The 72,089-nt window shown below is 36.1% G+C and overlaps 2 protein-coding genes across 2 annotated transcripts; both read left to right on the top strand.

The window, feature by feature from the left end:
• The first annotated feature begins 15,775 nt into the window (after positions 1-15,775).
• On the top strand, positions 15,776-24,074 carry LOC149947379 (cholecystokinin receptor type A-like). Its single transcript, XM_090170889.1, has 6 exons — positions 15,776-16,187; positions 17,802-18,005; positions 19,546-19,707; positions 19,768-19,901; positions 20,783-21,161; positions 23,895-24,074. Exons 1-6 carry the CDS (start codon positions 15,776-15,778, stop codon positions 23,978-23,980), a joined length of 1,377 nt encoding a protein of 458 aa, XP_090027015.1. The 3' UTR covers positions 23,981-24,074.
• A 3,888-nt stretch (positions 24,075-27,962) lies between these two features.
• LOC149947378 (cholecystokinin receptor type A-like) lies at positions 27,963-65,782 on the top strand. The gene is made up of 5 exons (XM_090170888.1): positions 27,963-28,260; positions 40,778-40,978; positions 42,853-43,011; positions 62,089-62,270; positions 65,384-65,782. The coding sequence occupies exons 1-5, from the start codon at positions 27,963-27,965 to the stop codon at positions 65,780-65,782; spliced, it is 1,239 nt and encodes a 412-aa protein (XP_090027014.1).
• The last annotated feature ends 6,307 nt before the right edge of the window (positions 65,783-72,089 follow it).

The following is a 72,089-nucleotide window of genomic DNA, read 5'->3' as shown; positions in this document are numbered from 1 at the left end:
ATGTTGTGTTATTGTAAAGTTTAAAAATATATATTATCACTGTTTATTTAACGGTGAAAATTTTCAAGTTCCATTTCATCGTAATTTTAAACATCAGATTACCGTTAAGTAAAATAACACTAATTTGACCGTTAATTTTACGGCAAAATTTTATGCGTTCATATGACTGTAAATTTTAGTGTTAAATTACCTTTCGGTTACGGTAATTTCTTAGAGTGTACTATCACCTAGAAGGTGGCCGTCGAAATCATTCCTTAAAGCACTCTTCAAACAGTCATATATAAGGCTAGACCTCCATATGCTTGCATCATGAACAGATCCTGGCCGACCAACACATGCGTCAATGAAAATCATTTCTTCATTACATATCTCTAGAATATTTCAATAAATTTTGGTAAATTAGAGAAAAGTAATATAATATATATCCTTTGCCTTGCAATAGTATTGAAGTGGTTCTTTTTCGATTATAATAGGAGTTTTTGTGAGCGGGTTCTTTGATTCCAATATGGCAACCATCTACCGCCCCTATCACTCCAGGAAAACCATTTTGCTCTTCGCAAAAGGCTTTGGTATTTATTATTATTATATTATATTTTACCTTGGGTAGTCCAAGTAATATAGTTTTACCTTTCTTTAGATATTATTTTTACAAATTTCATAAATATATAATGAGAATTTCCTTTAGATAGATCAAATCGGTCTGATGTGCTTCTATAAGAATCAAGAGTGGTTAAAAGCCAGAGAGATACCAAATACTTCTTCTCTATCACATCTTTTACAAAGGCTTTTTCTGCTTCTACAGAAGCTCCATAAATCTGTATTAATATCTAAAAAATACTATTGAAAAAAAAACCACGTAAAATCTAAATATACACAGTCCCCCGATGTATTAAATATATTCTAAATATTAAATTTATTTTGAACCAATTTTCAATCATCTTGTACACTCTGTTTAAAAAGTCTTCGACAGGTGAAATTTTTGCCCTCTTTTTAATTCTGCTAGAAGACTATAATAGATAGATCGATGAAACCAATTGCAACTATTATTTATTTTCTAATATCTTTCGTTATTTATCGGTTTCGTCCGCCAAAAATTAATAGTCAAAACTCATTTTTGACAACTTTTTAAATATTGGTTCTACGGCACTGACTCACGCGTTTTTGAATTCACAATGGTTGATTCATATTTAGAAAGTGGAAAAAGTATCCCTCTACAACCAACGGTTGAGAAGTTATCGCGTTTACAAACTTTCGTCGAAATTGGGAAACACCTAAAATGCATCAAGCGATTATTAATAACGCAACTTCAACAGCGATTCAACAACATTGAAAATATAATTAATTAAAGGCCGGTTTAAAAAATCGAAATTTCTAGGACAACTTGGCAAGTGGTTTTAAGAATATCCTTTTTTATACGCTTAAGCTTTTAAAAAGATATATGCGTTATAAATTGTTTATAATAATTGTTAACAATTTTAAACCAGCCTGTATTTAAATATATGTTGTTGGATCGCTGTCGAAGTTGCGTTATTAATAATCGCTTGATGCATTTTAGGGGTTTCCTAGTTTCGACGAAAGTTTATAAACGCGATAACTTCTCAACCGTTGGTTGTAGAGGGATAATATTTAAAAAGTTGTCAAAAATGAGTTTTGACGGTACCCGCCTAAATTATTAATTTTTGGCAGACGAAACCGATAAATAACAAAAGATATGGGAAAATAAATAATAGTTGCAATTGGTTTCATCGATCTATCTATTATAGTTTTTTAGCAGAATTAAAAAGAGGGCAAAAATTTCACATTTCACCTGTCGAAGACTTTTTAAACAGAGTGTACTTAATAAACCCAAGAGGAATTTTATCGAAATTGAATTTTTCGACTTACCTGGTTTTGGAAATAAGGTATTGAAACACGAACGCGTTAATTTAAATTAATTTTTTTGATAAACCTAATTTTTAGACTTACCTAGTTTTGGAAATAAGGTAGAGAAACGCAAAGGCGTTAATTTGAATTAATTTTTAAACAAACCTAATTTTTCAAGTTACCTGGTTTTGGAAATAAGGAAGCGAAACACTGATTCTAAGTATTTTCGTTTCCGAAATTATTTTATTTTTAGTTTCCGAATTCCGTCCCGAACGAAAAGTAATAAGCAGATTTTATCCGTTTCCATTTTTTTTTCAACTTCAAAAAATAATTTAGCTCCAATTTCACGGACTCCGACGGTATCGAAGTTTTTCAGAAATGTATTTTTAAATAGTTATGTGGCACTTTAAGTATTTCACTTTAACAAGTTGTCTTTCAAAATCAATCACAGCGTGTTCTAAAAATTAGACGTCAAAGGGAGCGTAAAATCGACCGCGTCCAAAACTAATTTCAATCCCTAAACTACGGTAAATTCAATATTTTTTTTAAAAATATTAGTTGACTGTTTGGGCAAATTCTCAGCAGGATGCTAGCTATAGAACCACTGAGAATGGTTGAAAAAACGTTTCGAAGCCCGGCGAACTGAAAAAAATAAAAGTTTGCAAATTATATGCAAATATAATTCGTGGCTCCGTTGAATCAATCGAATTGAAAGGGTGATTGCTTAAAATGTTTTCTCGGTTCTGAGAATTCTGCTCTGCCGGGGCTTCATGACTGAAAGAGCGAAATGAATAAACAGAATATTTATTTTCGCATCTTCTTTGAACAATTTTAATAACTCGTACTTGATGACATATTTCACTATAAACTGTAGGGTATCACTATTGACTGTGTTGAAATTTGGAAAAGTAAATAAAACACCTTTTGAAGGACCCATAAAAAGTTCAAAATTTGACCAAGAATGCGATATTATCTACAAAATTAACCATTATCTATAGCTTATTTAACGCTTTAGTCGGTTTTCTATCCCAGAAAAAGAATTCGCCACAATTTTCATAATAACAAGAGGTCACGGACATTTAAATACACACAGTCCCCCGATGTATTAAATATATTCTAAATATTAAATTTAAATTTGAACCAATTTTCAATCATCTTGTACTTAATAAACCCAAGAAGAATTTTATCGAAATTTAATTTTTTGAGTTACTTGGTTTTGGAAATAAGGTAGAGAAACGCAAAGGCGTTAATTGGAATTAATTTTTAGGTAAAACGAATTTTTATTATCTACAAAATTAACCATTATCTATAGCTTATTGTATAATTCCGTTTATTTGAACTGTGGTAATTTATTTAATATATTTAAATCAAAATTATCTAAGCAACTCAAAGTCTTCACCAATTGAAAACAAATTGGAATGAGATCAGCTTTTGATTAATTTCAATCCTGCATAATTTTAACAAACCTATTTTTAATCGCAAAATAGGAGTCATCACATAAATGATTAAATCTTGATAAAATTTTCAATCGTGATTATTAGGACACCCTTAAAAAGAGTGACCTGCCCCTATTCGTGCTTCTAACATCAGAAAAAATAAACTGAGGAAATATTAGTCCCTAAAGGATATTAGTTATAGCGGTAAGATATATACCGATTATTGTACCAAAGTCATTCCTACTAATTCGGATTAAATAATATGATATTTAGCATAACTCCTCGAATAATTATGCTAGATGGGTGTATAATAACTAAGAATTATAGTACGCAATTACGCCTATTAGAGGGTTATGATGGATGAGATAGAAGCTATATTAGCATGTTATTAGAATTTCACACAGTTAAATATTTTATCTAATTACGTAATAGCAAACGCTGGATCATACGAGCTACATTGGAAGAGCGTAGTGAATAATTAATATTAAATTATGTTTATTAAATGTATATCTTACAACCCAAATTTATGTTAATAAATGTCAATTTTAACAATAATTTATTTAACATCTTCATAAACTTCCTTGTCAACGAACTATTTACAATAACTGTATCTATGGATAATAGATAATATTTAAATAATAATGTTATTTAAAAAAATTATTTAATGAAACTTCAATATATATTAAGGGTTTTTCAAACATCAAATATAACCGATCATTCAGATAAAGGTCGTGGTGTCGACGTTGACTCCAAATCTAAAATATCGGTTATTCTTTTTGTTTAAGTAGGTTTAAAGAACCCGTCGATTATGTTTAACCAAATGCCAAACCTTTACCCGAGTGAAAAATTAGCCAAATGCCAAACCTCTACCCGAGTGAAAAACTAGCCAAATGCCAAACCTCTACCCGAGTGAAAAACTAGCCAAATGCCAAACCTTTACCCGAGTGAAAAACTAACCAAATGCCAAACCTTTACCCGAGTGAAAACCTAACCTAATGCCAAACCTTTACCAGAGTGAAAAACTAACCAAATGCCAAACCTTTACCCGAGTGAAAAACTAACCAAATGCCAAACCTTTACCCGAGTGAAAAACTAACCAAATGATAAACCTTTACCCGAGTGAAAAACTAACCAAATGCCAAACCTTTACCCGAGTGAAAAACTAGCCAAATGCCAAACCTTTACCCGAGTGAAAAACTAGCCAAATGCCAAACCTTTACCCGAGTGAAAAACTAACCAAATGCCAAACCTTTACCCGAGTGAAAAACTAACCAAATGCCAAACCTTTACCCGAGTGAAAAACTAACCAAATGATAAACCTTTACCCGAGTGAAAAACTAACCAAATGCCAAACCTTTACCAGAGTGAAAAACCAGTTTCACAAAATAAATTACTTTTTAAAGGTCAAAAGCCACTAGGCCTGTTTACTCAATTTACAGTGACGTTTGTACGGTTGAGACCATATATTAGCTTAGCTGTTGGATTATTATTTTATAGGCACACTTAAATCCAACAGTTAAGACAACAAATCCTAAATCCCTGCCAAACTAATTATTTTTTCAAAAATCAAAAAATGGATAAAGTCCGACCACATGAGAAGAACCTATTGGGTTGGTCACTTGTTGGATTTGTAGTAACCGAACAGGTTAATTTTGTAGCGCGAATAATTTTCAAGGAGCAGCGACTACACTGCAAATCTTTATGACGCCTACAGCACGTTTAAAAAACACCTAAAGAACGTAACAAAATTAGAGCACCTGACACATGTTAAACACTTGCATATATGGACTTTTAGTGTTCATCAGATGCAATTATGTGTACGGTAGATATCCTCTTGATGTGCTCTAAAAGCATTTTAGGTGCTCTGCCGGTGTCATATTGTAACATCTATAGAACGAGACCGTAACAAAATTAGAGCACCTGACACGTGTTGAACACATGAACATATGCACTTTTAGTGATCAGCAGATGCAATTATGTGTAACATATATATACTCTAGATGCACTCGAAGTGCAATTTACGTGCTTCTGCAGATGTTCTTTTGTAACATCTATGGAACGAGATCGTAACAAAATTAGAGCATCTGTTACGCCTAAATAACATCTGGCATCGACCGAAAAAATTGAAGACACATCAAATGAACATATAGAAAACACTTGCTCAAATTTCACTATAGTCGTCCAGATATTTAACGACAAAACAGGGCTCACAGATAGTAGTAAACAAAAATACACAGAGAAAAGGGTTCTATTAAAATTACAGAAAGTTTCTGGAAGCACTTCATGCCAGAATATTTCTGTAAATTTTACCATTTATTTCGGTTTTTTTTAGGATAATAGTAAAAGGGTTGTATTTTTTACAGTAAAAACTAATAGTACTTTTCACAGAACATGTGTAGTAAATTTTACAAACGCTTTGTTTTTTCTGCAGAGCAACATCTGTTAAAATTACCAATGCAAAGTTGTAAATTTTACAACACATTAGTTCATTTAACAGATTTGGTTTTGTAAAAATTACAGATAAAAGATGTAAATATTACCACACCTTTGTCTATCTAAAAAATTAACTTATGTAAAAATTACAGAAAAAGTTGGTAAATATTACAACACCTTTGTTTGTCCAAAAGCTTTGGTTCTGTAAAATTTACAGAAAAGGTGTAAAGGTTGCAGAAATTCAAACATAGAAGTTTTTTTAACGTAAACATTGAATCTGTGTTAATTACAGTAAGCAAGTTGTTAATTGTACAATATATAAATATATAAAAGTAAATTATTGAATGAACTAATTTATTTCAAAGACGTGATACAGCTATATAGAATTAAAACAGCTTAAGTTAACAAAATTTACTAAAAATAGATTCACAATTTTTACAGTGGCTAAATTACAATCACATTTACTTTTTTTAATTTCAAAAAATTAACTTTTCTGGCTATTTAAAATTAAGTAGTTCATATAACATTACATAAATTCTACCAGACTAACATTTTTCAATCTCGATTATAATAAATACTGCCAAAATGTTTTATAATTGAAACTCTTCAATGTCTTCTTTGAGTGTACTGCAGCTAAACAATAAAATAATTTTAATAAATGAACCTTAAGCACTAGGGTTTAAGGCGGGTTTTTTGTCTTCCAACAGTTATGATTAAATGCAATTGCACAAAATAGAGAAAAGATTTAAATAACTGCTGAAATTTCAAAATAAAAAAATCCTAATTATTTTTTTTTAAATGGTGCCTTACACAATAGGTGATCACAGACTAATAAGAACTATATTTAAAGGCAATTTCCCTTAAATTGCAGGCTATAAACACTGAAGCTTATGGTTGCGTTGGTTAAAAAAAAGTGGTTAAATATGTTTTGGGTTCAATAATTGCGATTCAGGGTTAAAATTTGCATATATAACGGTTATCACATAGAAGAAAGCTTCAATGAAAATTTTCCATCTCCTACCATAAACAATGAGTGAACACATAATAACAATGCCTATTTTCAACTACATTTAAAGGCAACTTCCCTTACATTTAATTCTGGAAACACTGAATCTGCGTTCAACACAAAACTTTAATGCAAATTTTTCACCAAAAATATGTTACTGCTTTATTTTTTAACCTACACAGCTAGTCAGACTTGGGTAAGGTTGTTAACTTATTGATAATGGTAGGAGATAGGAAATTTTCATTTATGTAGTTTTTTTAAATTTGAGTTTGAAATTTTAATATCCTGCACCCTATACCATTTATTTAAAGCTCAAGCAATTTTTTTCCAATGTGATTGAATCCTCACTAAAAACAACCTTCCCCAAGTCTGACAGGCTGTGTAGGTTAAAAATAAAGTGGCAAAATATTTTTGGCTTCAATAGTTGTATTTCTTGGTAAAAATTTGCATTTATTAAAAGGTATCGTGTTGAACGGAGCTTCAGTGTTTAGAGAATTAAACCTAATGTAAATTAGCTTTAAATATATTTAAAAATAATCATTATTGGTCTGTGTTAACTTATTGATAATGGTAGGAGATGGGAAATTTTCATTTATGTAGTTTTTTTTAAATTTGAGTTTGAAATTTTAATATCCTGCACCCTATACCATTTATTTAAAGCTCAAGCAATTTTTTTCCAATGTGATTGAATCCTCACTAAAAACAACCTTCCCCAAGTCTGACAGGCTGTGTAGGTTAAAAATAAAGTGGCAAAATATTTTTGGCTTCAATAGTTGTATTTCTTGGTAAAAATTTGCATTTATTAAAAGGTATCGTGTTGAACGGAGCTTCAGTGTTTAGAGAATTAAACCTAATGTAAATTAGCTTTAAATATATTTAAAAATAATCATTATTGGTCTGTGTTAACTTATTGATAATGGTAGGAGATGGGAAATTTTCATTTATGTAGTCTTTTTAAATTTGAGTTTGAAATTTTAATATCCTGCACCCTATACCATTTATTTAAAGCTCAAGCAATTTTTTTCCAATGTGATTGAATCCTCACTAAAAACAACCTTCCCCAAGTCTGACAGGCTGTGTAGGTTAAAAATAAAGTGGCAAAATATTTTTGGCTTCAATAGTTGTATTTCTTGGTAAAAATTTGCATTTATTAAAAGGTATCGTGTTGAACGGAGCTTCAGTGTTTAGAGAATTAAACCTAATGTAAATTAGCTTTAAATATATTTAAAAATAATCATTATTGGTCTGTGTTAACTTATTGATAATGGTAGGAGATGGGAAATTTTCATTTATGTAGTCTTTTTAAATTTGAGTTTGAAATTTTAATATCCTGCACCCTATACCATTTATTTAAAGCTCAAGCAATTTTTTTCCAATGTGATTGAATCCTCACTAAAAACAACCTTCCCCAAGTCTGACAGGCTGTGTAGGTTAAAAATAAAGTGGCAAAATATTTTTGGCTTCAATAGTTGTATTTCTTGGTAAAAATTTGCATTTATTAAAAGGTATCGTGTTGAACGGAGCTTCAGTGTTTAGAGAATTAAACCTAATGTAAATTAGCTTTAAATATATTTAAAAATAATCATTATTGGTCTGTGTTAACTTATTGATAATGGTAGGAGATGGGAAATTTTCATTTATGTAGTTTTTTTAAATTTGAGTTTGAAATTTTAATATCCTGCACCCTATACCATTTATTTAAAGCTCAAGCAATTTTTTTCCAATGTGATTGAATCCTCACTAAAAACAACCTTCCCCAAGTCTGACAGGCTGTGTAGGTTAAAAATAAAGTGGCTAAATATTTTTGGCTTCAATAGTTGTATTTCTTGGTAAAAATTTGCATTTATTAAAAGGTATCGTGTTGAACAGAGCTTCAGTGTTTTGAGAATTAAATGTAAGTGAAGTTTACTTTAAATATAGTTGAACATAGGAATTGTTAGACTGTGTTCACCAATTGGTTATGGTAAAAAATGGAAAATTTTCATTTAGACCACTTTTTCAAATTTGAGTTTTAAATAAATGATAATATATTGTGCAGAATATCAAAATTTAAAACTCAAATTTAAAAAAAAATTACCTAAATGAAAATTTTCTATATCCTACCATTATCTATGGGTTAACACAGATTAACAATGCCTATTTTAAACTATATTTGAAGGCAACTTCGCTTACATTTAATTCTGAAAACACTGAAGCTCCGTTCAACACGATAACTTTAATAAATGCAAATGTTTCACCCAGAAATACAACTATTGAACCCAAAAAAATTTTACCACTTTATTTTTAACCTACAAAGCGTTTCAGACTTCAGGTGCAGGGTATTAAAATTTCAAATTAAAATTTGAAAAAACTACCTAAATGAAAATTGTCCATCCTCTACCATAATCAACGAGTGAAAACAATGCCTATTTTCAACTATATTTAAAAGCAACTTGAAAACACTGTACCTCTGTTCAACGCGATTACTTTAATTCATGCCAATTTCCCACAGAAATAAAACTATTTAATCCAAAATTATTTAACCACCCTTATTATTGCTCTAAGTATAATTAGTCAGTATTGGGTAAGCATGGACTAATTAACAACATGGGGTAAGTGAGGGTGAAAATACTATTATAGGTGTGCCATTTTTTTAAACTTGTATTTAGTTAAGCCTAGGCCATTTGTTTATATGAAAAATACAATACATATATTTACTCATCTTTAATGACTTCATTATTTACTTAAGTATTACTTAATTATTATGAAATTCTACTTACTTATTTGTTGTGATGATAATTTTATCTGCATGGCAATTTCTGGCAAAGTCCGATATTACCACGACCTAACCGTTACTTTTTGAAAACCGCTGTCAGCTATCTCAACAAGAGGGCAAGACATAGGTTATTTGGTATTAATACACTAATACGCATATAATAAGGGAGAAGACCCTTTTACAGGGGTACCGCCATTGTGTGTACATTTTTCATAATCTACTTGTTACTAGATGGCGTCATCAGTTTACAATCCAAAATAATGATAATATCCGCGAAAGTCTAATTTAAATTGTGGTTATTTAAAAGCTGAAATTTTGTATAACTACATTTTCTAAAATATTTTATATAAACTTTCAGCTTGAAATAGCACTTAAATTATATAATAAATTTAAAAATTTTATTTTATTTTTTCAAATTTTGCGCCAAAATATACACGCTGGTGTCATCTAGTGTAGAAATACGAAATTAAAATTTTATACTCGATGGCGGTTTCTAAAGGTTTGTTTCCCTGTATGTAATATGCGAATTGGTGTATATGTAACACAGGCGCTCCTTAAACGACCCTTTAGATGCAACATAGATGTTCCATGTTCAACAGATGTCCTATGGACGTAAAGAGTACGGATTAGACCACTTAAAGTACACGTTGAACATCTGTATTGCATTTGTAAATAAGTAAATATCATCTAAGTCATACGTAAGGAACATCTGTAAGACATATGTAGGCATTTTATATGTTCAACCGATGTTTTTAGGCGCTCTTCAGATGTCATAAAGATTTGCAGTGTATATAGTTATTTTTTATGGCTTGAGACGAACAAATTTCACTGTATTGAAATGTCCGCTAATTAACGACTTTGAAAAAGCTCATAAATACTATTAAGAGAGTATAGGTAACTACAAGCGAGAGGTGTATAAGTCAGTCTAGTCTGATCTCGAACAATCATTCTTGATCACAAGCATCGAGTGCAATTGATGAGAAGAAAGAAAGCAATCACTGGAGCGAAACGAAGGATTACTTGGGCGCGCTGCACACGGAAACCGTTATAGACCCTTACATGAAACCCGAATTACCCCAGAAAGAGTAGCTTCCTGACTGATCCGTGTCTTCTCAACATATATGTTTCGAGAACAATATTGATGGAGAAAAACGGCCTTAGTGGTATTTAATTGATAAGCTTTCTTTTACTCAATGTACACGGGTTATGGAAGACTCTTCAGATTTCAATCGAGCCCGAAGCCCTCTCTGAAAAAGTTAAAATCATTATCCTTTGTTGTTTGACGGTTTGAAACATTCCCAGGTGAATTTGTCCCAGAATGGCATATTTATTATTATTTAAAGGAAAAGTCCAGGTTGGGTAAAACTTGGGTCTATTTGAAAGATCATGTTTAAATAAACTCAAAAATATCAGTCGTAAAATTGTATCTTTTTTTAATGACGAGAAATTAATTTTTAAACGAGCCAAATTTACCGCCAAGCGATCTGCCATTTTTTGTTTCGGGGTGACGTTTTAGGACTTTAATCACGCGCTGTTCGCGCCATAACAGGCTTTAACAGCGCTCTGTTCCCCGCGCGCGCTTGCTCTGCGTGCGGTCTGCGGAGGGAAGGCGAAAGAAAATGGCAGCTCGCTTGGCGGTAAATTTCGCTCGTTTAAAAATTAATTTCTCGTCATTAAAAAAGATACAATTTTACGACTGATATTTTTGAGTATATTTAAACATGATCTTTCAAATAGACCCAAGTTTTACCCAACCTGGACTTTTCCTTTAAAAAGACCTTACGAGCTGTTTTTCATTTTATGAGAAAACGCGTATGAAATTGCGAATTTGAAATAATAACAGGGTATTTGCTCTTTTAAAAATGATATTATTTTAGCTGCATGCACTTGGAGCCCACATCGTAATACCTAGAATGTTTTCCAAGAATATTCTGGTTTTGACACACAATCCTAAGGTCTCACGTACAGTCTAGCCGATGCCGCCGATGCCGCCGTGTCGCGCGTATCTCTTCAACGGTTAGGGCTAGAAGAGTCAATGATATCTCGTTCGAGTGTACATATCTCGCCATTGATAGCCTTTCATAATTTTTTTAAATCGAAGCCCAAGAATTAGAAGTTTGTAAATTGTTTGCAAAGAAGGGCATCCGTGAAAAAAAAAGAATAAACGTAAATTATTGTTAAAATAATTTATTTAAAAAAAATGAGGGACGTTTCGAGCCGCGGCTCGTCGTTCAGTCTGAAGCATTATAATTCGATATAGAGTAATTCTATCGAACAGGGTATACAAAGAAAGAGGGTAGTACAACGTCATTATGCTATCTTACGACAGTGAATGCACCAAAACAGGGTAAATGATTCTTTTTTTATTATATAAAGAGCCCAAGAAGTTGGGCAAATGCCCAATTTATCGTTTTCGGTAGTTTGGCTTTGTGTGGTAGATATTTTGTTAAAAATTAAGTCCGGTTACGTTAAAAAATATTATTGGATATGCTAGCATTCAGCGGAACTATCCCTTCGGTTATATCAATAAAAATTAAATTTAAGTATGGTTTTCGGGGTAATTTAAGGGACCCCAATGTTCGTGGTTTTATATTTCCGCCTGAAAGTCGACATAGCGTTCCTTAATTTAAGTCCGATTTTCATGAAAGTTATATTTTTGAATAGCTGTGGTTTCCATATAACCTAGATTTGCAATTACGTTGCTTAATTTTAATTCTAAGTAAGGTTTTTTTGAACAGCGTATACGTACCCCTTCAACTTCCAACATTGGAAATACGCGTGGTTATAGAGACTATACGCGAATTTCTCTCTGGAATTTTCCAAGGCCGTTCTAATATGACCCAAAGTAACAAATAAGTGTGGCACTTATCGGAGTAATACGCGATGCTTACAACGTATGACCTGAAGTAACAAATAAGTGTGACACTTATCGGAGCAGTACGCGATGCTTACAACGTATGACCTGAAGTAACCAATAAGAGGGACACTCAACGTGTGACTATATAAGTAACAAATAAATGTGATACTCAACGTCTGACCAGAATTAACAAATAAGTGTGACCACAGAAGTAACAAATAAGTATAAGTGTAAATAAGTATGGACGTGGATATATATTGGTTATGTCACCGGCGTTGCAGATTGCTGTTAATAGCTCAAACAAACTTAACACATCAGGAGGATTGTGTGTATTCCGACCGTCGTACTTCTTGTTTCCTAATAGAAACCAATAGGCTACGTACGCGAATCGAAAGCAAATTGGGATTTTATTCACAATCAATTTGTAACTGGATAGAATTGAATATTCTTACTGTTTCAACTAACATTTGTAAGCTTTTTTATTGCATTAGCCGTCCAAAGAGGCAACGCGGCTTCGGTACTAAACACTTTTCCCCGAGCAGGCTCCTCGCTAGAGGACTATTTGTTTAAATTACCTTAACGGTTTTATAGCTGTACAATTTCATTAACTTGTATTCAAATGTTGATTTTTTCTTTGAACTATATTAATTACATAGTTTATTTTTAATTTAAAAAAAAAGTAATTTGAGTTTATACGCTAAGCCAGAAAGTGCTGTAGATGTCGCTCTAAAGGTTTATTCCCAATAGAAGTGGCGCAATCAATAACAAGAGTATTAACGTAAATTCTCCCTAGATCCTGTCAGTCCCGAAAACTATTATCTTCCTCCAAACACGCTTATGAAATTCATAAGGTAAAGTACTAATTAATTTGTAAATATTTGTTGAATGTACGGGATTGTATTACTTATACTCCAATTTGTCTTAACAAATTTTCTTAAGCCATGGCCACACGATCGGCTAAATCGGTTCAATTCTGAGTTTCAAAGTAGATCAGGCGAGCCTTAAACAACAACTATTATTCAACAGGATAATAATTTTGTCTAAAGCGGGGTACAAGGCGATGAAATAGTAAGGAGAGACTGCAGTCTTATATGAGCTTATTACCATTATTGTAGTATTTTTCTATCATATTTCTATTGGTGTGTTCGGGTTTATTACAAACGCTAGCGAGCGAGTAACAAGTCCAACTCGTGTTTATCCCACGTTAACAGAAGTTGAGTAAGAACTAGGTAGTGGTTTTTGTTTAAAGGCAAGTATTAATATATAAATTATATTATTTTTCAATTAACTGCTATATAGCTTTTAAGAGGAAAATATCCAGTCAAACGTATACGAAACTCCATTGGAAATGACAATATAGAAAGCGGAAGCTCAAGGAAAATGTAATACTGCAAATATATTTTATTACCAGACAAATTCAGTAATCCATTTGCCACGAGAGATCGAAGAACTAAAAGTACGATATCCCAAAAATATATTTATAATCCAATTTCTGACTTAATTAATTTCAGCAAAGGATTAGTAGGCATATTTTTTTTTTAATCGGTCAGTTGAAACAGACTTATGCTGTGTTAGAATATTTTTTACCGCGTGTTTCGATCTATATCCGCAAATTGCTTTCTGAAAGCGCTTTCCAGAAGGCATACATGTATCAATTGAAAACAATATTCGGAAAAAGCGCATTAATGCCAACGAGAAGCGCGTAATCGCTTTCCTCCAAATAAACCAATTTCGGGCACGTTAAAAAATAAAGTTTACCATTAGTTCAATGTTTCCTGAAAATGTCTCTATTTGATTTTATCCGGGGTTTTAACGCGTCTCAAAGAAAATGGAAATTATATTTTGTATTTCAAAAACATCTGTTACGCGCAGGCTCACTATATATTGGAATTGCTGATGTATATTTCGTAAGCCCACATGAGAGATAGAATGTCAAATCTGGAAAACTTTCGAAATAATAATAATAATATCAATGGTTTTTGGAATGATATTGATGTTTTTGGTCATAATTTGAATCTTTTCGAAGACATCAGCGACGCTATAACACATTTTAAAGGAAAACATAACATTCAACAGAGGGGGCAGTTGCCCGATTTGGCCGTTTGGAGGAGGTGTTTCGCTCCACGTTGCCGGGATGATGAACAGATTTTCCGGCAAAGTTACTTTTTCTGCTGGCTAAAGAGAGTCGCTCGTTTACCTCCGAAGAGAAATGCGCTCGTTGATGTCTTCCCCGTTAACCGCATCGCGTTCGTTCACGTCCAAAAATGGATTTTATGAGCGTAAGAGCGAGGATTTATAGGGATATAGAAGTTGAATTTTGGAACTAGGTAAGTGTGTACATTTTAAGACATTTCTCTACAGTAAATTCCTCTTCATTTTTGCGAAACACTGCTGGACAGCCCAAGTCGCCAAAAACCGCTTGGCTCCATTTGAATGGTTGGCATAGATTTGAATAACGGAGAGCTTTTTGGCCGACGGTTAGCTCCAATATTTAAGTGTATAAATGTTTATAAAAATTCTTTTGATTTAACCCAGTTAACTTATAATTTTTAATATTAAATGTCTAAAATTAGTTTGGAAATATTCTTTTGAATTACGAGTATTTATTATTTGTCGGTTAACGTCCGAATTTTTATTAGTTTATTAGTTTAGGTTATTTTAGCAAATTAGGAAAAATGACATTACCTGTCTATATAGCTATAGATAAGTTATAAATATAGCATTCCTTGTTTGTGAAGGTAAGTTAATTTTAATTCATTACATTACAAAGCTAATTAAAAATACAAAATTTCGTATAATGGTTGAAAAAGCCGCCGATCAGTTTAAGAAATTATATCGGAGGCGCAAACGGTCACCATATTCGGTGTAGAGAAACAGCGCTGTCAGGCAAACAGCTATTATTTTTGATCGAAGCTGGCCAACGACGAGTTGTATTCTTTCTAACGAGCTCTCCGTTTTCCCAATGAGTTCATTGTTTAACAATATTAAGTCTCAAACTTCATTTGTAAGGTATAGAAACAGTAGCACTGATAACTTCTTTTAGAACAAAGAATACACACGTTAGATACTAGTCCTTTTGTTAATTATTTTTTATTTATTATATTCTTAAATTCATTTTAAATTCTTACGCCGGAAGATGCCGCCGCCGCTGATTAAATTACCCTAAAGCCGCCGCCGCCGCCGCCGCCGCCGCCGATAAATTAGATGATTTGGAACACTCATACCGGATATAAACAAAGATTTAAGTAGGAAGTCCTGTTGTTTCTTTCACGAGTTAAAAGCTAAGCAAAAAAGCGGCCCAACGCGGCAAATACTAAAAATATTTACTAGAAGATACCATTTTTATAACTGTGGTTCCAATTTAAGTCGGACAAGTCTATTTTTAATAAAACTTTCTTTCAGCGATATACTCAAAATCATCCAGCATGAAACATGAGCCGGTGCAAGACGATTTCATCGAGCACCTTAAGGACTACATCATAAAAGCCATAAATATATCCCAAAGCGCCTCGAATAGGAACACTGTCTACCGCAACAGGCCATCGCACGCTCGCGATCCAAACAGTGGCGCTACTTTCGGCCCGGAAAATGAAGTCATCCTTCGGATTATCTCGTATTCGATAATCTTCATCATGTCTCTCGTCGGAAACACAGTGGTCATCGTGACCTTGAGCCTCAACCGAAGAATGAAGACGGTCACCAACGTCTTCCTGCTTAACCTGGCAGTCAGCGACCTTCTGCTCGGTGTCTTCTGCATGCCTTTCACGTTGGTTGGAAACCTGCTCAGAAACTTCATCTTCGGGGAACTCATGTGCAAACTTATTCCATACGCTCAAGGTAATTACAATCCAAAATGACCCCAAATAGCGCATTGATTCGCTTTCCCAAGGTCTTTTACTTTTACGTTAACCAAATTGCGTAAATGATAAACAACTTGGAAACCCATCGAGCGAATTGAAAAATATTTAGTTCTCCAACTCTCCCAAGTGTCGGCTTGAGTATTCAATATAAGAAATATTCCGTTTATCACAATGCGAGTGGTTCACGGGATGTTATAAAATCATTCGGAACTTACGTAAAGAATTTGGGGATTACTAGTCAAATCCTTCCGTAAAGAATTTGGGAATTACTAGTAAGAAGCTTACGTAAAGAATTTGGGAAAAACCTTCAGCGGCAAAGAGATTTAAGCGACGAAATGGGGCTTTAAACAAGCCCCAAAACCTACTGTAAAACAATTTGGAAGTTCGCTTGTTAGTTTTAAATAAAATACCAAGATCGAAATGAAACGCTTTAACGGCTTTAATTTGAAAATGTCTTTCTTTATTGCAGCGATTTACGTTCTTCTTAACAGTTGATCACTTTAATTTCAAACGAAACGTTGAAATGTAGTTAAATTGGCCTGTAGTTAAACAGTTTTACTTCATTTTTTACGATAATGTATTTATTGATACTTAAGCCGCGTTCACACTCGGCCTTGATATCGATTCGGATCAAAACGTTACGTGAACCAGGCAAAAACGTTTTAAACCAATTCAAACCGTTTTCTACCGCTTACGTGTGAACGTAGTTTAACGGCGAAAGACCAGATGAGCTGGGGCACCAGGGTCACATTTTCCCCGGCACGGGAGGGGGAGGCAAAAAACACACGCGTGCGCATGAGATAACAGGCTGATTAGTATTTAGGGAAGGAAGTTAGATCGTAGAGTGGATTGGGAGCAATACAAAAATCGTATTAACGTAGCCATTCTCCCTAAATATTAACAAATCCATTGGTGTTTCTATAAAATACGGGAGGTGTTGTTTTGTCTACGTCACTTAGCTGTACCTCTTGAAGGTAGAGAGCCCAGACTGCAGTCGCGATATCCTTAGGAATATGAAACCCGCGTGCAAGTAAAGCACTTAAATAACTGGCGCAGTTACGGCATTCCCTGAGAACGCAAATAACTGTAGACCTCGAATAAGAAAATGATGTAAAATGGACCATACTTTACTATAAATCATCAAAAACCTGACAAAACACGGGACTAAATATTTTCCTCTCCCTAACCTGAAACTATTTCCTACAACTCCCCATTGTTTTCTGCTAAATTGCGAAATTTAAAAAACAACGACCTCCATTTCTACCAATTGATGTAATAATATTTTGCAGTTAAAATCAACGGTTTTCGGTTTAATTTTCAAGTGTTGGTTGTTAAATGTGCATCGTAGGCTACCAATCCTCTTCCTCGGTAATGAGTTTACACCAATTCTAAAGTTGGTCGGAAAAGGTACGATCTTTCTTTGTAAACGCGTTAAGTTGAGTGATGACTAAGAAAATTGTGAAATCGATGTTAAACAAAAATAAAATAGTATATAAACGGAAATAGTTTAAGAGTGATAATTAACCTTCTATGCAAATAAACTCAAAGGCTTATACGGATATTAATGTCTTCATAATTTAATTCACCACAGCGATCAGCGTGTCCGTCAGCGTTTGGACCTTAGTGGCCATTTCGTTGGAGAGGTTCTTCGCAATCTGTCGGCCCCTGCGTTCTAGACAATGGCAGACTGTTTCTCACGCTAACAAGGTCATCATCGGCATTTGGCTGATGTCCGCCGCGCACTGCTTGCCTATCCTCATACTCAGCAAGCTCATTCCACTCACTTCTCAAAAAGGTACGACATACCACACAATAATACCCGGCAATCTCAAACCGCTCACTTCTTAAAAAGGTACCACATACCACACAATAATATCCGACAACCTCAATCCGTGCACTTCTCATAAAGGTACGATATACCACACAATAATACCCGGCAATCTCAAACCACTCACTTCTTAAAAAGGTACGACATACTGCACAATAATACCCGTCAACCTCAATCCACTCACTTCTCAAAAACCTACGACATACCGCACAATAATACCCGGCAACCTCAATCCGCTTACTTCTCAAAAACCTACGACATACCGCACAATAATACCCGGCAACCTCAATCCGCTTACTTCTCAAAAACCTACGACATACCGCACAATAATACCCGGCAACCTCAATCCGCTTACTTCTCAAAAACCTACGACATACCGCACAATAATACCCGTCAACCTCAATCCGCTTACTTCTCAAAAACCTACGACATACTGCAGCGTTCACGTTCAATTTTGACAAAATGGCGCCGTTGTTGTCAGTTAAATGATTAGGCTTAGTAAGTTTTAGACCTTTCATTTTTTAAATTGGTTCTTTAAATTTTAAGTAATGGTAATTACTTTATTTTAATTAAATTAACTGGAATCATTTCATTTCTAAATTTAAAAAAATAGTGAACTACGCCTAACCTAACTTTCTCGCACTAAGATTTTCGTAGTGATATAGTTGAACGGAATATAGTTGAGGCGCTTCAAAGCGGCTGATGTACCTCACTAAGCCTACCGGTTTAGGCCACGCCTACAGTGTAATAGATTATTTTGCCTATGAGGGCTCATCTTGCGAAAGCGTTAGACACGCCACCAGCCGGTCACTAAATCGTAAATAAAAACCCTTTTAATGAATTTTGTTGATTAAATTTCAATTCAAGAGAAATTGAAAAATATATACGCACCTTTTAATAACTATTAAGATTACATTTTCGAATAGATAAAATAACTTAAAAGGTAGCCTCTTGTTAACCAGAAAGTACGCATCTCAATTGGTGTCTCTGCTTTTGAAATTTCTCATTAACTTATAAAATTTGAACGTACAAAAATGAAAAAAAAAAGACTAACGGGTTAAAAGATTATTTTGAAATATTAAATTGTGTAAAATTTCAGAAAGCGTTAAGGCAAATTTATTAAATTAAAATATATTTATGGTTGGGTTGCTTAATAAGAAAATACCATCCGTAATTATAGATCCTCCACATTACACGAAGGCTGAACTTCGTGTCAGATGACATTGCTCTGACGGCCGTAATTCATTCGTATTTGGTTTCTGTTTAGCAATACAAACCGAATATAAAGCGAAGACACCAAATATCAACAATATCTGTTAACCCAACAGAAACTAGAAACGGCAACTATAGATTTAGATGCCAGGGGTGTTTTACAATTTCACGAAGAGCTCATTGTTTTACAAACAAATGGCATAATACTCATTCCCAAACAAAACGTGGTTGATTAATTAAATGGAAAGTTAGGATCCCCAAATTTAATGGGCGTTATTACCTTTGTCCGATATAGGAAAACACAGATGCCGCGAGAAATGGCCAAACCACGCTTCCGAAATGGGGTTCGCCATATACCTGGACGTGTCGCTTCTAATCGTGCCGCTGCTCATCATGAGCGCCGTCTACACTTTGTTAGTCAGAAAGATCCGCGCCGGAATAGACGTTCAAGGAGAAGGTACTAGCTTCTAAGTAAAACGAACTGGCCATTTCGCTTATATCTGGGGACTCTTTCTAGCAACCAACCGTCAGCAGCTGCATCAAGTGTTGCGTAGAATCGATTTGAATCTGGAGCAAAAAAGATCGAGTTCGCCCGAACGAACTTCTAACAGCTCTCAGAACAGCGGAAACGACCCAATTTCCGGATCTCAGGTAATTTTAATAACGAAACCTTATGGTTAGCGAGCTTTCGGGGCTCGCGTGGGCCCACTTTCATTGAAAGCGTGGTTGCTTTCTCGGATTCTTTAATCTTTCGGGATAAAATAGCAAAAATACGGAAGATGATCTTGGAAACCAGAAAAATGGGAAACAGAAATTAACACGATTGCTATCACGAGTAAATTGGGAATAAAGTTCGAGCTGCTCTGCGTATTTTATCTCCTCCCGTGCAAAACTGTTCAAATGGAACACGCGGCCATTTCTTAAAATCATCGCGTTCCTTTATCTTTTTTGATAATTCCCAATTATCTATTTATTGAATTTCGATAAGTTTAAACTACTAAGACCGTGCACCATTCAGTAAAACGAAGCAGCTATTGCTAAATAATCTGTATGTTTCTCTTATTACTCATTTTAGCTGAGGAGTTATAGATTAAATATCCCTAGGCGAAATACTAAACTTCGAGCTGACCAAATAGTACAACAAGTTAAGCGCAGTTTTAAAGACAATATTATATATAACTAAATTTTACTTTAATTTTTTAAGACGCACATAGAACTGCAAATAGAGCTCGGGGTTTGGATACGAAATTTCCCTTTAATTTTTTTATCTTTAACTGCAAAATTTTAATTTTTAGTTATTTTAGCACAAGAAATAAATAACTACTTCAAAGCTGTAGAATACATTTTTAAGGCCTCGAAAAGAAGCGAGCTACTTTTTACGACGACAAAGAGTAAAAAAAACCCGTTAAACGGCAATGGGGAAATAAAGGGAAATCTAAAACAACGGTTTTGCCCCACCATTAACTCGTTGCGCTACTCGACCCAAGTTCAAACTTCATCTACTTAAAGTTTCCCCCGACTATTCCTTACAGACGCGCCCGTGCAGGACCTTGCTGGTGCAAAGGAACTTTCGCAAATCTCGGAGAGCCAAGAGGAGAGTCATTTGGATGTTGTCCATCGTGGTGGTAGTCTTCTTCGTCTGCTGGACGCCGCTGTACGTGGTCAACACGTGGCATCTTTACGATCCGATTACTCTGAACAGCGTCGTCGGCTCTCGAGGGGTTTCCGTCTTGCAGCTAATAGCTTTCGCCTCGGCGTGCTGCAATCCCATCACCTACTGCTTCCTGCACCAGAAATTCAGAGAGGCTTTCTTAGCCGTCATCAAATGCAGGCAGAGACGTCGGTGGCACTCGACCAGAGAAGCGACAAAGAGACCTCGCAACAGTGTCCCCACTGTCTCTGTTCAAATTGGTATGAGTTTAAGGACGGTCTTACAATTTTCGTTATACCAAAAGTCAACATTTTAGCTAGAGATTCCAACCGGTTTCGCCATTTTGGGGCTCATCAGTACTCTGTAAGAACTCGGAAATCTGCCGGTATATATATGAGCCCCAAAGTAGCGAAACCGGTTGGAATCTCTGGCTAAAATTTTGACTTTTGGTATGGATAGATGAAGTTGCTTAAAAATACATAAGGTTAAAATTTAAACCAAATAAAGATGAAGAACTTAATTTATTTTTATGTTATCATTTTATACATCAATCTCATTAAGTGAAAAATATATTTCTTAAATGATGCGATAGCTAGAGACAATTTAGTTTCAGGGAAAAATCCTTCGTTTCCGTTAAATTTTAGAGTCGTTGCTACCAAAGAGCAGCATTGCTAATTGATTTTCAATTTTTCAATTTCACCGAAAACGCTCGGTCAAATAACACGTAAAACCAAAAATTATTTTGTTTTAATTTAAATAAATGTACTTAAAAACAATCATGATAAAAGGTTTTTTACTAAGTAAAAAAAATAATAAATATTTTACGCGGACTTAATCCTACCTCCTATTTAACGAAACTCTACATCCGGAAGTAGAGTTTTGTTAAATCGCAGGTAGGCGCAAAAACATTTTCATATACCGTTGAAGGCGTTTACATAAAAGCGAAGAGCGAAAAACTACTTCCGTGGCGAGTTTTCAAACCACTTTCATTCGGTACTTTTAAGACGCTTAAACGAAAACCTTAAATCCGTAAAGAAAGCGCAAAAAATGGTGCAACTAGAAATCTAGCCAAATACATTTTTCAGTGTCCTTAATCTTTATGGACGTAAAGGAACGAGCTCGGGGCTTTCTACCCTAAAATAGATTTATGCTCGTCCTACAAAAGTGTCAGCCTTCAGATATAGATAACGATATTGAATTATCTCACTTCCGAAATAAAGTCAAGAGCAATCTATCGATGCCACCGACGAAAGGAAAAAGTTAAAATCTTGGCTCAAAGATAATTTACTTTCGACCACGCTTAACGTAATTTATTGATTAGCACTTTTAAATTAACTTCACTTGGAGGGTAATATTTACGTTTGTCGGTATTTTTGACGGTAGTGAAATCATTATTATTAAACGTCTATTGACTGAGGGATAAATGCCATCGGCAAAATTGACGGCCAGGCAAAGGTTTATCGATGTATTTTCTTTGTACGATACTCGAAATTAAAGTTCTAACTAAGAAATTCCAATTAAATGTACAGTGCCGTAGCAAGTGGGGGGGGGGGTCTAGCTATGGCTGTTACGCGGCTTACCCTTAAACTACAGTATTTCGGATAAAGGTAGTACATTGAAAAGATGTTAAATATTTAACGTAGCGTCTGACTTTAGGATAAAAAAGCGAGAAGTGTTTAACGCGCAAACAATAGCAATTTCTCATTATCTGTATTTAGGGAACGTGTCTGGGACAAGAGAGTTGCAAAACGGTGTTTGAATCCCCTCATTACGCGCGTGTCTGGTCTCTTCATATCGCGCGCTCGCTGTACGAATGGCCCCGGTCTGAGTTCCAAAGTGCTTTTCTCTCTACGAACGAATTGAACCACTCCACTTTTACTAAAGTACGCGAACTACTTCAAAGAACTGGATTCATTAGAAGCTGGGCCCTGGGCAATTGCGATTTCGAATATACGCGGCAAGCGCCACCAAAGAAACGAAAGTGATTCAAAAATATACCCCAAAATGTATCATGGATTCTTCAGAGCTTTAAAAGAGAAACCACTCTGAAACCGCCAACTTCATATTGACCCTCCTTCCTACTACTTCATTTTAATTGTTTCCTTAGTTGAATATTTTTAAAAGGAGAGGTAATAAGCATCAACTTGCCATATAGTTTTCCAAAACTTTCGTATTTCGTCGAACAAATTAGGCAGCGGTAAAAGCGTTTGGAACTTTCCGTCTATAGTACTTGAATGGTACGATAACTGTCGTTTACGGCCAGGGTTGGCAAAAACCGGTTTTTGTCGGGAAAAAATAAAAAAAAACTCTTTTCAGGCTAAATTAATCATTGATATATCTATTAAGTGACTAATTTGGTCATTGCAAATAGGAGAGATGAAGAAAAGCCAGAAGAAGAGTGAATAGAATAGAAGAATATACTGCTTTTATTATTTATTTTTCATTGAATTTTGCCACTAGATTTGAAAAAAAAAACCATGAAAATACGTTTTTCCACACGGTTTTTAACAGTAAAACAACAGGTGAATTTTTTTTTCCACCCGGTTTTTTCCACCCTTGGCGAAATCGTACCAACTATGTTTACGGCAGCTCCTCCATCCTAGTAGATTAAGTCCGACTAGTTCGGATTTCCAAAGCTTACGAACGGAATTTGCAACGAAGCATTCGGCTCACGATACCAGTTGTAAATTAAAATGACCCCGAAAAGTGACATTATGTTTATCAACAGAGATTGTAGTAGATTAATAATTTTTAAGGGAATTACGAGTAATTTTATTCACCAATCAAACTACGAAATTTTCTCGTACCGTGATAAATTGATAATATTTCGTGCTGCGGCTACGATAGGTGGCGACACTTTACGGGGTCTCTTGGTGTAATACGGAAAAGCATTTTAGGTTGTATTCTTTGGAGCCGCCACTCGCTTTGACTCCGCTAATAACCGTGGTACTTTAAAAAGCGTATGCACTAAAATTAAGTTCTTTTTTTTTCAGAGCTACAAGATTCAGTATCCAATCAGCGGAACGAACAACTGACACATTTCGTGTCGCGTAAAATAAAACTCATTCGGGACAAATGATGCGGAAATAAATATTATTTTCTGTAAACGTAATCGGATACATTCAGGGTAAATTTATTCGTAAACATTTGCTCAAAAATGGAATAACAGGACCAAACCTGCCTTCACAAGTACGTCATATTGATTTCAATCTACAAACTATATATTAAATAAAATTTTTATGTAAAATACTACGGGCTAACCTTGCCATTTTAAGAAACGTGATCTCAGATTCTAAATCGTGTGAAACCCAAGCGTAACGCTTATCTAATGCTCCTATTTCTAACCATTTACAATAATAATACGGAAAAATATATCGTATAACGTTACTATCACATCTGAAGAATAAACTACTCCATTTTTACACTATGACACGTAGTGACATCAACGATAGTCAAAATGTAACCATCCTACAATAGAATTTGTATTACCGATAGGTGAACCATTTAGTTTGTTGCATTGTCGACGACGTTTAGAACTAATTGAAGTTAATTTATACCAAGTCCTATAAATTTTAATTTAACAATTGTGTATTTTAAGGGTAAAAATATTAAATTGACTATCAATGTATACGAGCTTATTTACACATAAATATTTCAGACGTTTTGTGTTTCTGGAAGATTATTCACAAATATAATATATATATATATATATATATATGAATTTTAATTTCTCAGCTGCGGATCTTAGGGCAAAAAATCCAAAAACCGCGTACTAATGTATACGAACTAATGTACGAAATTAAATTGTGATATATAAATTGTCAATTTGATTATGACAATAAAAAAATTGATTTCATGTACTTTTTCTGTGATATAAAATTATATAAATCCAATATCAAAGGAGTTGAATATAATCAAAATTTGAAAATTTCGCGCGCTGCGAGACTGCGGAAGCCAAAGCTCTTTTACCGCCACCTAGCGGCTTAGTTTCTTAACTGATTGCATCGGCGTGAAAAAACTTATAATTAGTCTATAAATAGGGTTAACGGCACCAAATATTTTGGAAATATTACCAGCAGGTAGCCCCCTCTTGAATTATACTTATAGAAACGTAATCTCTTCCATTTTGACAAAGGAATAGAATCTTTTAGAGATAGCTACAATGCTTTGAAAATAAAATTATACGCAGGACTTGGTAAAACAATAATCAGTTACTGAATCGAAAGATTAATTTGGTTAACTGTATCAAAAATAATTGGTTATCCCAATCTGACTCCAACGCTGGGGGCCATAGAAAATGACAAAATATTTACTAAAAATATAGAAAATGAAGGGAAGAATATAAATTTCACCTCAGGATATGTTCGTCAAAAATTTCATATACTTAAAACTTAAGCAAGAAAATGTACAGCTCTTAATCTTTATTACTATATATTTTTTAAAGTGTTCTTTCTAAAATCTCCTCCGTCAATGAATTCATTGTTCACAAAATTGAAGTCGATGTCTTCAGAAAAATCTGTGTACATGCCTGAATAATTTTATAGCGTCACTTAAAGTGTTGGTTGCACGAAATTTTAGCTATGGCTAATTAATGATTCATTAGAAAGAGCAACCATTTTATAGCAAGTACAGAAAATTTCATCAAAATCGGTTAAGTGGTCTTTTAATTATTATAAAAAGAAGTCGAATAATTAAAATAGGCATACACAAGCCTACCTAGTAGAAAAACGATATGAAACCGAAGGCTCCTTGTAAATTCTTCTTAAAACGTCGGGTCACGTGCGCGTAAAAAAAATATTTTTTATTTCCATAATAAGCCTAATATTATGATTAAAAACCTCTGGTTTGAAAACTTCTACAAGTAAACAGAATCCATCCACTTCAGTTCCTTCTATTTTAGGAATAAAACTACAGCTTTGATTTGCCCCAAATTGCTCGTGCTACGGAGGAGAGAAATTCGCCGAAAATTTCAGGATTTTTGGGAGCGAAATAGGTCAGTTTCGGACTCAAAGTTAATACACTTAGGCTTGGAAATTTGTTTCGACAATGACATTTTTCGAAAGAGAACGTCCTGGGCTTCAAAACAAGCCCGCATTCATTCGTTTTTATTACTATCGATTTTTCGTGCAACCAACACTTTAAGATGATTTCGTAAAACAGGGTACACGACGAAGTTATTTTCTGATTGGAAAAATCTGTATAAATCAATTTTATGCTTATTTGATTTCATTTTAATGCTTCTTGCATCTTCAATATCAAATTAAAAAGACGGAATGGGGACAAAATTAAAGGCGGCGAGGTAGAAATTTATCCTCAATTTAATTTCTGGGGGGAGGGCTCTACCCCCTTATGTTTTTCCCTGTGTCTACTCACTTTCAGAACTGTCCAATAACGAGATAGTTTTAAAAAATAGTGGAAGCTACTGATTCAAATCCTCTTCCGTATTTTTTTGGTACATCCAATTTGGTTTCCCTTTCAACCGCGGGATGTCACCCTGAACTGAATATCTGACGAGACGGGAAGAGAGAGGAGAGCAAAATACGAGGTAAATCAATAAGAGTTGGAAGATTCACTTTTCCTTAGTTGCGCGCATCGAGAAGACAACCTGAAACCACGTGCTGCTCGAATCTTTAGATCTCCTGAAACTTAAATGAGAATTCCCAGAGAGATGCCAAGGGTAATCGGAAATACAAATATATTGTTCAGCGACAGAAATTTGTTAACCTAAAGTTTAATAAACCCGGTATCCTCATATGGCGCTCTCCCGCGGTAAGAAAAGTTTCAATCCAATTTTAGAATTTTGCACGTGCCGATGCTAGTTTAACGAGCACGGATCGAAAGGGATCATAAGTATTAAGTGTAATGCGACGGAAATGAAGTTTACGAAGCTTACGAAGTTTAAAATAAGGTGCAAATTATGCACAATCTACATCGGGAGATAAAGGTCAAAATAATAAACTTTTTTCGTGACCATGCACTACAAATAGACGTATGCACGTAAAATGTATTATCACGTCGTTTTAATATTATATTATTTCGAATTTGAACGTGTATATTAATCGTTTTAACGTCTACTACTTAATTTGTTTCATTGCAATGTGCTTTATTTCGGACTAAATTGTTTCGAGCTAAATTGTTTCGGACTAAATTGTTTCGAGCAAAATTGTTTCGGACTAAATTGATTCCGACTAAATTATTTCGAACAAATTTGATTCGGACTAAATTGTTTCCGACAAAATTTTTTCGATCAAATGTGATTCGTACTAAATTATTTCGAACTAAAATGTGTCGTACTAAATTGTTTCCGACTAAATTATTTCGGACTAAATTGTTTCCGACTAAATTATTTCGGACTAAATTGTTTCCGACTAAATTATTTCGAACAAATTTGATTCGTACTAAATTGTTTCCGACTAAATTATTTCGAACAAATTTGATTCGTACTAAATTGTTTCCGACTAAATTATTTCGTACTAAATTGTATCGTACTAAAATGTGTCCTACTAAATTATTTCGTACTGGGTGAGGGGTCGGACATTTACCAAAATCCCGTACACTTTGTCTAAAATCGCCAAATCTTTTAACTCTCACTATGGTAAATTAACATTGAAATCCCAAAATCACTTCAAAAAGTATTGATAAAATTGCCAAAATCTCTACGAAATCCCGAAATCCCGTACAAAATAATGGCAAGTGTCTGACCCCTCGGTACTGGGTTATTCTTATTTGTTCATAATAATTTTTCTCGAAAATCTAAACATATGATTAGCGCGTGCACGGGTTTTTTCGTATCTTAGTCCTAAATGGAGATTATATATATCGGAAAGCCAGTTATTTTCCAGTACTCTAATATTAAAAAGGCATTCTGTATTCAAAAGGTTGGAACTGGACTGTATGGATTCCGGGAATATGAGAAGAGCCATAGGCGCTTCTAGAACTGCTCTTTGTGTTGATTAAGAGGCGGCAAATACAAATACGACGACGGCAGCGTTTCCCACTCGCGAAGGAGCGGGCACCCACCAAAGAACGCTTTTCCAACTGTCCACGCGTCGTTCGAACCGATGGATCCGACGATGAACGTGACAAGTTCGAAAGCGGAAGTGGAAAACGTTTCTTTCGTGCTAATTCTCTTCTTTTACGTGTTAATATTCCTGTTCGCGGTGTCCGGGAACTTGCTGGTCATCGTGACTCTGTCGCAAAACAAAAGAATGAGGACGGTCACCAACGTCTTCCTGCTCAATTTGGCGATCAGTGACTTCTTGCTTGGCGTGTTCTGCATGCCTTTTACCCTGGTGGGACGATTACTCCGGGAATTCATTTTCGGGAGACTCATGTGTCCCATGATCCCCTTCCTCCAAGGTAAGATACGTCCGAGTTTACACGTCCTTGTGTTGATATTTCATAAATTATTATTCATTGGATCTCAGAAATACGCTTTATCCTTAGATGATTTAATCGCTGACCAATTGGGGTCATTATTCTACAATTTAAATTGTATTTGGAAATCACTTTCAATTAAAATATTTAGTTTCCGCGTGTTTCCTTGGATCGAGGGGTGGATCACTTTGTTACAGGGTGTTCTAATAATCATGATTAAAAATTTAATCATGATTTAATCATATTTAATCTTTGTACAGCCAAAGCAACAGATTTAATTTTAATCTAATATAATCGTGATTTAATCATACGATGGTGTCCTATTAATCATTGGAGTGAGCTGCCCCTCGCCTTGGATGTACAAAATACGTGATTTTTTATTTAACCTTGGACTAATTAGAATAATAAGTTTATGATTTGAAATTTTAAAATGACTTAACCATAGAGTAAGCCACTGACATAGAGTAAGCCACTCGCATAGAGTGGAAGGCTATCGGCGAAACTTGTTAACACTTTTCGTACGCAACGTCTTGTTTTCGAGGCGTGAAATAAACAAGGTGGCCTAAAGGTAATGTACAATATCTGGGTAAAAAAGTCCGTTAATACACTAAAAAATGTAAAAACCACAACATCGCTCTTCGAACTATATTTATTCACGCCTCGAAAACCAGCTGGCCCGTTAGGATGAATGTTTCATGCGCTTCCAAAGGGCCTTCCACTCTATGCGAGTGGGTTACTCTATGCGTTCAACAGTTCATAAGGTAAAGGATATTAAAACTAAAACATCACAATTGGTGTTTTAATCACTAAATTCAACGTGTTTTTTAATTATTTGAATGATTTGGTAATTTGTTATATTAATTAATCAAATTAATTTAACAAATTAACAACGCCAGTAATTAGTCCAAATTGATATCTTAAATTTGAATTAAAAAATAAAAGAAATTATTACCCAATTCTAAATAAATTTTCAATCTTTAATTACAAACAATCTCAATATCCGTATTTCCAGGAATTCAATAGACCTTTCTATAAATTCCCAGCTAAACAGGCCAAACACCTGCGCAAAGACAACATAGCGCTACTTCAGTAGAACTTGAAACGTATTCATTCCTTGGTTTAAAAAATTGCTTATGTTCATTCCTATTTAATTGTCTTATTAGAAGCGTCACCCATAAAGTCAATTTTCAAAATATAGCTAAGGTAGCCTACGCGAAGATAGTATATTTCAAAATACAGTTAGTTCATAACTGAACTACTTACAAAAACTAGGGTATAGTTAATTAACTATTTATAATGGTTTGTATAAAACTATAACCGCTAAATGACTAGGATTTGGATTAAAAAAAACCCGCTATTTATCCATACAACTAGGTTAGCAGGTTTGCCAGAGAAACCTTTTATGAGCCACCGGCTAGAGGTCGGGGACGGTTAATCATTATCCATGTTTAAATTGATTTTGCCGGGAGTAGGGGCTCACTCCTGTAATCCCAGGCGTCCGGGAGGCAGAGTTTGTGGATGGTCGTGTGAGGACGACCACTAATCCCCCAACGGGTGGTTGTCATACTTCCGCCACGGGTGTCCCAACCCTATCCCCAAGTATCCCCCCGTTGGCCAGTGGCCGTAACACATATCTCGCACCTGATTAATCAAATGGACGAGCGGACTGAATAGTCCCACCCGTTACAATCGCTCATAACGAGCTTCTAAAAAAAAAAAAAAAAAAATTGATTTTTTTTTCGGGGAAAAAATGTAAACAAAGAAATTTACCGGTTAATATTTCGGAAAATGATTAAAAAACATGTATTATTCGGAAAATTTGAGCTTTTTATCGAAAAAAACGTCGTTTTTCCGATTAATTTTACAATTTTTTCAAAAAATTAATCGGATAATACAGAAATATAAATTACTTGATCAAAACATTTTACGAATAATTTTGAGAGCTTTATCTATTGAATAAAAGTTAACCATCCCCGACCTCTAAGCCACCCTGGTTCATTAAAAATCGGGCCTCTCTATACACGAAAGTAAATAACCGCATGATTAGTATTTTATAGAATGGTCTATTTACGTAATCTGATTTATTATGTCCCTCTTTTGAAATCTAACATCAAACGGTTCTGCCAACCCATCTCTAGTGCGCGACATTTTCTCTTGCTTTCCAGCTTCGGCGTTACAATGAGAAGGGTAAAAATCCTCCCTTCGTAGCAGTTCGAGAAGCGAGACCTCCCAGGGGTGGACTTGAGAGAGAAAGGGAAGCAATAGTTTGTTTAAAACGTTGGGGGCCTTCTTTGCTCTGAGCACAATAAAGGAAAATAATACAATTCTGCTTTCACCTAAACAGAAACTCTGAAAACCGTGCTACAGTTAACCCAAATTAACTGAAAAACTTAAGGCCTTTTCACACGAGCCAACTTTTTGACCCAACTAGATGAGTCAACTTGAGTTTAGTCAACTAGTTGGATCGTGTGAATAAAAGTTCGATGAGTTGATCTACCCGAAAAGTACGCGAGAAAAAAATGGATCACTGATCCATTTTTGCTGACTCAGCATTTTGATTTGAAAAGTTGGCTCGTGTGAAAAGGTCTTTAGATACTATTTATTAATATGCATTAGGATAACTACAAATAAAAATGAAAACCATTATCGCATAGAAAATGTTAAGATATTTATTTAAAATATAAAACCAGTGTGTACTGATGATCTTACAGAACGGTAAAGAAACTATAAGGTTTTAAATAAATATTTTAACATTTTAATATTCAATAGCGGCTTCAATTTTTATTTGTAGTTAAGTTTACTTAGCTTGCAGTGATAATGAAATTAAATATAATTTATTTAACTATTGAACTGCAGTCTGGTATTTGCTGAGTGCGTTTGATACGAGCGTTAACTTAAAATATCCCCAAGAGTCATGTTGCGAATCTTTGTGGTTTCCTAGGTGACAGCTTACGTAGTTTCACCTCGCCAAACCGACGACGCGAGCGCCATCCCTTAGTAAGCTTGGACATCTAAAGTTCTTATTATCTTAAGGTATTAAAATCCAGAAAAAAAACACTAAAATACACTCTCGGTTGGAGGATAGTACACCGAAATTCAATCACGATAGCTTAAAACTCGCTGTAAATGTATATCCTGAAACCTATTTCCGAAGACTTCTTTTTGGATTTTCGGTTATTTGAAAGACATCGCGACTGCGCAACATTTACGCCTTCGAGCTAAGCACCAGTTAACGAATTCGAACTTTCCACAATTACGTGAAAATCCCAGCTGTTGATATCAGGATTTCACCAATAAAAGAAGTTGTTAGAGCGGCCATATATTTGAAATCAAATTTTCCCAAAGCGAAAGTAAGCCTTATGGCTGGTTCACACGGGCAGTGTTTTCCTGATTTTCTCTATTTTCTCGTTTTACCACCTTTTCCGTTGTTCTGACGCACGGGAAAGCGACTGTACACACGGACAACATTTGCCGGATTTTTCCGCCGTCAGCGCTGTCGGTAAACGAGAAAACGGAGAAAAAGATGTTGAAATATCTCTACTTTATTTTCCCGGTTTTTGAAGCTCTTTGAGTTCGACTACTCAGCGAGCGTTTCGCTGTCACGTGATATAAGGAGCGATTTTGAAAGTCTTTAAAAGTAGGCTTAAGAATTTTTGCGTCTACCACGTGACGGCATAACGCTCGCTGACTGGTCGAGCCCAACGCCCCTCAACAAAAAGGTTATCCGTTTTCTCGTTCCCCGGCAGCGCTCGGCTGTGATAAAATCCGGCAAATTTTGTCCGTGTGTACAGTCCAGTTCATGCGCGCCAGAACCACAGGAAGAGACGGTGAAACTAGAAAATATTGAAAACCAGGAAAACATTTCCCGTGTGAACCAGGCTTAAGAGCGAACGAAATTCTAAACTTTAAAAAACTAGTTTACATATATCCGGTTTCTTTTTTATCAGCTAGGCACCACCTTAGGCCCAAGTCATCTAGTGAGCTTTAATGCCTTAAACAGGTGGCCGGGTCACAACGCGTAATGCGATGGTGGGAAGCCCTTCATACCTCGCGAGCCAACAGATCCCTACACTTACTATTACCGTTAACCTCAACAAGTTTTAAAGGAAAGGCGAAACCAAAGAATTCGGGAGAAAACCCCTTTAACCAGCGGGGAGAGAACTTGCAAATTCAACGCAAAAGGAATTGTTCTGAGTTTTCGCACAGTGCCACAAGTTGGAATAGAATCGGGGTCCTCTTGCTGCCAGGCGAAAATGCTAAGCACTCCGCCACCCCTACTTTGCCTACTCTCTGTTTATAGCCGAATTTATTTAGCAATGCCGACTTAGGAAAATCAAATAAATCAAACAGTGAATTAATTTTAATTTCACCATATGAGTGACTGGGTGATAAATAGTTTGGGCTGTATAAAAGATCTTCCGTATTAAGGAATATAATATTTGAAATATTTAAAACAAGTAAAGTGAAATTTCCGGACAGACATTAAAGTCGCTCGCACCTAGGAGCAACAAACACAGCACTCCACACAAGGAGAACGCAACCCTTCAAAAGTTGTGCATTTTTCATTGGTTAGACGCTTTAGCGCCTGCTGCCGTCGGAAGGGGAAAATTCGGAAATTATAAAACGTTCAGCGTAAAGGCTCGTCCAATGAAATTTGTGCGTTAGTGTGTTTAAAGACTAGCCGCGTTCTCCTTGGGTGGGGTGCTGCGTTTGTTACTCCTAGCTTGCACAGTCCGGCTCTTGTAACCCAGCACGGGCGGTGGCGCACTGGGAGATGTTAGCTCCGTCCAAATGGTCCTATCTCCACCTCCGACTTCGGTCCGGTGTGGGCTGGTAACTGGGCTTCGGCCCAGGCTAACGGACAGGGGCCGGGCAAACTAGCCGTCTCGGTGGATTGAATTGCCTGCTGTGGGGCTGCGGGCCTCCGTATGAGGGCACGGCGGACCCATCTCCTGGCCTTTTGGGGTTCCACCGGCATATCCGGTGCCAGCTGTGCCGGGTTATGCGGGCTGCTGTGTGCCCGCCGTTCCCTTTTAGGCGCTCCTTCCAAAGGGCTTGGCTCTCTACCTTTCTATGTAGGGTGTCGGCTGGCGTTGCCAGAGCATCCGCTCTTATTCCCACTGCTGTGTGCGAAGTGGGGGCTGGTCGACCCATTGCTGCACCTTCTGCTGGGTTGAGGGGCTTGCGTCGAGGGTGGGACCGTCAGTAGTGGGGTTCTGCTACCCATGCTGGTTTTGCCGCCTGTCCGGGTCTGTGGACGCTGGCGTAGGGCATAATGATTTCAGACCTCCGGTGGTGTGGTTTAAATCTTACCGGGTACACCGGGCTATAAATCTGACACATGTCCTAGCTTGCACCTAGGAGCAACAAACACAAGGAGAACGCAGCTAGCCTTTAAACACGCTAACGAAGGGTTGTGTACGAATTTCATTGGACGAGCGTCACGAGCCTTTACGCTGAACTTTTTACGGGTGGGGGGGGGAGACAATTTCCGAATTTTCCCCTTCCGACGGCAGCAGGCGCTAAAGCATGTAGCCAATGAAAAATCCACGGCTTTTGACGGGTTGCGTTCTCCTTGTGTGGGGCGTTGTGTTTATTGCTCCTAGCTTCCACACATAAAGCTCGCCAGCAAATTTCAAGCGCGCGCGCATGCGTCGTTTCCAAAACAAGCTCGCGCACGAGTGAGCGAAGCGCGAAATTAGGATTTTTTCTACTCTCGCGTCGTGTCGCTAGGTTCTCACGTGTGCAGACCGCTTAATAAGACTAATAAACCATTTTCGTTAAAAAAAACTGAGCGCGAAAAATGAGCGCTAAACTCGTTACGACATGTAGTACTGCCAAGCCTTGTCGGGTTATACATTTCGAACTCAAATTGAAAAATACATAGTTTAAAAAATGGTAGGTAGAAAACGTAAAGGAACTCTTCAATGACATTATAAACTCTTCTATACAGGGTGTCCACTAAAAAATTAACCAGGGTGAATATCTCAAAATCTGTTTTAGTTAAGAATTTGAAATAATCAGGTCGCATAGAGCGTGTAGGGGGAACACCTACTATAAAAATGTCGATGACCTTGAACCATGTCTTCAAGGTCATCCAAAAATTATCTCGAGAACCGTAAGTGTTAGAAAGTTTGTTCCAATTAGAAAGGTATTCCACGTCACGTATTATGTCTAAATAGCTTTGACCCGATCGGATTTGACCAATAGGAAGTCGAGAAATGTTTTACTAAAATCACAAAGGTCGTAAAAGTGAAAATTGCAAGAAAGCGCTAATAACTCAAAAACAAGTTGATCGAATGGCATTTGATCGAATGGCATTTGATCGAATGGTATTTGATCGAACGAAATTTGATCGAAAGCTACTGTAGGGTAAAACTACTAGTTTTTGGAGTAAATCGAAAAGGCAACGGTGCATACGCGCCTACGGCGCGCGTACATCAACCTAACCTAACCTAACCTAACCTGACCCTATTTATAAATATCAAAAACAACGGGCCGTTATCGTCGATGTCATAAAAAATTCCATCATATAGTGTATAAAGTAAAAATCTCTTCATCTTTGTGGCTTAATACAGTTAAAGCAATGAATTGTTCCATCATTATTCCTTCTGCACTTAAGCAATGAATTAATCCATCATTATTCCTTCTGCACTTCATATTGACATTCGGTAAAATAAAAACATACCAACTGGTACTATAAATACTTTTGAATTCGATCAAATGGTATTCGATCATTTGAAGGTTCGATCTTATGAAACAAATGACAAATGGGATTCGATCAAATGGAATTTCGATCAATTGCAACGTATAATGATCGACTGTCGATCACATATTTTTCGATCAAATGGACCAACACCACTCAATGTGACCTGGAAATTTCAAATTCGTAAATAAAACCGATTTTCAGATATTCGCCCTGGTTCATTTTTTAGTTGACACAGGGCCGTCTTAAAGCATGGGCTAAATGGGCTACAGCCCAGGGCCCCCAGCCCGTTTTGGGCCCCCGGAAAGGCCAGCCATACAGCCTCTACTTTAGGGATAAGGGTTTAGTTGGTTAAATAATATATATGCTCATTTAATATTATGTATCTTTTAGTTATGTCTAAAGTAATTAGACTCATCGCCACATCGCGTATCATACGGTACCAGCCTTTTAGTTACGATTAAAGTAATTAGACTCATCGCCACATCGCGTATCATACGGTACCAGCAATTTTTAAACCTAACAGCGAGTAAAAATCTTATTTTCAGTAGGCCTATGTACTATGTTATACTTTTGAAATTAAAAGTTTTGGGTGGTTATTGTGTAGTTGAATTTAGACAACGGACATACAAAGGCTGACCATTGGGGATCGCAAATTTCTTAAGAAATAATTTAGCTCAGGGCCCCAAAAGGTCTTAAGACGGGCCTGACTGTGGACACCCGGTATACAGTATACGCGCATAAATAAAAAAAAAATTGGCCGTTAGAGTAAAAGCAATTTGGGATTTTATATCTTGAACGTTATCGTGACGAAATTGTTTAGTTGAGGCACGCGATGGATAACACGCCAAATTCTAATGCAAAAATTTATTAAAACGCAACCCAAGATAAAAAGTTACGGAACGTATACATATATATATATATGTATATATATAGTACTCAGAAAAATCACTGATGATTGGGATGAAAGAAAACAGCGAAGCTGATGGATGACGATTGGCTTCTGACGCGCTCTTTCTGGCGTGTATGGCCAGTCACAGTCCAACGAACATCTTTGCTCGATTCGCGTTACGGGCTTACGACTGACCGATAAGAGCTATACGGGTATTCATCATGCATCATGACAAGTACGCGTATTGTTGTTATATAGCCCGTTATAAAGATAAGGCCTTTACAACCGATGAGACCAGCCTGAGGGTTTTAGGATTCGCGTGATGAGTGGGCCTGTTTTTGAAACGCGAAATGCCGTAATCCTTGGCTATAAGCTTTTAAGTTGATGTCCTACAACATGAACGTTGCCGAGAATATTTCTAGCTTAGAGAATAAGGTTCCGTTAAAGTGCCTTTAAAAATATACATACGGAAATATCAAATGTTCACTTTTCGAAAAAAATATACAAAATGTAAACAATCAACATGTTGAATATTACACGTTATTGCGTTACAAAATGATTTAGCAAAGTGCCGTGCGATGGTTTTTTTTTAATTTTTGAGATGTTGCTCTGATGGAACTCGATGTATATTTTTATTTTCATACTCTAGGGAGCGTAAAAGCATTGCCGAATAAAAATGGATAGTTTTAGACCTGCCATTTACCGACGTAATTCTATCAAAGCGCTTGCGAATGCATCGTGTTGCTTTTTCCGCCATTTTGCCTCTAAGGCCAAAAATTGTTAGTCAAAATGCATTTCGTCTTTAAGCAATTACTTATTGATATTATTTCACATATAGAACGTACGCCACAAATTTATGACCATAAAATAGTTATAACATAATAAATAACAAGTTGGCAAGCCAAAATATACCTCTCCTCGGAAGAGTTTCTAATTTTCAATGGAGCTTAACACGTATCCGTGGTTCTGTGGTAGAACGCTCACCGGCGTGCAGGAGGGCTTGGGTTGAATCCCGCCCGATACTAAAGCAAATTGAAAAAAAAATTATACTACACCCAATGACCAAAAGAGGGCTCTTTTGGAAAAATCTTTTCCCTAATTCCAAGATTACATTTTGCCCCGAAAATGCGTACGCGTTCGCAACCCAGACTTTCAGACCCACAGACGGATAGACAGACAGACACGGTGATTGTAAAATCCTTATAAAGGGACATAGTCCCCTCGGAGAGGTATAAACCTATTTTAGTCATTTTAATCGTAGATTGTGTTTTAAAATCTTTATAAAACTTTAGAAACTGCTAACGGCTTGAGACATGTATCACAATTTAGTCGAAAGGTTGAAATAAATAATTTAACCTAAAAACCTTCTCTAGTGTATTCCGAAAATTGTTTGCGACATTCCCGTTCAATAAACAACCCCACATTTCCAACTAAAAGCATATCAAACCCGTGTTCGTGCGTTTTCATTTTTAGAAAAGTCGGATTTTCTGAGAAAATACGGGTCCATTACCCGTGTTAGAGAGGACACGTGTTAACTCTAACACCAAACGTGTCTAAATAAAGAAGAACTAAGGCGAAAGTTTGTTGATTAAGTCCCATTTCGTAATAAAATAAGAAAATAAAATCTTTTGTTGATAAATTCAAAGAAACGTCCAAACAAAGGAGGTGGAATCGTGATTTCGCTCTTTACAAGCTATCATATACGTCTGGTAATACTTAGAGCTAGTAAAGAAATTTTTGCGTCTGAGCTCCTCTTCGTAAGTTTTGTTACAACGAGCACTGACAAAAGCCCAGTGCGGAAATATATTTTTATACGAAGCCGGAGTTTACGCACTCGTAAGTTTCGCTTTCCGAAGAAGAAATCAATTGTACGGAGCTCATATCTCGAGCCGAAGCTCGAAATCCTTTCACAAACACATCAACGAAGACGGAAAGTAACAAAAAAGAGTGAAACAAAAGCCGTGAAAAGAAAATAAGTGGACAGACCAAGAAGCCGATTCCGGCTTAGTAGGCAAAAGATAAGGCGCGCTGGGACGTCAACCTCGAATCAAGATATATTTTCTATATCGGTGGACATGTAGAGACGCTAGAGAGTTTTAAACTCGCCTCCGGCCAGATACTACTTATACACGTGGTGAACTTTGATTCTCAACAACACGGGCCTCTTCGTGTCCCCGGACCTACTTCCTTCTTTTATCTCTCTCGTCGAGACTTCTATTACATCGTGAATCTCCTTTAGCCAGAGATACGTCACTGCTTGGGCGAAAGCTTTCCGAGGATTCCAATATCGGTAAGATGTCCCTTTCTCCGCGACTCAGTCCCGAGCGACTATCGCAGTTACCATTTAACGGCGGTGAAGTCTTCGGGTGTTGTAAGGGACGTTGTTACGCCTATAGTTACAATTTATTTATAACCGAATATTACCGAGAATGCTCCGATGACGCTTAAATACTTAATAAAGACCCGAGCCCCTTTTCAATCATGCAATTTAAGACGTTAGTTGTTTGGGAAGGATAATCCGCTTTCGAAAGAATTATTGTATCGACGTTATCGCTTAAAGTTTTCTGTCGCGGCATCTTCAAAGGGAAATGATAAGCTTACTTCAGCGAATTAGCCTAAGCCGAATGAGAGATTCGAGCTATTCAACGGGTCACGTCGTACGCCCAAAATCAACGCGGGAAAGGCCTTTAAGATCCGGCGATCGTCGCGAGGATTAGTACGACGAAAGATTATAGAAACGTGTCGCGAATGTCTCGATTAAGATAAGGACCTAACGTACTTCGAAAAATCGACGAAAATTTCAAAACACGCGCGCCTAAAGACGGACACGCCGATCGACAAAGATAAGTATACCAAAAAGTGTCTGAAAATTGAAAACGCTGACAAAGCTTCGAGGAGGACTGTAGCCCTTCGTAGCGCCGTCGCGTTTATCGCCGCTGCTTTTACCAAATACCAATATTGAGATTGAGTCATATATCCTTCGAAACGTAAACCGGGAATTTTTCCTATTTCGATAGTCCTTCGCTGTTTTGGGAAAAGACGTCGGCCCTACACTCGTTCTAGCGTACGCATTTCGTTAGCTCTAGGATTGCGCGAGAGAGAACGAAACTGGAATATGGAGAAATAAATATATTAGAAAAAGAGTGTTTTATTATCGGCAAGCTCGCCAACAAATCCCCGCGGGTACCATCAAACGAAATAGCTTCCGCCGCTATTTTTCTGCGCGCTTTAATTTACTCTTAGAATCCTCGTCGTCTTTCCGCTCTATAGATTTCCACTGGATATTGAACTCCGAAATAGATGTCGTGTACAGGCACGAGTGTGTCTACTTACCGTCTCTAGAAGCGTAGCACGCGGGGAAATTCGACGCTTGACCTCCTTTATTCAAATTTCGTGTGTCTCACCAGCTCACAAACACGACAAATATATTGGAGTGATGTCCGTTAATAAATATTCCGCGAGACTTATTAGATTTGCGGAAACACTCTAACGCCAGTTGATCCTCACCCACTTGCCCTTTTCTGACAAAGTCACCAATATTATTTGTCATAGAGAAAACCCACAGTTGGTACAGGGAAGAAAAACTTATTTACTTCCAGAATTTGATAATATATCTCTTACGAGAGAGTTTTACCCGTTGAAATATCGCTAATGTTAATCACTTGAGACAGAAATCTTCGTAGCTCAAGTTTCAAAAGACATTAAGTAGAAAAAATCTATGGTTTATATATATGTACACATTGTAACTTTTACATTTTACTTTCGTTAGACCTAGCAGCAACAAACACAGCACCCCACACAAGGATAACGCAACCCGTCAAAAGTCGTACATTTTTCATTGGTTAGACGCTTTGGCTCCTGCTGCCGTCGGAAGGGGAAAATTTGGAAATTGTCTTAAAACGTTCAGCGTAAACGTTCGTCCAATGAAATTTGTACACAACACTGCGTTATCGTGTTTTAAGGTTAGCCGCGTTCTCCTTGTGTTTGTTGCTCCTAGGTTAGACGAAGTACTAGATGCGCTAGATTTTGGTAAATGTCGTCCGAAAACGTAAGAGACGATCGTTATACGCGGTTTTAGACGAATCGTACCTTTCCCTGGTGGCAATACAAGTATTTAGCGCGTGATTTGGGTTTCCGGGAAGAAGGCAACCAGACTGCTTCCTATTTCTAAGAAAATTATTTTAAAATGGAAAAGTTTTGGAAAAATTAGAGATCTTCGGGTTCCCCTTACACAAAAACTTGTTGAGGTTAACGGTAATAGTTAGTGTAGGGAGCTGTTGGCTCGAGCGCGTGGCATGCAGGGCTTGCCACCACCCTCCTACGCATTGTAACCCGGCCACCTGAATCAAAGGCTTCAAAAGTCGCATGATGGGTATTAGCCTAGCTGATTATTATTATTATTATTTTATTTATCTCTAGTACTTTCTAAGAAAATACCCAGTTCCGGAAGTTATTGACTTAAAATAGCGACAGCATAAGCCGCAAAAGTCCATTCCGCAAATGGAGTAGCAAAATGGTCAAGCGGAGAATGTAAGCGTCAAATTTCCAATATTCGAAAGATAAACGACTTTACCGGGATTTTCATGAATAATTCACTGCAACGACCGAGGCGCTCATCATCCGACGGAGCGCTGCAAACAAAGACACTTTCCATACTTGAGAATAAAATGATAATCCTAACATCGAAGTTTCGCGTGAGCAATAAGAAAAGTTCTTCCGCGTTCGTTTTTGTTTCGCAGTGACGATCGGGATATTCGATTTAACAACGAAAAAATACATAATTAATACATAGCTTCGGGGTTCTTATTCGCGAGGAAAGATCATTGCAGCCTAGAAATAATAGGATATTGCGTGAACGATTTTTTGAGTCCTATGCGAATTCATTAATTTCTTCTCTCTAGCGGTTTCCGTCGCCGTCAGCGTTTGGACGTTGGTCTCCATCTCGATGGAAAGGTTCTTCGCCATCTGCCGGCCACTACAGTCGAGAAGATGGCAAACCGTTTCGCACGCTTACCGGGTGATAGTCCTTATCTGGGTGACGTCGCTCTTGGCCATGTCTCCTATCGCCATCTACAGTAAACTGATGCCACTCAACCAAAAAGGTACGACACTCGCCGTATGTATTTCGTAATAGACGTTAAGCTCCGCGTTTTTCGAACGCGAGCGTCGCTTTCTACTCGTTTGGACTCACGCCCTCTGGAACGCCGGAAGTTCCCGTTCTAATACATCGAGTTTGCTTTTCGACTTTTTATCGAGATGTTTTGTTTGTCCTTGTAACGGTACCGAAAGTTTTCTTCAGCCTAGCTTTTAGCAAATATAACTTTCTTTTTAAGTTAAGAAAACGTCAAGCTTGACATTTACGTTCGCGAAACGTATATCTCTGGATAGGATATCATAAAGTATTAAGATACCTATAAACTAATGGAAATCCAGCAATGTTTGTAGAAGAAAGGGTCTCGACAGAAATCTGCCTTTGATTTTATAAGTCGCACGATACAATGTGTACGCGTTTCTTATTTACTTATTAATTAATTTATTTTTCGTTGGAGCTAGTGCTTTAAACCGAAATCGAATGTCTCATTTGTGATATGATGATAACAGATTTTTTCAGTCAGTTCAGATATCGGATTCGTATTTGAAAGTCATTATCTGCTCAGATCAGATTTCGGATCAATATCTATTCGTGATAAATGTGTTTTTTTAATTTATCTATCCGAGTATCTGTGGCACCTAGGAGCAACAAACACAAGGAGAACGCAGCTAGCCTTTAAACACGCTATCGCGGTGTCGTGTACGAATTTCATTGGACGAGCCTTTACGCTGAACGTTTTACGGGCGGAGGGGAAGCCAATTTCGGAATTTTTCCCTACCGACGGCAGCAGTCGCTTAAGCGTCTAACCAATGAAAATGTGAGCAAGAAAATTCACGACTTTTGACATGTTCCGTCATCCTGGTGTGGGGTGCTGTGTTTGTTGCTCCTAGGTGGCACTATCCGATGAGATCTAGAATATGGTTGTAATAGGGTTCAGACCTTAACTTCTATAATTTTTCCGGAATTTATCGGAAACTTATTTTTTTAAAGAAACCTAGTATTATTCTATCTATACTTGCCGTAGTTCAAAAAACGCGTTAATAAAAAAATATATAAAAACAGTTATCTGTTCCGACATCTTTTTAATGCACAAATGCACAGATAACAGCTGTACAATTGTTTATCAGTTATCGCTAACGGATATTTAAAAGTTACCGGAGCAGATCAGATCCAATTTCTTATCAGCAGATATCGAAATCAAATGTAGAAAAAGCTTCAAAAGATCAAAATTTTAGGCACTAATTGGAGCGGTTTATAAAGGAAAAAACAGAAACATTTTAGGGTCCCCAAACACCATTTAGTTTTTTTTAAAGTTAGCGTACTTGTTACGAAAATTAAAATGAAATTTTGATAATGCTACAAAATTTATTTGGTTCAACGGTGAATTCGCAATTTGGCCACACGTTAATTTAATCACGTGTACGCGATGTCAATGAATTTAGATAGTTTAAAGTCACGAAACGTTCGAAATCACAAAAGGGACATTCGCTCTCATTTAAACCTAGATGGTGCTTTTCAATCTACGCGTCGATTCTAATAGTCGAAGTCACCAGAAGCCATTTCTCGCGAGATTAAACGATTTGCGGATAATGTGTTCTTAAATATTATAAATGTATAACAACGGGAAGTAATCAAGTCGGAAGTCAAAATTGACGTGCCCGCTGATATCTAGTCAAATTCGAGAGATTAAATCCTATAAGGCTACTCCAAGTTGACAGATTAGCTTCTCGAGAAGGCGACTGCCAATCGGAGGCTCGTGACAATGTCATAAACTAATTAGGGAATGGATGATTAAATCCATAAAGTATCAACAACTCTAGCTGTTGTTTTACGGCCGTGATAACACGTATACCTACTCGTTTCACTAACGTCTCTCTTCCGCAGGAAAGCACAAGTGCCGAGAAAAGTTTCCTAATATCGAATTGGAGAGAGCTTTCAACATTTACTTGGACGTGGTCCTCTTGGTGTTGCCGCTCTTAATTATGAGCTCCTTCTACCTCTTCATCATCCGCAAAGTGTGCCGAGGTGGAGGACACTCCAGAGGTAATTATACTTATTATCGACATAAATTAGGGTTTCTTAGCTTTAATAGGAAAACTAATGAAAGGGTAAATCCAACTGACCAATCCGAGCTATAATTCAGACAAATCGACCACTCGTAAATTGTACTGAGGCCGGATTATCGAATATGACCAAGGCCAAGGAACCCTAATCTCGTGTGCTCAAACATATAGGTGGTTCCTTTTCGCTTGTTCCGGGATTTCGGAGTAGGCCAAGAATTCAGGGTAAGGTTATGACGTCGGTTTACTCCGATTCTGTGGTGGCGAATAGTTTGAGTCGGAGTAAAAACGTTTTTTCCAAAATGGCTGCCTGTGGCCTTTTTAGCAGATAAATTCTGGGTAGCAGATGACAAAATCCGATTTATTCTCTTTACACCTTCTTCTTTTGAGAAGGGGTAAAAAGAGTAGCCCTAATACTCCGGAACAAGCAAAAACAATTATGGGACAGAGTATAGTTCTCATCCCCGGAACAGGCGAATAAAACGTTTCAGGGTAAAAAGAGTACACTTTTAGTCCGAGAACCGGAGAAAACAAACCACCTAATGTCAAATAATTGAAAAAGCCCCACATGCTCTCATCAGGTTAGGTAAATGCGTAGTATCAAAAGTTAATAATATACCTCTTATGGGAGAAGTGTCCACCCATGCCATAAAATTAATCATGTACCTTCTCAGGAATCAGGATTGAGATATTTTTCAGTTCGAATGAATTATCGATGTAAAATATAAAACAAACACTTCCTATGCGTATTTTCAAGCGTAACTGTTTAAAGAAGTTAAAATATTATTTCAAAACATTTTTACCAGTCAACAACAGTTCTCATAGCTACATCAGTTGATTAGTTTTTACCTCTACGAGGGGACTTGGTACCCTAGGAGGGGTTATACAACCACCGTGTCTGTGGGTCTGTCTGTCAGGCCTGCGAACGCGTTCACATTTTCGGGGCAAAGGGTAATCACTGCGTACGCAGTTTCTTAGAATCAGGGAAAAGGTTTTTCCAAAAGCGCCCTCTTTTTGTCATTGGGTGTGGTATAATTTTTTAATCGGCCGGGATTTGAACCCGAGCCCTCTTGAACGACAGGTGAGCGTTCTACCGCAGAACCACGGATACAGTTACGCTTCACTGATAATTAAAAACTCTTCCGAGGAGAGGTATATTTTGGCTTGCCAACTTGTTTAATCTAGCAGTAATAGTTCTTTTTATAAACTAACTTGGCTTTCTTGATTAAATGTTGCTCTTACGTCACAGTCTCTTACTTTCACAAGCCTACTAGCACGCGCTACAGTCGCGAGGAATATAGGTTTTTTTAGCACGCGTGCAAATCGCTCGTGCGCAAAATATACTAATAAAGCCGTGTCTTGTGACGTAAGAGCAACAGTTTAACAAGTTGGGCAAGAACACTTTTTATTTTATAAAATCAACTATTATCTCTAGCTGCAAACTATGATGTAATAGTTCGGGATTACGTTGGGAGGTGGCAATAGCTACCTACACTTACTATAAGCGTTAACTTCAACAAGCCTTTATGGAAAGGGGAAAAATCAAATTCATTAATTAGCCCAAAAATATGAATAATCATAAAAATTTCAAAAAACCATGGCATTAAAAGTTGAGTTAATTTTCCTGAAACCTCGACCTTAGAGCCCCCCAAATGAGAAAGTTGGCGCAGGGCCCTTCGAAGCCTTAATCCGTCATTATTAAATGAAATATAAATGGTGTCTACGGGTTTAAAATAATAAAAGGGTATGAAGATTGCCATTCAATATTTAATTTTAAAGATAACTGTTAATTATTATTTAAACGAACTAATGAAATGAAATCCTACTCTATGGTGCACCGATTTCCCTAACATCGAACTTACAATCTAAGACATAAAAATAATAAAAATTAACAATACGGCAACTTTAACTTAAAACTATTAACATTTAGTAAACGAACCGAAAGTATCACAGTTGCGAGTGGTCCGTTAAGAAACTTCGAGAGTATAGGTACTTTCTTTTGACTTGAGTATGATGACACTCACAAAATTGTCAGCTGAAACGTTTGGCGAGATACAACGCAAATGATGCGACGGATATTTGCTGCAATGTTGACGATGATGCCTATAACTAGAGTTGTTGGTAAATGATCTTCAACAGTCAAGGTCGACTTTTAGTTTGGTTGTACGGACGAAATCAGGCGAGTCATCGGTTGCGAATCGGATATCTTAGATATTATATAGTTTGAAATTGCAGCTCTTCAACTTCAGAAATTTATATAAATTGCTGTTTTGCAAGCTCTCCCGTTGCCTCCCTGTATTCCACTTTGGCTATTTAATTTTAATTTAATATACCATAAGTGTATAATATTTTTACATAAGTGTGACACTTCCTATTCTTCAAGGTTTTACTGAGAGCTATTCACAAGACAGACTGCATTACGGGCTTCGTCGCGGTTTTGCGTCCGCTCGCTACCGCGTCACACGTAGCCTTTGACAGCGCCTCGCTAGGGGGAGATTTTCTTCTTGTGATGACGTCACTCCGTTACTAACTCTCAGTAAAATATTCAACAAAGTAACAAACTTATATAAAATATTATAGACTTATGAATATACTTATAATTATGACAATTATCTCTGTAATATTATTTAAGTACTGTTTTCAAGTTTCAAGTTACATAAGGTTCATATTATGATTTTATCTTCCCGAAATTGACTGATTGACTATACAATCTCAGAGCTGTTAAGGTTACCTAGCCCTCTTAAACAACAAGGAACAAAAAAAATGTTTCGAAATATTAATTCGGATGAACTTTTTATACATTCACGACTGTTTCGATCCCAACGAGAAATCTGCGCCTTTTTCTACTCCATTTAAAAGTTAAACACGTTCTCTCCTTTTTAAATTACACGCGAAGAGTTTCTTGCGTTTGAAGCGCGGACACTTGTTAAACCTCAACGCATAAACAAACACTTTTTAAATATTAATATCAAAATTCCGGTCGATAAAAGGTAATTTAATAAATTAAAGAAAGCGTGGCCAATTACCGAAAATTCCATAGTCGAACGGAAATCGACGTATCTGGCCAGATATACGTCAATTTCCGGGAATTATAATTAGTTAATGGAAATAAAATGATTTAATTTTGAAAATGTCCCCAAATTCCACATTGCATGTTGCTTTCCCAAAAATAACGAAAATCCAAAAGTTTTCTTCTAGGGTCATTGAATACGTTTACAGGACCGAGCGCGAAAATCCCAGTTTTCTCGGAATCCTCTCATTAGATTTCAGTTTATACATATTAGATTTTTCGAAACCTTTTTTTGAACGTTGTTGAATTTAAACTATCTGAAAGTGGATCTGAGGATTTAGAAGTTTATCAAATACAGGGTGTCCACTAATAAACGAAAAATAACCAATAATTGAAAAACGTTTTTCTTTAAAAATTCAAATTTCTATGGAACATTCTTCGAACAGGGGACATTTATTAGTGTAAAATTTAATGACCTTGAACCATGTCTACAAGGTAACTCAAAAACTATCTCGAGAACCGGTGGGGTTACGGATTTGGTTCCAAGTAGAAAGTAGTTGGTCGCCATATTATTAGTTCAAATAACTTTAATTTGACCAAATTTGACCAATCAAGGGGGGTTGAAGGGGTTTGGAGTTTTCTCCCGAGTACTTCGGTTTCCCCTTTCATTAAAAACATGAAGAGGTTAACGGTAATAGCGAGTGTAGGGAGCTGTTGGTTCGCGTGGCATGAAGGGTTTTCCCCCACCCTCCTACGCGTTATAACCCGGCCACCTGTTTAAAGGCAATAGATGACTTGGGCCTAAATGTTACGGGGGAGGGGACAGTGATCGATAATACATTACGGCACATACCGAAACTGTACACATTTAATTAATTTTGATACACTCGCAAAGTCAAAAGTTGGTGAAATATATAACACGATATGTTTACACGAAGAATAATTGAAAAAATTAATTACAAGTGACATGGGATCTAATTAACATAGCGATATAACGACTGCGAAATCGGTTCATTTCCTATCCATTCCCGTTTCATTTTAATTAATAGACATAACAGTTTCGGTGTTATCTCAATCTTTAGTTCCATCCGAAATGTATTTCGACGTGGACCTAAAAAGTGAATACGAAAATCCGTAAAAAGATGCGGCTTTTCTGCGTTTGAATTTCAAAGTAAAAATTAAGTTCCAAAATGTTTCCCTGAATAAATAAATAAATAAAAAACTAACTACACATTTACAAATTTTTATTACCGAAATACTACGTATCTACTATGAATTTCCAATAGAATTTTCTCAAGTTCGAAAGTAAATAAAGTTGAAGAATGTCAGAGTCAGGTGATCTTTTACGGTCATCCAAATCAATACCGCCGCTACCAACGAAAGCTAGAATCATCAATCTAGTGCCGTTTTCGCTTCTGTGACTCGTAATACCTAGAGCGTGCTGCAAATGTTCATTTCGCCACAGAGAGTGAGCCGGTGAGACACAAGCTGTAAATCGTAGTGGTATCTACGAAATACGAGGCAAGAAAGCGCTGAATTGGCCAAAACTAAAAACCTTTAAAAGTGTGACCTTTTACCGGCGATTTTCAGGCCGAAGATCTTAAAAGGAGCCGCAAATAAATGTTTATAACCCTTTGGAAGATAGAAAATGATAGATTAGGGAAAAACGTAAGAAACGCGAAAACAAAAAGGACTTCTTCATTCTCGGGTAGAGAAAATATTAGACCTTTACGGATGGTAAAGTATCGGATAAAGAAAACTTTTTTTCTCGGCCGGGTTTCTATGGCAACGAATCTCTCTAGCGGAAGATTCTTGTAGCCTCGGGAAGATCCATTTAGACTATTAGGCGAAACTGAAAATTATTAACGGGCGATTTCATTCCTAATCATATTCAATTAGAGAAAAATAAGAGTAACGGATATTGATCACCTTTTACCGTGGGAATAGTGGCGCAAAATGTCAGAAATTCTCTAGAGGGGCTTTCGAACCAATACGGCCACCTTTCCATTCTTGCAAATTGCACTTTTTTCAGTTCGTTAATTAGGTTAACGTTTTTCAAACCAACGCTTTAAGGCGCGTGCCTTAAGTGGGATTCATCGAAGATTCTCATAAACGGAAGAGGCCTTTCACCGAAATTCAAAAAAAAAGTTTTCAATCTTTTCAGGTTTAACGATCATATTCGTATAAAACTTTACGATTGTGACATTTTAATAAATAATTGAAACTGATTACTGATTTCAAGCACATTTTAAAAACGCGATAAAGAAAAGAAAAAGAGAGATTTTTAAAGTTTCGCGAGTATAAACATCAATGACTAAATTGAAACTTTTAAAAAATATTCGTTTCCAATTTGTGAATATTCGACAATCAAAAAGGATCGGTTTTTTTATCCGGTTTTTTATTAAATAAACCATCAAAAGTGGCAAATGGCATGAAATTAGTTTATTAAAAACAGTACTAAAGGCACATTTTAAAATGGAAAAATTACACAAAACAGCGTTCAAAAATTATAATAATACCAAAGGCACCACCTTAGGCCTAAGTCATCAAGTGATTTCTAAAGCCATTAATTCAGGTGGCCGGGTTACAATGCGTAGGAGGGTGGTGGCAAGCCCTTCATGCCACGCGAACCAACAGCAGCTCCCTACACTCACTATTAACGTTAACCTCTACAAGTGGTTATGGAAATGTGAAACCGAAGAACTCGATGGAAACCCCTTTCAACCAGTGGGGAGCTTGCAAACGCAACGCAGTAGAAGTGCTTCCCAGTTTCCACAAAGTGCCACAAACTGGGATCGAACCCGTCTCCTCTCGCTGCGAGGCGAAAGTGCTAACACTTGTACCAACATACTTCCCCGCCTGTTACAGCGTTCAGTCATTTGTGTCAAAAATTAAAATATTTTCTCTTCTAAATACTATTTTAGTAAACTTTCCTTAAAAAGGAACACAATGCCACCAATAACTAGAGGTTAGCTATATTTATAACTATAATTTATTTACAGAGAATAACATAATAATTTATTTAAAATCATTGAGCGAAATTTGTATTTCAAAGTATATGTTGGATTGTCCACTTTGTTAATTACGCAGAGCGGTAAATCATTAAGAATACATGAAATATATAATTCTTGGGATAGACGTGGTACAAGTCAAATGTTAAGGTTCCGCTCATAATATCAAAAGGAATATTTATATTTGCGTTTGTTATCAATTTTAGAAGGCCATTTTTTTAATTTTAACAGAAATTTCACCAAAACCAGAATTTCTAATACTTTTAAAATATGAATAGTTTTTCTATTCGCAACTAATTAATTCTCTTATAGCTGTTTTATAAATTTGAAATGAAATTTAAAAAGTTATTAAGTTCGGGATTTTTAATTCATAATATAAAAAGGCAACGATATATTTACACATTTAATTAATTTTGTTAAACGTGTCATTTTAATGAAGTAAAATTTTATCATTATGTCAATAAACTAGCTTTAATAATTAAACTTGTTAATTAAACCCGACCACTCGTATTCATAGGTGGCCAAAATCGTGATTCGTTTCCTTCTATTGGTTTTATATTACAAATTGGAACGTATATATTTACATAATGTAATTTCAAATTGTGAAACTAGCCATACTATTGGCTAAAGTAATAATCAAATTATCAATCACTATTATAATCCTGCTTTAAAGCTTCGATTAGAATCACAATTTCGATGTAGAATATTCTCAAATCTATAAATCTTTTTCACGAACGTGATATCTCCCAAGAAATGATAGGCAAATCAGTTTTGTGATTACGATTGGCTCAGTTTTACAGGCTTTGTTTCAAAATCGCGAATCGAAATTTTTTCGATTACTCAAAGCTTCAAATGTTGCGACAGATAGCTTAACTCTAAGGGGTTTCAAATCGCACTCGAGATGCGAGATAGGACTAACAGTAGTGAGGGATTCAGACTCAGAAATTTGATTCAAATAAGTAAGACCATGGTTTCCTTTAAAGAACAAAAATGCAAAGAATTGTAGCTAGTGTTCGAACTCGCGATTTTTATTACATTTTATGTCGATTGCTGATTGTGATTTTTCTAGTAGAGTAGTGAGAATTTCCCTTGAATCTGGAATCCAGGAGCGGCGATGATATAAAACATTGGGGGCTGAGCCCCCCCTGGGAACACGACGATCCTAAAGCGCCAGGTTATTATTTACTTAGTAAACTAAAAATATTTTTGTTAATTTAAAATTGTTTATTGAGACTGACGAACAAAGCTGTTGTCACATATTTAATCAATCTTGCACAACTGGCTTTACAGTAAAAGGTTAAGCTATTTAATATTCAGTTTTTGGTACATCCACTCAAAACTCGTGAAAAACTGCGTTTAACAGAAAATAAGTTGTAATTAAGTAAGGCCATAGTTAAGTTTAATTAAAGCTTTTCCTTTAAAGCGAAACACCCACTTATAAAGAAAAAAATATAATTTAATTAAATAATCCAAGCGGCTACTGGAATTGTTTGAATAGTCAAAGAGCAGCAGCGGCGTTGCCAGAAAGTGTTAGCAAGGTAGACAAAGTAAGTTTTTAAAATTTGGGTCGTTTAGAAGCATTTTGGGGCCTCTTCTTTAGCTAATTGTTGTCAGGAAATAAATACTTAACCGCGAAATGGTTTAGCGAATATTATTTTTGGGCCCCCTTGGTGGAATTTTCTCGCTTACTCCCTGGCACTGCTACTGAAGAGCGAATGGAACAACTGTGTAAACAAAACTAAACCAACAACTAAAGGCGCTGCGTGATAAAACACTTCACAGTTCACAAATAACCATCCTTGATATGGAACCTGAGACATTCCATTATACGACATGAGGGCCGCACGGAGAAAATTCTGCCAAATATAGTCTTGGGCACTTCTGGTTAAAAGTATGCGATGGAGGTGCTGGCAACAGGGCCGTCTTAAGGAGTTTTTGGGCCTAAGGCCCAATGAGATTTGAAAGCTCTTTTTAACATTATTTTTTTTAAAAGATTTGTAAAAATATGATTGTCCAAATTTAAACCACTAGCATGTATCGAATTTTTCAAAAACCAATTATTCCGTCCTATTAATGCAATTGCTTTGGGGGCCGGGGAAGCACTGCGGTGGGCCCTCTTGAAATTTTGGTGGTCGTGGGCAGTTTTTCACCTCCGCGGGAATTTTTCTCCCACACAGAACGACCCTGTATTACATTTATAATATCCTCAATAACTACCTAAAATGTTAATTTGGGTAAAATTAATGTATTTACATTAATACTACTCATATGGCTACCCTTCGAGTGTTTCCATTGAAACTATATATATACATATGAGGACCTTCATTATGATTTCCTGATAGTGTGTTTTATTTAAATTTATACTACTATTTGAGAACATTTTGTGTGTTCCCATCTAACTATTCATATGAGGACCTTAACTTTGTTTTTCTCTTCCAGTGTTAAATTTGTCTTGAAACGACCTTGTGAGAACCTTTGGTGTGTTCCATTGCAACTGTACATATAAGGACCTTCAATTTGGTTTGCTGATAGTGTGTTTTATTTGTATTTAAACTAGTATGTGAGAACCTTTCGTGTGTTTCCATTGAAACTATACATATGATGACCTGAATTTTTTTTCTCAGTATTAATAAGTTTTGAAACGATTTCGTGAGAGCTTTACGTGTATTTTAATAAAACTATACATATTTTACGTGTGTGTCAGCTGTAAATTTTCCACAAAGTCGTTTCAAGACTAATATAAAATCGGTAGAGAAAATAAAATTTATGGTCCTCATATGTTTAATTTCCATAGAAAACATGTTCTCACAAACTAGTTTAAAGACAAATACACAGACTATCAGCAAATCAAAGTTAACGTCCTAAAATATGTATAGTTTCAATGGAAACACGAAAGGTTCCCAAATAGTAGTTTAAACACAAATAAAACACACTATTAGAAAATAAACGTTGATGTCCTTATATGTGTAGTTTTATGAAGACACACGTCTTTTAGGAATTTCGGGCTTGGAACTTGGAATATTTCATAATTTTCCCTATCTCTGTTAACAACGTTGTGAGGACAATCCGTGTGGTTCTTATAAGTATGGTATAATTTTTAAAGTGTTTGTTAGTTCTCATAAGATTGGTTATATACTTACGGAGTGGTAGAAGAGATAAAACCGGAAATACGTCATTTGGTCTACGTCCCCATATGTATAGTAATGTAGGATTTTTTTTATATTTCACTTTTGGATTTTTTTTTGTTTTTTTCCATATCGGAATAACATCACCTCTTCACTTTTTTTTCGATTTATCGTTAAAGGTTTTTATTGATAAATAAAGCGGGTATTTATATGGTCGTCAACTATTGGTCGATGCATCTACCGATGGGGTCCCAGTGCGGTATGTAGTGCGCGTATGGGGGGGGGGTGTGGGTGTGGGTGCCTGCGTGCGTGTTTTTTTTTACATTCTGTGTGATCTTGACAATGCGTGGCTCGTGTTCTTACCCTTTTAAATTAAATATAACTTGTCAAATGCTCATATACCTCTAGCTCGGCCACGCCAATTATCTTGAGAAAATTAGCTATAATGCTATTTATTCAACGTCAATCTAACTTTCGAATACAAATGCTGTTGAATTTTTTTTCATTTTTTTCCGATTGTATGTGATAAGATCCATATTTAGTGACTGAATAGAAATCATGATCCTGATTCAAATATTTCTAGTGGTAAAAGTCAAAACGTCCACTGATTTTCCCACTAGATGAAATAAATTCTGAATTGTGATTCTGAACTCCTCAGTGCAATTTTCCCAAATTCGCATCTCGAACTCGAATTCAAACTCCTGGAGGTTATGCTACCCGTTAAAAATTTGAACTATTCTCGAATTTGCATCACCAAATCAATTTACGGGAATCTTCTTTTTGATTTAGAAATAACTAATTCGTTCGATTTAGCTTCATAAAACTGAACTTCTTTCCCCCGAACAAAGCCTTAGCAGATCTCTAGAGCCACGATCGTATCAACGAATTGGGGAAAGCCTACTCAGAAGGAACGGTTTCTAATAACAGATCACAATGCGAAAGCTTCGAAAGTATTAAAATACATTATCTGATATTATACGGGCTGAAGCTAACGGTTGAAATTGATGCGAAAAAAATCGCGATTTTGCCCACCACTGCTCGTATTAAAGACAATAAAATGTCGCTCGATGACTTGGGCCTGGGGTGCTGCCTTTTTTAACACCCTAACAGACATTTATTTGGAAACTAAAAAGTTACATAAAGAAAAACACTCAATAAAATACAACAAAAACATTCAAAAGCCGATAACAACTTTTTCATTTTTCAGTTTAAGTACCTTAGACCGAATTATTTCATCTATTATTGGGAGTTCGTGCTGTTTCTGCATATATAACTCATGTTTGTTTTTGAAGAATTTGTACAATTTTATTTCCGGATTTCCATTTCTACAATTCATTAATTCGTGATAAGTGTAATAAATTGATAACTTTGAGATTGATATTAACATACAGTCGTTGTTGCAGGTATAAAACCAATAAAATTCAGATTTTAACAAGAGATAATTTGGTATATTTGTTTTAGGGATTTCTGGATAATTTCACATTCAAAAAACATATGTTTCAGGTCACCTTTATGTGTATTACAAAGGGGACATTGACTCGATAATCCAAAAATATGAGATGCAATATTTGGAGTAATAATGCAACCGGTTAGAATACGCCACAGAACATTATTTTCTTTCCCATTAAAATAATTTTCCACACTATTTTAAAATTTATATTTTCAGACTCACTCCCACAGTTTTTCTTTTACATTAACCGTAATTGGATTTTACCAATTTTTAAAAATCATTTTTATTGAATTTGATGAACAACTTTGGTTTAAATGAATCTGGTAAGAATATTCTATTTTTAATTTATCTATACTCCAAATTCTCAATTGCTTTCTTATTTAAAAAACCCCGAATGTACATTTTGGTTCTTGTAAATTCTGTTTACTGCTCTTAAGACTGGAGCTAATATTTCTTTATCTTTAAATGGATTAAAGTATTATTATCATATATATCACCCACAAACAGAATTTTTCCATTTCATATGGAAGTTATTATCTGGAAAAACATTATTTTTCTCTATTGGAAGTTTAAGTAATTCCGGTAAATACATTGGATTATCCAGCATGAAGATTAACTCTTTAACAACTTTAATAAGATCCTCAAAATATGCCGGAATAAAATTAGGGGCTATAACGATATCTGGGAAACATACCAACTCTAAGCCCAAGTTATACATATTGGTTTTACCTAAATACCAATTCAAGAAACTAAATTCTACTGAATGGCATTGCCCTTTTAAAAAATTTTGGTACTTGATAATAGTGAACTTTTTCCATTGATTTTTCAAAATTTTAAGTCCAAAACCACAGTTCATAATATCTTGAGACACGTCGTTACTGTGAAGTCAATTCCTGTCCTGCCCCCAGATAAAGCTTAAGAGTCATTCCACATCAAATCAACCAGGTCCATACCACTCAAGTCACCGAATTTTATAAAATTTTCTGAGCAGGTGAACTTATGGGTAAAACTAAGCCCTGCGAAGAAAAAGTGCTGAAAAAAGTTTTTTTATGAAAGTTATAGGGTAAAATAGTTTTTTGTGATTTTCCAAAAATTCGTTGCACCCAAACAATAAAATAGCTATAACTTCGGCTCTAAAAGAGATAAAAACGTGACCAATGACTTATTTTTATTTTTTGAATCCCTGAAGTCACTTATTCGCGGATCCCCAAAATAGCTTTTTTGAACTCTATCGACGTGTTTGGTCATAATACATTTTCTGTTAAAATATTATCTTGGAGGATTTACTTTCAACGGAGTTACAACCAATATATCGCACCCCCCCCCCCTTTAAACAATTTTGGGTTTTAAAATTTTTCGTACTTTAATTTATTTTTAATTGTGGACAACCGAATGAGCAATTTGTTCAAGAAAAAAACTAATTCAAATCGATAAATGAATTTATTATTTGAAGAGTGCTTTTTCAACATTTTCCGTTTCTTCAGTTGGTAGCTTCCACAATCTGCCTTTTGTTGTAGTAGGGTTAGCAATTATGAGTACATCTCTACGGGAAATCCGTCCTGCGCCTTCTTTGTTTGGGTAACGGTAAGAAGCAGCTGGTCCGTGTGGGTGAAGAAAACATCATTCTACCTCTTGTTGAACATCGATTTTCATTAGTACACATGCCAACCACCATTTACCGTCTCGTTTAACAATAATGAAACCACGAATGTCTGACCGAGGTAGCGTCTGATCCTCAGATACGTTCCCAACTTTGACTGTGACACATTTAGTTGAGAATGAAAGTAGTTTGGTTTGCACTTCAGTTTTCGTCATAGCCACAATTGAATGAATAGATCGAATTCCTTTAACCCCTAAAGCATTTTCATAGCGAGCTTTTAAACTACTTTCCATTTGGTCTATTTCCTTTTAGCTAACAAATTCAAAAGTTATTTTTGGAAGACATTCAACTGATTCCCACTTTGCTTTAGCCCACAAGAAAAGTTGCTACGGACTCAAAATTATGGTGTTGTTTAGACTTGCCATCGCTGCGAGTCTTTTCACACACCCTTCAAGACCATCGCAGGGACCTTTGCCGTGGGACGTGGCAGAAAAATGCCATTCAGCGTGTATTCCATTTGTGTCCTCGTCATGGTAGCATAGATTTGTAACGTTTTTGAAATTTTTGTTTTGGGAAGGAACACCATCTGAGAAGAAAACAACGCTACGCAAATCTGATAAAACTTTCTTCAAAAACTTGATAAGTTTCAATAAAAATAAGTGGACAGATGTAGCACCGTGTTTCATGCTGTCAGAGATAACCACATAATTCACATGAAATTGACCTCCGATTCTTTAAATCTTTAGGGTCTTCACTTTTATAGATGAGGACAATTGTCGCCAGCACAAATGACGTTGTTCTTTCAGGCATGTTTTTGACGTATTCCGAAGAGTCTTTTAATTGCTCAGCGGAATACAAGTTTTGGTAAAAATGGCGGATTTCTTTGTACATTTCGGTTTCATTCGTGGTTTCTAAACAATTTGCTCCGATTACAGAATACAGAGGATGTATACCTTTAGTTTCTTCTGCAACTTGCAATCTGTGGGAAGGGTACTTTGTCTTTTATGAGAAATCAATTTTCGTACGTATAAGAATAGCATTAACTTAATCTCCTAAGAGTCTCAATCTTTCTTGTAAGACTAATTTTTTCGTTTCAGCCACGGAGTCATTTTCAAGTTTTTCGCTTTATAGAATAATTTCATTTTTCTTTGGTTTTGAACTGTCTTTTAGATATTCTTTGATTAAATTTTAATTTTAAATGTTGTAAGCTGCCACCAGACAACACTTTCTTCATCTCGAGTCGGAAAACGTTTGCACCATTGAAGCCAGTGAAAATCAAAAACCCGTAAAAATTGTTTGTCATAGAGAACTGTATTATTCAAACACCAGGTGCCACTAATGTTAGTCGGAAACTCGTTTAATGAAAGTTATAGTTCCAGAAATACCGCAATATGATCAGACTTACAAGTTAGTAATATCGAACTCGCTATTCGGTGTACAATTGAAATCACCGGTCAGTTTTCTCATATCAAGATTAATAAAATCCAAGACTTATATCGCTTCTTTGTCTGACTGTGGAATGTATACGTTGTAGATGAAAATCAAAATATTTTGATTCTGAATTCCAAGATCGTGCGTTGCAGAAATCCGGCTATAAGAGTATCCGTTAATGTAGCAATGTTATTCTTTACACAAAAGTTAAAATTGTACGACCAGCCAATTCCGGCTCGGTGATTCGAATAGACACTAAGATAATGAAAATACGGGTGTGGTAAAGCGATCCCACGAGGAATTTTGCTAATATAAGTTTCTTGCCAACAACAAAAATTACTTTGAGTCGTGACCTTAAGTTAATTTCTTATATAAATTCACTGGTAAGAAAAAATTTAAATTTTTTAAATTTGAACCTTTAAAATTTTAGTTATGTAAAAATAAATATATGGTTTTTTTTAAAATAATGTCTAATTTGTAGGTTTTCTTTTGTAAGATTTCTTCAAATTTGTTATCAATTTTTCTAATTTCCTAACTTCGACCGGATTTTTTTCATTGTCCGTAGTAAAATATTTTGCAATTGGACGGGGTATTTTGTTTCCTTTCACTGCTTCTAAAAATTGTAGATAACTCTGGTGAGGTAATTTTCCATGAACAGGTTGAGGTGGGAGAGTTACAGAATTCCTTGTCATGTGCCGATTCGTATTCTAACTCAGTTGGTTTTCGTTTATTTGAAAATGCTGAACTATTTACTGAGATAGATAAGCTTCCAGGAGATAAGGGTTGAGTATCAGAATAATTTTTAATTGGCAAGATATCAGGAGATTTTCAGACGAAATCTTTTTGAATAGAGCGTTCTCCAAAATCGGTGTGGTGTGCTTTCTCCCTATTGAGTTCGGAGGACGTGAAGGTTTGGCCGGTTTTTTCGTGTTAGAGAAAAACATTTATCTGGCAAACCCGTAAGAAATTGAGAGCCATCGTTTTTTAGGAGTAGCGTAGTTTCTAGCCTAGGCTTCACTAATTCCGGCTTTCCACGCCATTTTTCTTATTTTAAATGATTTTTGTAATAAATGTATGATGGCAAATAAGCAAAATAATAGTTCCAAATCCACGGGCTTAAAAAGAAACTTAGATCATGAAAATATCCTTAACCCCAAACATACTTCAACACCTAGGGTGCCTCCTACAACTCATAAAAGGTACGTCTCTAAAATATTCATATAAAGACAGGACATAAGCCGAATTCTCTTAAACCAAAGAATAACAACAGTTGTTGCCGGGAGTAGTGGCGTACTCCTGTAATCCCAAGCGTCTGGGAGGCAGAGTTTGTGGATGGCCGTGTGAGGAAGACCACCAATCCCGCAACGGGTGGTCGGAATACTTCCGCCACGGTTGTCCCCACCCCGGTCCCCACGTATCCCCCTGTTGGCGTGGCCGTTACACTTATCTCACCCTGATTTATCAGTTATTGTGTGCTGGTGTCTAAGGCCTTAGGTCGACACCGATTTGTGTATCTCAATAAAAAATTAAAAACCAAATTTGTTAGTCCTGCTGAACTAGCTCTATAGTCTGTATGAAAAGTTTGACGGCTTATGGACCGATTTTATAGAACGCTCTATTGCATTTTCATTTAGGATATTTTTTGGCTGTGGACTCTACATTCTCTACAGCTTTGGGTTGGACCACCGACTTTTACAATGTTGGTGTACTATTCAAATTTGGGAAATTTTCTTCCGTTATCTCAATAGATTGATTTATCGAGTTGTTATTGGAATTTGGCTTCGTGCCTGCCTTTCATTTTGGAGCATCTACATTTATTTCGTTATCACCTCTCTGAGCATTATTAACCTTTGAAGCTTGGTTTTCTTTGAATTTACGGCATTTTTCTCTAATGTGACCTTTAATTTTACAATAATCGCAAATAATGCCTGCTTTTTCGAACTTCAGTTGATTTTCTCTGGTAATTCCCTCGCTAAAGCAATATACCCTTGTCTACCAATTAACTCTTCATTACGTCCATTAGGGTTAACACACAAATGCCTAATATTCGAGGTTACTTTCCCAATTTTGTTTTAACATAGGAAATAGTACTTCGTTAGGTATTCCCGGAAGGACATTCGATAAGATAATCTTTTCAGAAATTTTGGCAAGGCCTTCAACATTGTAAGTAATGTCATCCCACTCAAAGCCGGACATGACAAGTTCTTGAGCTAATTCTTTGGTTTTTAGACAGGCTAAAATTATTGAGCAATAAGGGGTACTTCCTTTGCCAACAACAGAGTTAATGGCGCATACATAATCAATAGCCGCAATTGTAAGGATATCCTTAAAGACGACGCCATGTTCCGTAATTACGGCAGGAGGAATAGATCGAGGTTTACCTTTATCGGGTGGATCCTTTCCAGACGATATGTCACCAGAATGAGACCATGATAGCGACATAGTCGCAAGACACGACTAAGCCTTACACCATATATAACATAAATATTCATAAGTATGCCTCTGTATAACATTTCCATTGAAAAAAATTCAATGAGACCTTGTTTCACATACATTAAGCGGACCAAAAAATGCAAAATGCTTATAATCCTTGCGCTATTGAAAAGGTTACCATGGAAATGTAATCATGTGATCGCGAGGCACGAGCTAAACTTGACATGGGCAAAGCCAGAAACGCGCGAGGAATTCTCACCAACTTCCGTTTCCCATCAGTGAAGTTGATGACGCGTATTTCGTCACCGAGTTGTAAGTGACGTAATTTACGTCATATGGCATACTTATGAGTGATTAGGTTACATATGCTTACACATAACGATACGCTAAATCGGCGGAGCGAAAAAACAAGCGTCTGAACTCGACGACATCCAGATGATAATTATTATTATTATTATTATTATTATTATTATTATTATTATTATTATTATTATTATGTTTTATCTCATTTTCAACATTGTATCTGTCGTGTTCTCACTACTTGTATTTTTCCCCTTTCGTCCCTCCCCCGTGTTTAACCTTGTAGGTACTTCGGTACTGTTGTTCAACACGATAATAAAGATTTCATTTCATTTCATTATTATTATTATTATTATTATTATTATCCTTAACACGAAATTATTTAATCCATGAGTATTCAACTCCTTCTTGAGAGACGTGTTTTAACAAGCGAATAAGAATACAGCTTACACAAACAGATGGTAACCGTTTATCCCTCGAGGCTTACGAATTCAGCTTCAATTCTTAATTGTCTCGTGTGAAGAGATTACGCTTTCTTAATTATTGTCAACTAGGCAAAATTAGTTTATATATTATTAAATTTTATCACAATTTCAATTTATGAACATAAAGGAAATTTATGAATTTCATTGAGAAGAGGAATTGGTGTTTTTCAAATTCATTTTCAAGGTGTGCATACTCACAAGGAGACATCCCGAAGTGTAACCCACCGATTTTGTTCAAACTCGGGGGATTGGTAGACCTTCGTGTAACTTGAAAAATCCTAAAGGAAATTTATTCAATGGGCAACCGTTTTACCATGGCAACGAAAAATGTTTTTACAACAACAAATGGAAATTTTCCCATTGAAAATAACATGGGATTCTGACCGATTCCTAGGACCCCCCTGTGAAAAATTTTAACAAATTTCAAAATTTCGAAAATGCCAAAAATAGAAAAAAATAAATAAAAATTGACAAAAAAAACAATAAAATTGATCAACTGTTGATCAATTTGAGGTCAAAATCCCATGTTATTTTCAATGGGAAAATTTAATATTTTGTGTTGTCAAAAACATTTTTCGTTGCCATGGCAAAACGGTTGCCCATTGAATAAATTCCCTTTAGGATTTTTCATGATACATGAAGGTCTACCAATCCCTCGAGTTTGAACAAAATCGGTGGGTTACACTTCGGGATGTCTCCCTGTCTCCCGCTTACGTTTTTAAGAGCTGAAAAAATTTCGACGTCATACAGTAACTTGTCTACAGTTTTAAGGTTATTTCCGTCGGATAATCGCGTATTATCCGTTGGATATTCGTGAGTTAAATAAATTCGTGGCCTTAATAATAATTTTATTTAAAAATAAATAATTATTTTAAATTTACGGAGCATTCAAATTTCTCGCCACTCAAACAAGCACGGTTCTAATTTAAATCGAAATGAAGAGAATGAGAAACAGCAATACGTATTCGCGATGAAAAATAAATGTTGAAGTTTCTGTTTACCTTCCTCGAGAAATTAAGCAAATATTAACGTACCTCCGAAGTCAACTACAAATAAACTTGGTTTCAAGACACCACCTTAGGCGTGATTCATCGAGCGACTTTTAAGGCCGTTAATTAAGGTAGCCTGTTTCAGGGTTGGACTTAAGGATATTTTTTATAGTAGTCAGCCTGACTAGTGGGGGTTAAAGGGGGGTATACAAACAAGGACAGCCAACATTTTGCTTTCCCCGCCAGAATTCAAATAAGAGTTTATTCTCACTTGACTTACGTGATGTAATTTTTTTAAATAAAATGGGATTGATGAATGATGAATTTATAATACGCCATTATTTATGAATATTTAGGTAGTATGAATTTTAGTAGTCATTTATTTCGTTTATTCCCATTCGACCGAAATCCCATTCGACCGAAAGAATTTTAAAATGTAGCCCAATTGGCGGGGTGATTTGGTATTTTATTTATAAGGTATGTACTATCGAAGATCCATGTTTAGGTTAGGTTAGGTTAGGTTAGGTTAGGTTAGGTTAGAGTTGGTTAAGTTTACTATTTCAGTTTTGATTGAATTACTTTTCTTGACTAGGTGAAGATAAAAATATAATTCATGCTCATTCCATTTTATTTTCAAATAAATGCATAGTACAAAGATATTAAAATGGCATAGCTAAATAAATACCCTCCTTTATTAGCTATCCGCTCCATTGCAAACGACTTCAGTAACTAAATTGAAAACATAGCAAAAGCCAATTTATATAGCAGCGTTCGGTCGAATGGGACACATAAAAGCGTTCGGTCGAATGCGACACATAAAAACCGCACGTTTCGGCGGAATTCGGTCGAATGGGACACCTCAAAAACCGCCTTCGGTCGAATGGGATTTAGGTCGAATGGGACTAAAGCATTTATTTTTGTGCCTCATGTCCAACACTCTCCGGATTACAATACTTAGGAGGGTGTTGGCAAGCCCTTCATGCCACGCGAGCCAACAGCATCCTACACTTATTATTACCGTTAACCTCAACAAGTTTTTATGGAAATAGGAAACGGAAGAGCTTGGGGAGATAACTTTCAGCCATTACCACAAGTTGGGATTGAACTCCGATCTTATTGCTGCGAGACAAAAGTGCCCCCCCCCCCCCCCCTTTTCACTCCGTGTTGGATTTGTCGAGACGCCGAAGATCAAAACTTGAGATTGTAAAAATTTCTGTCTTTAACAGGAAAGACGTGCGCCGGAGAAGAGAAGAGTACCGAAGTCGGAGAAAGCGACGGAGGCCGCCAATTCCCGGAAGATAAAGACAAAAACGAAGTGTTGGTCGTCCAGGAAAAGTCCGGTTCCACTTCGCTAATGAAAAATCGCCTCGCTTCTAAAACCACCAAATTGCTCATTTTCCGATCCAAGGTACTTTTCTATCTTTCTTTCTTTCTCGGCCAATAAGCGAAACAGCCGAGTGAAGAGAGGAAATCAGAAGGTTACAAATTTCGCGGTCAATATTGAAGCGCGGGGTACTCTACACTGGCAATTACTATAATGAAATTTCAATCCACCCCAAAAACGGATCAAGTACCGCCGTAGCGGAGAAAACTAGCGGAACAATTAAGGGCGTTGATAGTCGGGGATCAATGAAAAACGTCGAAAGAAACACCCTGAATAATCCGATCCTAGACAGCGTGGAACATTTTAACAAGTTGAACAAGACACGAATTAAAATTCGACGAGTCGTCTTTTTTATAAAGATCTAACCTTCAAAACTGAACTGAACTCTTGCGAATCTCATGACGAAAGCGATACATGAAAACAAGCTCGGCAAGCGTAATGACTTTATAGAAAGTGATTCTGATTACAGCTCGCTAAAGAATCCCGCTTTAGCTTTAAAACAAAGTGGAAACGAAAACCAGTCACAAGTATACAACCCCCGCATTTAATGTTCAAAATTTTTAATATTTAAAGGAGAGTAAACGCGATTGAAAATGTCTTAATTGGAACGTTCGCAAATACGTCCATCTGCAATTCAACTTCGCATCAAGAGCGAATTAACATTTTAGAGTATACAGGTAGAGTCAATTAGTAATTGAAAAGAGCTTATATATCAAAAGTAAAAATTTCAGTCAGAGATTCCAACAGTAGACTGTTTTCGCCCTTTGGGAGCTCATCAGTACTGTGTAGGAACTCGGGCTTTCCTCGGAAATCTGCCAGTATCAGGAAATCTAATATACACACCCTGGAGGTATAATAGAGCTTATATTTTGAGAATAAATTTACCTAACCCGAACTCTCAGCTCGTTCGATTGTTGCGCTTAAATTCAAATTTCGCTCGAAACGAATATGGAGAGGCCGCGTTCACTATTTGCCTTGATATCGATTCAAAAAGTTTCGAAGGAGTTGTGTGAGCCAGGCTAAATCATTTCATACCGATTCAAACAGATTTCTACCGCTTACGTGCGAACGTAACTTAAATTCGGTAACTTCCTTACATTTACTTGTCGCGTTAGTCTTTAAAAGTTGTCATCGGAGCGGATGACCCCGAAAACTAAACTCATTTCAAAACTATAGCTAACTTCATTTTCTAAATGATTGACGTTCTCTCGGGATCGTTTCGTAGCCTCATTAATATCGAGGTTCCTTTTAATAATCCATTTTAATCCAGTCCTCATCGTTAGGAGCGTCATTATAGCGCCAAAGAAAAGCCATTTCTAATCGTAAGAAAATAATTAAGTAAGGGAATTTAATTAAGATTTGAGCACAGAAGAATACGAGGTGGAATTGAGGCGCGTAATAGGTACACTGAATGTCTTTGTATACGCGATTTATGAAACATGAATATCAAAATTAATTATTCTTACCGTTATGTAAATGAAGGGTTATAAAACCAAAGAATGAAGCCTCAGACTTCTACTGAATATTAAAATAGAACGTATAAACACCCGAAAGTGGGATTTTGGTATAATACGTCACCCGTAAGCTATTTAAATATTAACCGGTAAGTTTCTTTGTTTAAATTTTTTTCTCGAAAAAAATCAATTTAAACATGGATAATGATTAACCGTCCCCGACCTCTAATTTCTATTGACAATTGCTCGCATCAAGAACTGAAATTAAATGACGAACACGCGGTTAAGCATTTAGATAAGAATAAGAAAAAACCGTGAATATTAATATTCGATTTATTAAGGTCTATTCAAACGAGAGAATGTTAAATTTTAAATCAAAGTTTTTAGCTTTTAAACCCCAAATTCGTAAAAACCGTAACGTCCACGAAATGATGCGCCGATTTCGAACGTTAGCTTATGAAATTTACAAAAACCTTCGATAAAGTGATTTTAACTCGGGCAATCAACAATGTTGCCTCGTGTGAAAAGGCCTAGATTCTGGTTTCGTAGCTATCGATCTTATACATATCTAACGGTCTTTGAATCCGAAAATTTAGGTTGTCTAGACTCAAAATTTATACACTGAGGTCGGATAAATTAAATTAATCTTTAAATCAAAACTCCAACTTTAAGGTAACTCTTATGTACAATGAGATGATCTCTTTCATGATATTAAAGTAATTTCTATAAATTCGATACGACTCCCCAACTTGTTCTTGAGATTGTGCAGTCAAGCCTATGTATTAAGACTTAAGTGGGAGAGCTGGAGAAGCATCGTAGAAGTGAGGAAAATGCGGTAAACAAAAAGACCGCGTTAATTATGGAAATGCCTATTTCATTATACCAAAGACTATGAAAGGTTTCACATTTTGCGTTATTTAAAGAATAAGAAATGACGAATTTTAATTAAACTTAAAAGAATGATATTATTTATTCCTAAAAGGCAAAATTTTAAAATAGAGATAATTAAAATTGGGGAAAATTATTTACTGTCGCGTGAAATTGGGTTACTCTGATAGTATACAATTAATAAACTTGGATCTTCCAAAACAAATAGGCGGACCAGCATCCAATGAAATTTTAAAAAGCCCACGTCCAGAGGTTTCTAATGGTTTGCTTCTAACATTCGTTAAGCGAAAACCAGTGTGGACGGATAAATTTTAGATATATTATTATTCTTTCAATGCCTGTTACCTATCAACTACCTTCGTCCATTTTGCCTCCGCTGTAATATAGTTTGTAAAGCTCTTTACTTCTTTAGTCTATAGTTCCAGCATCTAAAGATAATAGAACCCGACTAAAGAGAAAAACGTTGTCGATTATTTATGATTAGGAGAAAAAAAGTAGAGAAAATTGAATCCGGATTTCTTTACCCGTTCCCAATTAAGTAGCTTTGGAATATTAAAATAAATTCGTAAAAATGATACGTAAATACAAACGCGCGGTAAAAATGGGCCGATGCTGCCAAATTTCTCTAAATTTTGTTCTTAACCTGATATCCCTTTTAAATAATAGAAGTGACGATTTGGAGAGGTAGAGAATGGAATGAGCTAAATCTATCTATTATTTGAGTTCGATTCGACGTGTTACTTCGTAAAGAGGCGTTTCTAATAAGGGAGAGCCGTTCCTTTTTCATTTTTCCAGGTGGAAGGTCAGCGAGTCAGGAAACGTCACATCGTGCTGATGTTGTGCGTGGTTGTGGCCGAGTTCTTCGTCTGCTGGACGCCGCTGTACGTCATCAACACGGTAGCCTTGTTTCTGGGTGAGAGGTTCTACGTCAACGTGGGGCCCAATTGGATTTCGGCGTGTCAATTGCTCGCTTACGTCTCGTCGTGCTGCAACCCCATCACTTATTGCTTTCTCAACAAGCAATTCCGGAAGGCGTTCATCAACACCCTGGGCTGTCGAGTCAACTCGTCACCCCAACGCTCCTACACGAATAAAACTCTGACCGTGCACCGGGAAACCTTGCAGCTGGAAGCCAGCAAAAAGTCACCCGCTCCGCTCTCCTCCGCGAATCCACAAACGCCGGACCACGAGTAACGGATACTCTTCGATACAAGATCTTATAAACGCCACAATGAATCGTTCCAGAGATTGAAACGGTTACGAAACAATGTTTGAAAAAATGCCTCGACTGACTCTAATTTCGGGACATTTATCGAAGTTTTGGCGGGAGTTTAAAACGACGAAATAAAAAATAATCAATGCTTACATGCTCTACGCGTTTTAGTATACGATGCTTAAACTCTCTATAAATGTCGTATCATCAGAAGAATTTGAACCGGAGTTATCGGAACTCTATATTTTGATACTGAAATGTACGAATTAATATTTATTTATCCTCTCTAACAATAGTTTTCATAACAGGGAGAAATTCGCACGAACTGGAGAAAGACCATTTGATATTTACGAGTTATTTTAAGGGGTTGTTCACAAATAACGTAACGCAAAATAAATTCCACTTTACGACAGCCCCATCTTCCCGTCGTAACGATGAGTAACAATTGAAACACAACCTCCTCCCCCCCCCCCCTTCAGAGTTACGTAACAAATAGTTCTTTTTATAAAGTAACGTGGCCTTCTTGTTTTAATGTGGCTCACAGTGTCTTACTTTTGCAAGTCTACGAACGCGCTCTACACTCGCCAGAGAAATATGGGTTTTTCTAAAGCACGTGAAAATCAATCGTGTGAAGAATATACTAAAGCTGTATATATTTACAGGGTGTTTCAAGGGGTTATGCAAAAAGATAAAGGAGTTGTAGGGGGTGAGTTGAGAAGTATGCCTGTTTTTTTCCCATTTTTCCTACGATCAGTTAAAAGAGCGCCAGAGAGCTTCAAAGTGTGGCTTGCAACATGCGCAAAACCAAGCAGCGGGAAAATGCGACCATTAAGGTTTGAGTTCGTGTGATAAGTAAAAAAGAACTTTGTAAACAAAACCAGGTAACCAGCGTAAAAAATTCAACTTTAACAGTATTTAAAGTCCCTGCTGCTTGGTTTGGCGCTTGTTGCAGCCTACTTCCATGAGCTAGTAGGCCACACTTTGAAGCTCTCTGGCGCTCTTTTCACTCATCGTAGGAAAATTTTGGCATAACCTTTTGAAACACCCTGTATATATTATATTTTTACTATTTATTCATTTTATATTGAAACACCCTGTATATATTCTATTTTTACTATTTATTCATTTTATATTGAAACACCCTGTATATATTCTATTTTTACTATTTATTCATTTTATATTGAAACACCCTGTATATATTCTAATTTTACTATTTATTCATTTTATTTTATAGAAACCTCTATTTTCATACCCCTCAATTATAATAACAGTGTAAACTCTAAAACTATTCAATTTCATTCAAAATTAAGCCTATTTCTTTATTGCTTTAATTCTTGAAAACTAATCATCCGATGATTATAAATGAGAAATTAAAGTAATAAATTGGGACTGTTAAGGTCTTTTCACACGAGCCAACTTTTCAAATCAAAATGCTGAGTCAGCAAAAATGGTGGATCAACTCATCGAACTTTTATTCACACGAACCAACTAGTTTACTCAACTCAAGTTGACTCATCTAGTTGGATCAAAAAGTTGGCTCGTGTCAAAAGGCCTTAAGTTGAAAAAGAAATTTGGTATGTTACGTAGCATTTGAGTGAACCATATCCCCCCCCCCTGTGACAATCAGCAACAAACACACTTCCTCGCCTTTCTGCGTTACGTAATTTGCGTATGGCCCCTAAACATGTTTTATATAACACGTTGACGAGGCTCCTCGCAGCTTCCCTTTTATCCAATTTCTCAAGATGGGCTTGATGTCAGCTTCGAGTAACTTTTGCGGAGAAATAAAAGTTTCGGAAGTAGAGAACGGGAAGTTGCTGCTCAACGGTTGGAGCCTCGCATTAAATGAGGGGTTCGAGAGTGTTTCAACTCTCTTTGACGGAGATTTCGAACTCCCGACCTAAGCTACGGTCACGGTAGAACTTAAAACCCTGTATAAGTCTGTTTGAATGCCAGTTTCGACCAATCAAATTCAGAGAAACAAGCCATTTAAAGTGGTATTAAGCTAGTGTATGAACGTGGCTTTAGTTCGCTACTTCCGCGGGGTTTTTTCTTTTTGTTACTTAGCTTTCCATAAAGAAAATTACTCCCAGATTTCGGATCAGTTTTAATAACTTTGGTTCATTTACTTCTGGTATCATTGATATATAATTATTTTACACGTAATTAAACATACTTGACATTTTAATTTTAAATTAACATATGTTAGAAATACGTAATCGTGATTACTACCCGGTTTAGATTTAAAAAAGTATTTGTAAAGTAAATAAATCAGTGTTGTTAATAAAAAATTATTTAAAGGTCAACGAAAGAGATAGGTTAAAATGCTTTGGTACAAACTGACGCGCCGTTTTTGGATCGCTTTATCAAGACTAGCCAGCTTATTGAGTAGTCAAAGCGCTCACCCTAAGGACTTAGCGCAAAATTGCGCGAAAAATGGAATGCTTGATCCTTATTGGAGCGAAGCGAGGTGCTGTAGACGGTATAACGGGAGCTTCAGAAGCGCGTTCATTATACAGCCATCAGACTGACAACAACGTGGAAGCGTAGACCGTACCGTCGCCTGTTTAACAACTCTATTTCAGCGCTATAAAATCGACACGCTTCTCAGTTCGATATATTTTCACACAAAAATGTTTTAAAATAAACCGAAAAGTGAAATTTGCAGCTAGAACATAGCGCCGATTTGATTTGGGTCGGGGCGGCTTTGGAGAAAATCACCCGGCGGTTTTTGAAAGAAACAAAAACGTTTACGAAGAAAAACTCAAAAATAATTTGGGTGGCTGGATCAAAATTTATCGGCGGCACGCGGTTTGGCGCCAGATACTATATCGGCGACGGCGGCGTTGGATCGGCGGCGCTAGGCTCTATTTGCAGCGTTTGAAAAACTAGTTTGATTTAAAAATACACTAACTCCGCTTTCAAAATGAGACTTGGGAAAACCAAAGATAAAATAGACTTCTTTATTTTCTCGATCATGGCGCTAGTCTAGAACGATAGTAGAAACACTCAATTCTTTTCTCACTTGAAACCTTTATTGGTCCATATTTAGTGTTTATTTTTTAAGTGCACCCTTAATTAATATATAAACAACAATATCCGAGCTATAATTAATTATTTTCATCATAGTTTTTATATTTATTCAAATATAATTACTTAATAATGAGGTACGTGGTTTTAGATTCAAGAATTACGAGATTTCGATCACTTTGACAGTGGGTTGGATCGGTTTAATGTCTGGAAACACATTTAGACATCAATATTGATCCCCTTTCTTTTCTATGAGCAAACAAAATCAGGAAACGGATTCGTAATGATGTTTGGCCACTCAGATTCGAATTCACATTTTAGCAAATTAAGCCCCGAAGCCCGGACAAACTAACTTTCGCCACCAGCGAAAATTTTAAATTTAATAATTCAACAAACAAAACTAGAGCTTACCCAACGCGTAAGGCTAGAGACAAATTATTTGAGCTAGAAGATATCGGATAAACCCGGAGTCTCTCGCCTGAGAGCTGAGCCTGCCCAAAGAATCAGAGCGGTAACGAGGGGAAATTACTCTCTGTAAATCCTCAATGAGAGAGAGAGAAGGCTTAACCTAGCGAAAGTATATTGAGCTAGCTAGAGCCGAGGCTGGAGTAACGGATGGTGTAGTTTGCGCGGGCTTGCAAAAAGGGAGAAACCAGTTCCACTTTTGACAACGACGTGATTCGATTCCCCGAATTGCCCTTTCTCGAGAAACGCGCTCGGAGCGTGCTATGGAATTAACAGCATTTTCGACAACCTTCATTCGTCCGCTCCGGCGATTGCCACTCTTATCACTAGGGTTACTGTCAACGGAACTTTTATATCCCAATTATGACATCATGCACCTAAGCTATATATTCTCCGAATGCCGTTGTGGTCGGTAGACATAATTACGTTCGCTTATAGTGCCGACAATTTGATTCGTATTGAAAATAAAATTAATTCTAATTCATATTAATGATAGTCATAAGTCATTAGATGACTCGGGCTTAAGGTGGTGCCTTGGGTATTAGCGTAGCCAATTATTATCATTATAATAGTGACTCGGTGGTTCCCAAGTTTCCAATTTTAAAGGTCGCCAATTTTGAAGGTAGAGATCAATATTCTCAAGATCGAGGTCGTCCTTATTAAAATAATAGTAATTTTGTTTTATAAGATTTTAGTATATTTACGAGATAGAGATTTTCTAGATTGAGATTGCCATTTACTAAAGATCACCCATTTGAACACCCCCGTTACACCAAAATCCTAAAGCAAATTTATCATATAAAAAGCAAACGAGATGTTAAGAGAACGGAGAGTAGCGATTTTAATTAATTTGAATTAACGTCACGGCTCAGTAACAATGGATGACGTATCGCGGTTGGGTGTCGTTGAAGTTTAGAGAACACTTAATCACTTGTAATTACTTAGATCAGTCTCTCCAAAATTCCAGCTTAAACGTTTTGATCGTCAGGATTTGACCTAGAGGTCAGCATTATCTATTAGTCATCTACAGATATTTGGCTAATTTCAATTAATTTAATCGTTGAAATTTTAAAATTTATTTAAAAAAATTATCTAAAATAACTCCAGATCTCCAGTTTATAACTGAATAAAAATTGGTTCATATTTCGATTAATTCATACAAAAGGTAAGTCAAGTTGATAAAGAGCCTCGAACTCGAAAGCTCCTATGATTTTAAAACAACCTTAATAAAGGTTTTCAGTTTTTTTAAATGCCGCCATGTGTAATTTTTCTATTTTAAATTACCATAATTACAATTTTAACCGTGGATATTAACAAATTTTGCATATAAAAGGTAAGTGGTAGACTAGGGATATTTCAATAAAAATTATCTAAAATAACTCGTTCTCCAGTTTTTAGCTGAACAACAAAAGGGGTTCATATTTGGTTTAATTAATTTAAAAAGGGTAAATTTTCATAGAAGAACTTTGATCCAAAAGGGTTTTCATTATAAACTGATGAAATTTTTAATACCTCAAATATCCTTGAAACACTTGAAATTTATTTAGTCTTGTAAACAATAATTATCTTACTAATTTTCCATTGAAACTTATATTTATTTTAAAAACTTCATTTATTTACTTTGAAATCAACTTTGTGACTCGTATTAACGTTTTATCCGTGCATAATAGATAATAGTTTAAAAATTAAGTTATTTAAATATTTTTTCTTTGAATACGCCTCCAAAATTTATTCCTAAAAGATAAATTTCAATTAGATAATTTAGATTGCAACATTTTTGAAATATAAATAGTCTTCGCTGATTATTATTATTAGTTAATACTGTTAAATGTAATTATAGGGATTATAGGATTAAGAGTTTATACATTAAAGGGGCTCCAAAGTTCGGTGGCAAAATGTGTGTAAAGTCAGTAAAGTGCGAAATTTACGGTTAACTCTGCCCGCCTCTGCCAAGGCCGAGTGAGGGGTTGGGGGAAGGAAAAGCATGCTCAATTTTCTTTTTTTTTTGCCACCGAACTTTGGAGCCCCTTTAAGTTGTTTAGGGGATGTATTTGGAATAAAATAAATAAAGGTAAAAGTACCAGCATTTATTAAGAAACAAACGCGCAGAACTGCAGGCAATGGTCAATCAGTTAATTTTCTTGATGGTATTTATAACAGGATTAAAACAAACCAAAACATGATATACCCGATCCGGATGTTTTATCTAACTTAAGACTAAAAATACAATTCACCAAATAAGATGCTATCGAATAGTTCACTTTCTCTTCACGTGGCGATACGGAGGTGGGTTGGGATTTCTGACGATCAAGACCACGGTCACGGTCACTATCGGCATCGCGCGCATTGTAGTACAGGTAGGTCAGGACGTCATCGAAAAGAAGACACTTGTTGACCGTTCTCGTCGAACTATGGAAAATTCTCGAAGATGCAGGTTCGAGGATATTTTAGCGAGAACCAGCGGATATAGGAAAACCAGCCATTTTATTGATTTTCACCAATTTCCGAACCTTTTTTCTTCACAAACAATAATATTCCCTAAAGCCTTACGAAAAAAACTGACGATAGTTTTAATTTAAAAATAAAATATTAAAATATTATTTGTTACAAGATAAAGGGCATAGTTCCGAGGTATTGTCTATTATTTTTAACTAGCAAGAATATTCTTTAAAAATATCCAAACAATATTTTACTATTTCTTTTAAAATTATTGGCGGATAATGGTTAACAAAAGTTTTTTTTTTCGTTTAGCCTGGAATTTTAAAATTCCCGTCGTTAATGAGTCGCTTTAAT

Source organism: Leiobunum rupestre, chromosome 4 (genome assembly GCF_980474605.1).
Source record: "Leiobunum rupestre chromosome 4, qqLeiRupe1.1.hap1, whole genome shotgun sequence".
NCBI lineage: Eukaryota > Metazoa > Arthropoda > Arachnida > Opiliones > Sclerosomatidae > Leiobunum > Leiobunum rupestre.
This window is presented reverse-complemented; position numbering and strand designations above follow the sequence as displayed.

Coding starts and splice junctions, on each gene's coding strand:
- LOC149947379 (XM_090170889.1), top strand. CDS start 15,776: ATGAAACATGAGCCGGTGCAAGACGATTTCATCGAGCACCTTAAGGAC. Junction 19,708..19,767: donor AATAGACGTTCAAGGAGAAG/GTACTAGCTTCT, acceptor GACTCTTTCTAG/CAACCAACCGTCAGCAGCTG. Junction 19,902..20,782: donor ACCCAATTTCCGGATCTCAG/GTAATTTTAATA, acceptor TATTCCTTACAG/ACGCGCCCGTGCAGGACCTT.
- LOC149947378 (XM_090170888.1), top strand. CDS start 27,963: ATGGATCCGACGATGAACGTGACAAGTTCGAAAGCGGAAGTGGAAAAC. Junction 43,012..62,088: donor AGGTGGAGGACACTCCAGAG/GTAATTATACTT, acceptor TGTCTTTAACAG/GAAAGACGTGCGCCGGAGAA. Junction 62,271..65,383: donor TGCTCATTTTCCGATCCAAG/GTACTTTTCTAT, acceptor TCATTTTTCCAG/GTGGAAGGTCAGCGAGTCAG.